Below are 72,089 nucleotides of genomic sequence, written 5' to 3'. Positions count from 1 at the left end.
TATACCGGTTGTGTGCGATTATCCGGAAGTCTTTCCCGAGGATCTTCCCGGATTACCACCTGATAGGCAAGTAGAATTTCGTATAGACTTATTACCAGGAACAACACCGATAGCAAAGGCACCTTACCGATTAGCACCGACGGAGATGAAGGAGCTCATGATGCAACTTCAGGAGCTGTTGGACAGCGGTTTCATTCGACCTAGTTCATCACCCTGGGGAGCTCCGGTGTTATTCGTGAAGAAGAAGGACGGAAGCATGAGGATGTGCATAGACTACCGAGAGCTGAATAAGGCAACGGTGAAGAACAAGTATCCATTGCCGAGGATTGATGACCTATTCGATCAGCTGCAAGGTTCAAGCTACTTCTCAAAGATCGATCTTAGGTCAGGATATCATCAGCTGAAGGTGAGATAGCAGGATATTGAGAAGACTGCATTCAGAACAAGATATGGACACTACGAGTTCTTGGTTATGTCATTCGGACTAACCAATGCTCCCGCAGCATTCATGGATTTGATGAACAGGGTTTGTAAACCATTCCTCGATAAATCCGTGATAGTGTTCATCGACGACATTCTCATCTACTCGAAAAGCCAGGAGGAGCACGGCAAGCATCTACGAGAAGTATTGGAGGTGTTAAAGAAGGAGAAGCTTTTTGCAAAGTTCTCCAAATGCGACTTTTGGATATGGGAAGTCCAATTCTTGGGTCATGTTGTTAACCAGGAAGGAATAATGGTTGACCCTGCTAAGATCGAGGCTGTAATGAAGTGGGAACGTCCGAAGAGTCCCACGGAGATTCGAAGCTTTCTAGGATTAGCCGGATATTACCGACGATTTATCCAAGGCTTTTCTTCGATAGCTGCTCCATTAACAGCTTTGACCCATAAAGGAGCTACGTATACATGGAGTGAGAAACACGATGAGGCGTTCGAGAAGCTAAAGAAGAAGTTATGTGAAGCGCCGATACTTTCTCTACCCGATGGAGTCGAAGATTTCGCAGTTTATAGTGATGCATCTGGAGTCGGGTTAGGTTGTGTTCTGACCCAAAGAGAAAAGGTGATAGCATACGCATCTCGACAATTGAAAGAGCACGAAAAGAACTACCCCACTCATGATCTGGAGTTGGCAGCGGTAGTATTCGCCTTAAAGATATGGAGGCATTACCTCTACGGCACGAAGTGCAAGCTCTTCACTGATCATAAGAGTCTCCAGTATCTCTTTAATCAGAAGGAGTTGAACATGAGGCAACGACGCTGGCTAGAACTTCTCAAGGACTACGACTGTGAGATACTTTACCACCCAGGTAAAGCAAATATTGTTGCTGATGCTCTCAGTCGGAAAGTCAATCTTGAAAGAAGAAGGCCAAGAGCGTTAAGAATTGAAGTCGTCTCGACGATTGTGGAAAGTATCAGGAAAGCTCAAGAAGAAGCCTTAGAAAAGAATGACCGAAAGGAAGAACGTTTGGGAAAAACGTTAGTGTTCGGTACGAACAGTCGAGGACTGAAGGTATTCCAAGATCGAATTTGGGTACCTAAGACGGGAGGAATAAGAGATCTTCTAATGGAAGAAGCACACAAGACCATGTACTCGATTCATCCCGGTAGCACTAAAATGTATAGGGACCTAAAACCCTACTACTGGTGGCCGACGATGAAGCTCGATGTTGCGAAGTATGTGGCTGAGTGCGTAACATGTGCGAGGGTTAAGGCACAACATCAAAAACCGTATGGGAGTTTAGAACCCTTACCTGTACCCATGGGTAAATGGGAAGACATCACCATGGATTTTGTGACTAAACTGCCCAGAACGAAGAATGGTCACGACATGATTTGGGTAGTCGTGGATCGTTTCACCAAGAGTGCACACTTCATAGCAGCCAACGAGAAGTGGTCTATGGATAAGCTCGCAAATGCTTACGTGAAGGAAATTGTAAGACTTCACGGTATCCCTCTTACGATTGTGTCAGATCGTGATAGTCGTTTCACGTCGAGGTTTTGGAAGAGTCTACAAGAGGAGTTGGGTACAAAGTTGTGTTTGAGTACTGCTTACCATCCGCAAACTGATGGTCAGAGCGAAAGAACGATTCAGACGTTGGAAGATATGCTGAGAGCATGTACCCTCGAATTCCAAGGGAATTGGGACGACCACTTACCCCTAGTAGAATTTTCCTACAACAATAGTTTTCACTCGAGCATCAAGATGGCACCTTATCAGGCCTTGTATGGACAGAAGTGTCGTACGCCGTCTTGTTGGCTTGAAGCCGGAGAGAAGCAGTTTATGGGCCCCGAGATAGTCCATGAGACTGCTGAGAAATTGAAGGTGATTAGGGAAAGAATGTTAGCAGCTCAGGATCGTCAGAAGAGCTATGCCGACAAGAAAAGACGACCGATAACCTTCGAAGTTGGGGATTCCGTTTTACTTAAAGTCTCACCGTGGAAGGGACTTATACGATTTGGGAAACGAGGAAAGTTGAGTCCAAGGTTTATTGGACCATTCAAAGTTCTTCAGAGGATTGGGAACCAAGCTTACAAGCTGGAATTGCCCGAAGAACTCAATGGTATTCATAACACCTTCCATGTGTGTTATTTGAGGAAATTCATGGGAGATGTTCCCGACATAATTCCAATCTCGGAATTAAGGATGGATGAGAATAAAAGGCTGATCGAAGAGCCTGAGGCAATTATTGACCGTAAAACTAAGAAGTTACGACGCAAGATGGTCGACTTGGTGCTAGTCCGATGGAAACATTCGAATGGGCCGAATCTCACTTGGGAAACAGAGGATGACATGATGAGTCGCTATCCACATCTGTTTGCTGATGCATGATTCCGGGACGGAATCATCCTAAGGGGGTGAGAATTGTAACGCCCGGGTTTTCAGGGCTAAGCATTTTTGTCAATGTAATAGTCTAGGTCAACTATTGTAACTCTTTTTGAAGTAATAAATATGAAATATTTGAGTATTATGTGAATTATGTGTGTTTATGTGTTTATTATTTAATTATAAATGTATAATTAATAAAGAATAAAAATGAGCGTCAAAATTAAAGTGTGAGATAATCCCGATATCTCTACATAAAGTTGTAGAATATGTCTCAAGGTTTTCGTGCATATAAATAATGCCGAAATCCGAGCTATAACGAAGAAGTTATGGCCCGCCGAAGTTTTACGACAAAACCGGCACGATACCGGGAGACGTAAATAGTGAATTTACGATAGAAGACTTTTTAGCCTTAGCAATCTAAACAAAAGTCGTAGAATATGTTAAACTAAGAACATCGATAAAAAGAACGCCCAAATCTGACTTCGTATGAAGAAGTTATGATTTTTCTAAGATTCGGCTTAGCAGTGCACGACCTGAAACTCGAATTTTAGTTCGAGCGGTTTTTGGCTTACGCAACGTAAATGAGAGTTGAAGATCTCATTAATAGGAAATCAACGGTAAAAAGACAGACAAAAACAGAGTCCGTATGTAGAAGTTATTAATTTTACGCAGACGTTTAACAGTATAATCTCCTTGTACTGTTAAATTTAAGATCGGTCGAGAATTAGCTGACGGTGTCAAAATGAAAGTTGTAGATCTTATTATTACCTACGCGTGGATATAAAGAACGTCAAAAACGGAGGTCGTATGTGAAAGTTACGGATTTTAGAAGTCGGAAGTGTGCTGTGCGAAAATGGGTGATGTGGCACAATCTTGGCCATTGCTTTCTCCCCAAGGCTTGCCACCAGATGGTGACATGTGGCACCAAGTTCAGCCACATTTCACCCTATAAATACCACCTCTCCCACCCTCATTTTCTTCACACCTTTCCCATTCTTTCTTCTCTTTACTTTCTCTCTCTCTCTAGAACCTCTCTCTAGCCCCGAAATCCCCCGAAAAGCCTAGGGAACCTCCCTAGCACGAGGCAGAAGCCCCGGAGTGCTCGAAGGCTCCGAGAAGAAGAGATTTTCGGCTCGGGAACGCTGCTCCAAGCAAAGCCCGGTTTTCTATAAAACCCGCTGTAAGTGAGCTACGCCTACGCTATTTTTAATATAACTTTTATTTAATTATAGTAACGTTATTAGAAACTTATAATAAATACTTGGGCTATTATTATGGGTTATATAAGTATTTTTTTGACGCTTATATAATAATAATAATAATAGCTAGACTATTAATTAGTCTCGACGAATAATAAACTAAACTCTAGTGGTAATAATACTAGGTTTCGTCGAAGAAAATTCTTTTTAAGAAGCGAAGCGCTGTCTGAGTTCGGAATCACCACCTTTTCAGGTGAGTGCATAGTTACCTTCAACTTACACATAGATATGAAGTATTTTATATAAATTACGTGCTATGTGTGCATATTATCTGAATACTTGTTATCTATGCTAGATGAACGTTGTTATACATGTTTTCAATGATTTAAACTGTATACGTATTTTATATCTACGAAAATGTTGGGGTAAAACATGGGTAGATGTAATAGGTGATGTGTGATAAAATGATGAGAGGCCTCGATGTTGTTGTTGTTGATCCAGTCATCTAGCGGAGTATAGATGACGACCACGGACTCTTCTAGACAGTCCAGTGGAACACTAGCAGGCTCGCAACCTGTAGGTGTTGTGAACGATGTGTTCACCGGTGTACTCCATCCCCCACATGGTTGCCTATTAGGACATTTATTGCTAAGGAATCCCCTTAGCAGTAGTGTCCGTCCCGATGATGATCCTTAGGCTAGGTCCCTTATGATAGGTGTTTAGGGACGTAAAGTGAGGATAACGGGAACGGGTAATCGGGTTATTGTTGATTGATGAAATTAATAAACTTATTTATTGTGGGTTGAAAACCCTATGTGCTCACCAGGCTCCCAAGCCTGACCCACTCAGTTTTATGCATTACAGGTAGTGGCGCATGAGCATAGGTGTGATGTTTTGGACGAGGGATTACGGATATAGGCCTGTAGATATGAAATAATGTAGTAAGGCTTATATTGTACTGTTTATACTTTTGATCTGTACGAACATGACATCCCGAGTCTTTTAATGAAATACATTTCTATGGAAATGCTTTTGATAAATCTTTATCATATTATTGTTTTGGGACAAATTCCGCAACCCTTTTTATTAAAAAAAAAAATAACTTTGATTTTGAAATAAAGTATAAACAAAACCGGTCTTTTCTGGCCGTGATTTTGGGGATGTCACAGAAGGTGTGGTGGATGGCTTGGCTATCGCAAAACGAGAGGAGCAGTCTCTCTTTTCCGACGACCCTTTGTGGGTCTTGTTCTAGTTGTTGGCAGCGATAAAGCGAAGGGAAGAAGAGTAGCAGTGGGTCGCAACAGGGAAATGGGGCTTAGGTTGCTGATTGTCAGAGGTATAAGGTGGGAAAATGGGTGTTGGCAGTGGTGTTTCTTGGTGGTTTACCGTGGTTGAGAGTGATTCTTCACCAGTGGCAGTTTGGACAATTTTTTTCTTGTCGGACATGAGCTAAGAAAGAGAGAAAGGAGGTGGCTTGGAGAGAGAGAGAGAGAGAGAGAGAGAGAGAGAGAGAAAGAAAGAAAGAGAGAGAGAAAGAGAGAGAGATTATATATTAAGTAATTATATTTAGTTTTTCTTTTTTTTTCTTTTTAAAAAAAAAACTAAAAAGATTATAAATGGTCCCTGTGGTATGAAATGACTAAAATGCCCTTCAGTTAACGGATAAAACTTAATGGAATTAGCAATAAGGACCATCTGTCAAAAGTTTTGAAAGCACAGGGACCATTTATGAGATTTTTAAACCACACGGACTAACCTTAAGAATCTGGGAAAACACAGGGACCATTTATGATGTTTTTTCAAATAATAATGATAAGTGAAACAACAGGCTAACAGAAACTATATACCCCTGTACATCACTCATAATTAAAAATAATAATCATAAGTGAAACAAAGAAGGGGTAAAACCAGTAATTTACATTTGCAGAATACTACAATATGGTTATATTCAAACATTCTTACACTTGAATATGAATTAAGAGTACTAATGAGCTTATTGTTTTATTTCTACAAAAATGAGATATGTCATGCATCAAAAAATGTGTCTTCTTGACATGAATGTACTTAGGTCTATTTTATAGGTAGCAAACATATAAAGGCTTGATCACTCTCTTAACATATCGCCCAAAATAGACAATATCCTGGTATGTGGGTCTGAGATATAACAATTTGATTGTGAAATTCTTTACTTAGAAAGGTATTTGAGTAATTTTAACTATGAAAGAAATGCATGAAAATGTAAATCAAATATATAGATATGGTGACATACAGAAACATAAGAAAATATGCCCAAGGTTAAATACGCATATTTTACCAATATAGAACCACAATTGTAGTATACAAACATAGTTAAAATATGCAGAACATCGAAATTCAAAACAATTGGAGTATATTTAATAGTTAATAAATACAGAAAATCGAAATTCAAAATGAAACGCTTCTATTGATTGTACAGAAATGCTATTATAGAACCACAAAGTCAGATTTGAGCTTTTCTAATGAAATTTTAGCAAAGTATAAAAGGCTACTAATTACCTCCGGTTCACTGGTAATTTAATCATTCTCTTATTCAGTTTTTTGAATCTTTGAAAGTGTGAAATGAGATTGAAGAAAAATATGATTTCATGATTTCAAATCTCCAATTGTTTCATAAGGATCATTAATGGCTTTTTATCATCAGATGCACCATTATGCTTAAGAGAGAAGTTTGTATTTTGTTATAAGTCTAGCAGTTCGAGATATTAGAGCAATAACAAATGTTATAATATGATGAACCGCCAGGACAAATTTGTCCTTTACAATTAACAAAGAGAGAAAAAGAAAGTATGCTGCTATTGATTGTAACGTTTGTTAAAGAATGCAGGCAGGGGTAGGGGTATATTAGTCCAATTTGATCTACTTCATAGTTAAAGAATGCAGAAAATCGATATTGGAGTATATTTCATATGATCAAATATAAATAAAGGCTAAAAATGGTATTTTACCAATATAAAAATAAGTAGCAACAACATGATAGATTTGGCCTTTAAACTTAGCAAACACAGAAAATGAAAGTATGTTGATATTGATTGTACATAAATGCTAATATAGAACCACAAAAACATATTTGGAATTTAGAATTAAAAAACTGTATAGTATAATTGTACATGACATGGGTTAACACAAAATAAACAATTTTCGATTATGTTTAAATCACAATTCTTAATTACATACTTAAAAAAACATACGTATACGCGTTAAGAAGCGGAAACAATTTTCGATTATGATTATCACACGCATAAACATTGAGAAGCAGAAACTGATGTGTAAAAAACAACACAGACATTAAAAAAAACACATGAAGATTCAAATAATAAACAATCTGAAAGTAGGCTTTTAATAAAGTTACCGAACAGCTCTTTTCTGTGATTGAGTGGACGATTTTCGTCTGTGATTGAGTGGATGATTTTTGAGCGTAATGATTGAAACGTTGGAATGACGATGTACTAAAGAAACGATCGATATAATATGTTTGAAATATATATTGACCAGAATACGATGAAATCAAACGCAATTGATAGCATTGATATCATACCTTATATATAAGATCAGATGCCATAATAAGATGTTATGAAACGAGAATGTAATGAATTTTGGAGTTAATACGCACAGTTGTTATGACCGAGTAATTTGAAAGGAAACAGGGCGTTGTATATTTTGAATTTTGATATGTAGCTGAAACAATGAAGGGGTATAATAGGTATTTAACTTTGGTAAAATTCAGCTCTTTTCACTGGACACGTGGACTTTAGGTTTTGTTTATTAGATAGGAAGATGTAATTCATTAATTATATGAATATTTAAAAAAACATTTATAAGGATAAATTGCAAGAAAATCATTACATTACCACAAAATTTCGATTGGCGTTGAGTTTTTTTTTTTTTTTTCAATTATATCATTATATTTACAATTTTGTTGCAATATCAACCAAATGACAAGTTCCTCCTGTTCTCCTGATAACCATTTTTCCTGAATTACAATAAAATCACTAAGTTTACCATTTTTTATTTATTTTGTCACTATGTTTTGTTTTTCTCAATTATATAATTGCATCTACAATTTTGTTGCAATATCAATCAGTTGTCTGATTACCATCAATTTAGTAAGTTATCAAATAAATGACATCGCAATATTATGATGTTGAAGCCACATTAGATCTTATGTAGTAGTATTGAGTTTGAAATATAGTGTTTGCAACAAACCCAATTTCACATATTTTTTAGGTCGATTAAACGGTTCAAACTCACTTAAAAATCATCGAAAATGACATACTCACCTTTTTAGGTGACAATTTTTATTATAATGCTTAATTTTAGTATGTATTCACAAAGGAAAATATCATATTACCACAACAACGAACTTGTCGTATTTGTTTTAAAAGTTCACTCAAGTTTCTTTTTCTTTTTTAATTTTAAACCTTTACTAGGGAATGAACTCTTTAACGTTTAGTACGATCATTTTACCGGGTTTGAAGGTTATTTGGTGATTGCCAACTAAGCCCAAAAACTCATTTGACCCATAGCATCAAGAAGGAAATTCCAATTAAGGATGTAAAAGCTTTTTCCAAGTTTATCTAATTATAAACATGAAACATCTTATATTTTCTTCGATTCTTTTAGCCCAAGAAATAACTCTATTCACCATTAAAGCCCATCAAGGATAGTCCTGTTTTGATGAAGGCCGATTGCTCCTTATGAAATATGAATCACCCATCTCAATTACTCAACACCGTTTTAAGCCTTCCCGCAGAGATCTTAGAGATGATTTTGGATACACAACTAATTTTACTTTAATCTTTGATATTAATAGTCGTGTTGATATTAGTTAATTACTTTTATTCCTTCATCATTTCATTATTGTGTAAATCTTTATTATTCACAACATCTAAAGATGAAACAACATTATTGATTATTAAAACTAGCTAGGCTCCATTGCGTGGCATTGCCAGAAGGCAAGTAAATTATACTTAAGAAACATTTATTTCGTAATATGACATCTTTTCATTTTGTAGTTTTAGAGATTATCCTATTATTAACCTTTTCACCTCTAATTCTATATCAATCTATTAAACTTATTAAAAAAGCAAGTCTTGTATTATTATTATTTTCTTTCTAAATCCACACAAAGTTATTCAATCCGTCTCGTAAAATGCAATCATTCTTCTCTCCGCCTTCCAGAAAAATGTAGAACTTCATGATGAAAGAAGATGAGGAGAAAAATGAATCTGAGAAAATGTTTTCAATTGAATTTTAAAATGAAACTTTTTATTTAAAGAATGACGAAACTGCCTTTGTGATCATTTAGAAGCATTGTGCTCTAATTTTTCGTGAAACTTTTTATTTGCATATCATTAGTGGTTTATTACTTTATTATACATCGTTTGACAAGAGAGTGGTTAAGCTGAGAAGCGTGGGGAAGTTTTACTGATTATTATATAATAACTTTTTGATTTGATTAATATTTGTTATTAGCCATGTTTATTTTTCATGACAAAATTTAAGAAAGTTTCACTATAAATAATAGTAGATTTAGATTCCACAAATGTAATTATAAAATTAAAATGTTAAACACGTGACTAGTCGAGCTAGAAACAAGAAAATAATAGTTCTCTACATACAAAGACTATACGAAGGTGCCTTTAGTAGTTTAGTTATTGATTTTGCCTTTCACTTTACACATGTTCTTACATAACTATATTTCTTTTTATAATTATACTCTTAAATTTATATATTTTGTAAGACTTGAACACCCATTTATTTAACACGCTTAGGAATTTCGGAAGCCCTATACAATTAAACAAAAAAAAAAAAAAAAAAAAACCCTAAATTTTGAAAAACATAAAAATTTAAGCAACACAATTATAAATTTTCATATTCTATTGCAAATTACATAAACTAAAATTTCATTCAAAATAATACACAAAAAAATATAATAACTTGAAAAAATTATTCTTATAATATTTGTTAACATAAAGTTTTCAATTACATATTTATAAATATCTTTATCCAAAAAGTTCATCGATTCCGAATTCAAGTAGTAAAGTTTTAACACCTTTGTTCTCTAAAAACCTATTTAAAAAACAGATTCAAAGTGTTACATATGAGTTTTCTTAAAAAACTACTTAGACTAGTTTTTCATGAGTTATCTTAAAATACTTCAAATATAACATTGATTAGTTATAGAAAACTTATTATCTTAAATGTTCTTTTATTTCATTTATAAATTTCATGTAGCTTATTAGGTAGTTTTTACCGAACATCATTTTTTATTATCTAACTTATAATCTAATAACAAAATTATCAGCCATCAACTAGTTTTTTTAACTATAAGCTAACTTTCCACCTAATCCACTACACATAACATGTATAGTCATCTCATAGTGTCGATTATCATGGAAAAAATGATAAATAATATGCAATGCATTTTTACAAACAACTTATAAAGATATTGATTTATATCAACATTTTGCCCAACTTCAATCATAACATCAAGAAACATAAAATAATAGAGGTGCTGAAAAAAACTGAACCGAATAACCTATATGAACAAAATAATATTCGGTTTAGTCAGTTGGATTTATTCGGTTTTTGGTTCGTTTTTTCTTAAATCAAAATTCCAAAATCTTATTTAGTTCGGTTTTTTTGTTACGATAACCGAATAAATAAATAAATAGTGTCAAAATCCCATATAAATTATTTATATGCCACCATAAATAATATCTTTTTCCAATATGCTTTAAGTTAATCATTATTGATCAATATTGATGGTGGTTTTTTAGTTCTATTTATACTTTTGGTTATTTTCATAAAACAATGTGTTTTGATTTTTATATCATTTATTTTAGTTAAAGAGTGAAAATCATTATAAGAATACAAAACTTACAAGCATAAAATTAAATAAATATTAAAAAAGCATAATTAAAAATATCATATTCCGTTTTGAAAACATTTACCGAATATTAAGAATCAAGCAAAGCTCTTTGATGAGTGAGCGAGCGACTGATTTTTTAGTGCATGGCTAGTTTATTTAGACAAATATTCGTGATTTAAAATTTAAAGCATTACTCTTTTTTTTTTTTTTTTTAATAGCTGTTGGGCTATAACGGACTGATGGAGCGTTTGAAATTTTGAATGATTACTACTAATTCTGGGCCTTTGGCAGGTCTCATAAGTCACCCCCTTACTTAGTACCTTACATATACAAATATATGTGTATTTATTAATTATTTTTCTCTTTATTTTGTACAGTGTATGAGTGCACAAAGCAAATCTTACAAAATTTTCAGCATATTAAATTTACATTTACGTCTAATACTTCGACTAGTTTTTATTATAATCCGTTAAGTTAAAATTTACAGAAAATCATTTTAATTTAAACGAAGTGCATTTGTTTGTTATTTGGAGTTAACCGTAAACCGAACCAATTAAACCGAACGGTATTAATCGATGTTGTTTCCGTTAGTAATTAAGAAATAAAAAACTGGTATTTATATATTTTCCAAACCTCCTCATTACGTGTCCCCTAGAAAGCAACTGACGATTTTGCAGTTGCAAAATCATCAGAGAGAGCAAAGCAAAAGATGATTTTGAAGTGTTGAATATGACTCCATGATTGCAAAATCATCAGAGAGAGCAAAGCAAAAGACGATTTTGAAGTGTTGAATATGACTCCATGATGTATAGACTTTACTTGCATTATGAATTTATGGAGGATGATGCATTTCTTTCCTCACAATGGAAGAAAAGTAGGTTTGTGGATGCATCATCAACGGGACCTTCGTTATCATTATCAGATAATCAGGTACATCACGATCTATACCATCGGATCCACCTCAAGTGCCACCCTCGGGGACACTACGAGCACAATCCACATGGCGTAAAGGACGACAATGTACCAGTATAGAGTTTTATAGTGACATTCTTTATCGATTTGATAGCTTGAAGTGCCTTTATCCGCTCGGAAAGAAGAGGTGAACATTATAAACTTGAATACGAATATTACTAGAATATTATATATATATATATATATATATATATATATATATATATATATATATATATATAGGGTAAAGTGAATATATCTAACAACCTTATATAAGTTTAGGTACCTAACCACATCATACTACGTAATTTTATATCATATTTGCATTGTAATCACCCAAAGTTCTTAAAATTCAACCTCATAACTTGATTGCTTCCAAAATCTTTGGACTTTCACCATTATCTTCCTTCAAATGACATCTTTTTATCGGAGACCCCCTGGTGAACTTCATATACTACCGTTACAAATCAAATGGTGTAGGAAGAATATAATGGTGAATATCTGAAAATCTTGGAAGTAAATCAAGTTAAAGGTTGAAGTTTAAGAACTTTAGACGATTGCAATGGAAATATAAAACAAAACAATGTAGTATAATGTGGTTAGGTACCTAAGCTTATATAAGGTTATTGGGTATATTCACTTTATATATATATATATATATATATATATATATATATATATATATATATATATATATATAGGGCCGACCTTATAGTGTAATGAGTTAAGATATGGCTTAGGGCCCCAATTGTAAGGGGGCCCGTTTAATTTCAATAAGCTTCTCGTTTCCAAAAAAATTAAGCTGCAAGATCGAATCAATACACATCCCACTCACCTGACGATTCAACTTCTGTTCTTTTCCTCCCTTCTCTAATCGATTCTGCGATTCAAGCCTTCAAGGGTTCAACCGTTCAAGGCAGCAATCAAGCAAGCGATCGCTGATTTGTTGTTGTCTTCACTCTTCACTCCTTGGTTCTTCTTGCTTCTTCAATCTTCAATCTCGGTTTCTGTTGATGTTGATGATCTGGAGAGTGGCGATCTGGATTCTGGACTGCCACTATTCTTGTTAATTCTAATTTGCCCCCACTGAAACAAAGAAACGATATTATCTCTGAATCTCAATTAGGGTTAATCTTTTGAGTTTTAACAATGGACATTACAGTTTAGTGGTTTAAACAACCACAGATTTTTTATTGTAAGTTATTAATCAATGGATCATTTGATTGCATCATGGAATTTTGACATTGGCTGACTACATATGTCGATATCTAAAACTCCCACTCAAAACCACGATAAGTTATTAATCCACGGTATTATCTTTGAATCTCAATTAGGGTTAATCAAAGGGGCCTCAAATTTTTGATTCGGTTAGAGCTCCCAAACTCGTTGAACCGACCCTATATATATATATATATATATATATATATATATATATATATATATATATATATATATATATATATATATATATATATAGAGAGAGAGAGAGAGAGAGAGTCTATTTTGGGTAATTTTATGGAGAGATAAAGAGACCTTGAGATACTTTATTTAGATACCCTGAATTATAAGATAGGATTATGATAATTATCATCTTATGGAATTTGACACTTTCGGGTATTGTAAAGTGTAATAAACGTGTGTACTAATTAGTAATTAGTTATTACCTTTTAATAGTTAATTTATACAGATGGGAATGAATGTTTCAAAACTTTTGAGTATCTTATACACATTTAATAATATGCCATATGCCTCGAGTTTGCTCAGTCGTATTTGCCCTCGTTTGACCAATACCTAGATCACTCCCCTGGCCTCTCTTCCTCTCTCTTTCCTGAAAACCCCATATTATGCATCATATATATACACGCGCATAGACCCACACAGCTATTACAAAATCATTGTTCATATTAGATATACAACATAGATATCGTGTAAAGAAGAATTACAAGTTTTTAGAGAGAGAGAGAGAGAGTGAAAGAAAGATTTGGTGTGTGAAAAATGGAACAACAAAAGATTGCATCAAAGCCAAAGAGCAAAATCTTGAAGTTTCTTCCAAGAGCGTCATCATCTGTTTCGTTTCAAAACCCTCCACTTTATAGCCCCAATAAAGATAAGAGATCATCGGAAAAAACCCATAAATCAAATCTTGGAATTGGCTTCTCCGGTCCCATGGTTTCCATAATTCCGTCGGACAATCGCCGGAAAATCAAGAACGACTCAACTTTCACACGTGTATATGAACCCACTTCTCCAAGAGTCTCGTGTATGGGTCAAGTCAAGTGTAAACATTACAGGAACAAATACGCCGGCGCCGATGGTGTCACCAACAAAGTCAAACCACCCGCAAACCCCACCAAAAAAGTTTCAAAAACGATGTCTTTCAACGTCTTAAGAACCCACCACAAAGAACATGATCAAGAAAAGATGGAAAAAGTCGATCCAGTTGTTAAGAGCAAGAAAAAGATAGGGATCCGGAGTTTATTCCGCGGCGGAGCTAGCAACAACGGGAGAAAGTCCGACGCAACCAACAACAACTCCTCCTCCAAGACGGCGTGTAATCTTCCAAGGGCTCCAAGTATGAGCACGATGAAGAGATTCTCGAGTGGAAGAGACGCTTTCAAGAATTTCGATTGGACAACACAGGTTGCACCGTTGAATACCGGTCACCGGAATTATTTCACCGATGACGATAAAGATGGTGGAAGCGATGGTGAAGAAGATGAAAAGATCTTGATTCCTTCATCTGCACCAGTAATTGTTAGAAACAAAGGGATTTCTGATGATTTCGTTAGGAGTGGAGTCATAAACTTAGAGCCAAGAAAAGAGATCAATTTGTGGAAGAGACGAACTATGCCTCAACCTCCGCCTCTACAGCTGCATGTTGCTTAGTTTAATTTTCTTTTTAGTTCTACCATTTTTAGGGTTACGTTTTTCTCCTCAATTTCTCTTGTATTTTTGATGACTAAAATATGTGAAAATGTTAAGAAATGTTTAGTCATTTTGTATCAAATTTAGATGAAGAAGATGAATATTTTGTCTAATTAACGGTTGGTATTTTAGATATGATTTTTAAAATTTTGAAAATAAAAAAATCTATATGATCAATATTAATATCGTCTTAATACTAGTTGTTTAGTTGATTGAAATTATTCAATATTGAAAGAAACAAAAGTACGATTTTTTATTTTTATTTTTATTTTATGTGAGTTGTCCTTTTGCGATAAGGATGCCAAATAATCGTTTGGTCATTAATAAATAAATAAATAAAATATGCGAATCGGACCACCATGTTTTGACAATCATTTTGGACTTATATATAAAAAAATAATCTCATATTTCCAAAATTCTGATAAATCTAACAAACTTCATGATCAAGATTGCATTGCACTATAGATTTGTGATGTACGTATTAATACTAATTCAAAATTTATTGTGGTTATCATAATTTAGATTTTGTAGATTTAACAAGATTTTAAAACCGACTTCTTTAACGTGGATTTTTAAACTGACTTTTTTAAACCGACAAAGTAATGTAGAAGAAAAATCCACAAGCACAAATGGTCAACCTATAATATCATTTTCTAGCGGTTTAATGCTCATTGTATGTTAGAAAAGAACCAAATTATCATGAACAGTTTGACAACTATGTTTTACATAAATATTTATATCTTCAAAAGAAATGAAACGTATAATTTAAATTTCAAAAATCTTTTAGTACCATTCTTTTAGAAGAATATCGATACCAATAATATACTAAAAATACTAACCGAAAGCCATTTGGCAGAGGTACATATATCCATCACTCTATTATCTCAACTCATTTCTATAATTATGTCTCTATCTTGCACTAAAATAATTGAAGGTTTCCTTAATTTTGATTAGAAAAGGATTTTTTGTTGTATAAATTTGATTTAACCAATGTCAAAATTTATAAAGTCGAAGGAGTCCCGATGAAAATATGCATCAGGGTTGGCGGGTTGGGGACTTATCTACTAAAGCCGGCCGGCCGCCTTTGACAATTTAACATTGCATTCTCACAAGAATAGACCACGCATATATTTTTTTTTTGTCCCTTAACGTTTTAATAAAATACAAGAAAACCACTTAGAACTCGCACAATCCAAATATACACAAATAAGTGTAGATATCTATATGCATCCATAGATATTTACAGTGGCGTAGCCACAGTGTAATAAGGGTCCATATATCCACTTAAAAATTGATATTAATCACATTTTACTAAAATAACCTTTAGAAAATTAATAGTTTCTTGAAATTTTTTTTTTTTTAAACCCACTTTTGCTGAAAAACAACACTTAAAAGATTATTTTTTGCTGAAATTATCCCTTTGACACCCACTTTTGCTGAAAAAACATATTTTTATAATATTTTTAACAAAAAAACTTCCAAAGAAACCTTAAAATTTCAAAAAAAAATTCTAGGTTCAAATTTGTATTTATTTTTTCATATAAAATGGATCTCAATAATATTTTTTTTACGGATCAACCACAGGATATTTATAGGCATTACCAAAGGGTTTTGGTCTACTAAACAGAGGTTATGAGTTTAAATCTTATTTGAGATGTAGATGATATTTAGGAGTCAATTAATTTGTTGTTTAAAAAAATCTATAGGCATCTATATATACCTATGGACAGTCATTTGTGCATTTTGAATTATCCAATTAATAGAGATGCACAACAAAAATGGATCCTCAATTAGGATCTGATCCGATATCCGAATTAGGATCCAATTAAAACCATATTTTGACCAAATCAGATCAATTAGATTATGACCCAATCCAAATCTTATGGGTCAACTAAGATTTGATACATGATCGGAAAGTGGATTTGCCAAAATTTGGATCCAAATCTAGCCAAAAATTTATTAAAACTCATTCCAAATCGAATTGAAATCAAATTAGGATCAAAACCAAAATCCACTTCATACAGTAGAATGGATTTGATCGGATCTGGATCATATTAACAATGACATCATCCAAATCGGATCAAATCGTATCATATTTTCATTTTGTGCATCTCACCCTAAGAATGTCATATATAGATATTCAATACATTAAAAAAAATAACTATCGACTATACATTTTTTTAATAGAAAAACTTCCATTAAAAACAAAAGCTCCAACAAAATACTAGAGCAAAAAGAGAACAAAATTACAAGGGATAGATTAACCAAGAATTCCAAATAACTCCGGATTTGGAATCTTGATTTTTAAGCCAAAAAAAAAAGAATTAAACACAATGGAATCAAACAAAAAACGTTTCCTAATCTTTTCCCCATAAAAAACTACCGAATTTCTAACCTCCAAAGCATCTAGTAGTCGAGACAATGATAATTGCCCGTCTATATTGGTGGCTGGCCGAGATAATACTTTTATTAATCAAAGACATCCACTCTTTGATGGAAGTGGTAGAGGGAAAAGTCACATCACACCATCTACCCACAAGAGACCAAACTTCCAAAGCTAACTCACATCTGAACAAAATATGATCCATGGTTTCTCCACCTAAACCACAAATAGGACAGGAAATTATCGAAATCTCCATTCCACGTTTAGATAAGTTCAACCTAGAAGGTAACGATCTAAAATCAATCTCCACAAGATGTTGACTCTTCTTGGAAGAGCCTTACACTATTGAGTCGGGACTTGAGTTCCCATGAGCGAAACCACATCAACATGAGATCTAATACTCTTGACATAAAATTATGCATGATTATTAAGGCCCCACCAAAATTTGTTTTGTTGGTCTGAGATCTCCACCCCTTGTAGTAAATTCAACAGGCCTTCGAATTGAGCTCCTACACGACCACCTCCAACCTGCCTAGATCGTTTCTAAAACCATTGCACCTCTATTCTCCTATAAAAACACGACAATTTGGGGTAATCTTCGATTTGAACTACCTATTGAATTTGATTTTTAACAGCATATTACCCACCAAAAAATCACTCCAAAAATGGATAGAGTCACCTTATCCTAGTCTTATTTCAAGATTCGACAAAGGAACCACATTGTTTTCATGAAGAGCTAAGATATCATCCACCAATTTTGACCAAACACCCACTATCGTACTCTTCTTAGCACCCTATCAAACCATCTCTGAGGCCCATGTATATTTTAAATATGTATATATTAAATGAGTTGAGCCCAATTACTTTCCCCATTAGTAATAAAACATTATCTCCACTTTTATCACAAGGCATGATTAAACGCTGAAAGGCTTCAACACCTAAGCCACCTTGATTAAAATTGGCCAAAACATTTTCCCATTTAATCCAAGCCATCTTGCATTCCCCCATTAACTCCTCCTTAGAAAAAATTACTTCTCAATGTATCAAGATTTAAGAAACTTTGAGGAAAGACATATAATAAGTGGGTGAACATCCTAACACAACTTTTATATAAGAGTGTTCACCATTATGTGTTACCTCAGCAACACATCGCTCCCTCTTCTATCCTTCAAACCATCTTTCAAAAACAATGTACAAGTCAATCACAATGTATAAAAGAGACGATAAGAAGAATTGTAGAACAGGAGAGAGACATAGGTCACAAAAGAAATAATGAAGATGTGAGAGGGCAATGGTGTGGCAACCTAGGGGCGAGTTTACATCTACATAAAGTGAGTCACTTGATCCACCTAAAATGAAAATTTTAGTAGAAGTTATATATAAATATTATTGGGACTACCTAAGATGTTTGAAATATCCTATTAATGATTTTGGCGAAAATCGACTTTATAAATCAAGATCTCTAAACTAACATTTTATATTTTAATAGCTCAAATGTCTAATTTACTTAAGATATCGAATAAAAAATAGCTCAATATAATTTAAAATAAAATAAAAGAAAAATAACTAAAAAGAAACATATCATTTTCCCAGCTTCATGCACACACGTAGATGACACAAGTTAATGATCAATTGATCGTTAATCACCAGCGTGACACCGTTGACCAACGACAACCTCCCCTCGGTCACCACCAACAGTAGTTCTGGCCTTTGGCAGGCGGCGGTCCTCCCTCCTTAATCCTCTAATTCCATCGACTCGTCTTGCAACTAGTACATTTTTTTAAACTGTTTCATTTTTTTAACAGTTTTCACTTAAATAGTGAAGTACATAGTATGTGCTAGAGTTGCCTATGTGGTAACCACAACGGGGAGGAGAATCTGAAGGGTTGTCATAACCGGCATGGTGTGCCCATCGATGCATGTTGGCCCCCTTTAGCACCTTGTACCCTTCGGGGGAAGTATAATGTTCAACCTAAGTGCATAATATATCACTATACTAGATTATGTTAATTACATTAAATTATATATTGACGAATTAGTTAATAATGATATATAAATTTATGGATATTTGATTTAAATAAATTTTGAGCAGATAAACCTTATTAGAAACATAGATAATTTAGTATGAACAATTATTATACTTTGTTATTATGTGTTAACATCGTTTCAACAAAGACTAAGTATTTGGTTTAGAAGCTATCGGCTCAATTTGCATCTTTTAACTCTAAGGGGGGTCAAAACATTAATATTTGATCATTTTGTAAGTGTTCAACTTGCGTTGTGCATGTAAGATACTCATTCCAACCAAAACCATATTGACGGGAACAAATCATGATCTGGACCAATCCAGTTATTGAACAGATCAATTAAGAATTCGTTTATTATTCTTTTAAACCTACTTTAGGTTTTAACAAGTCATTGAAAATAAGTGGTTACCGTTATTTCAAATACTAAAAGATATTAAACTAATTGATATCGATAAAAGTTTTGAAATTTGTGATTATATCATAATTTTAAAGAAACGGATGTTTTTACTTTTTTTTTTTTAAGAAATAACAAAGATACCAAATTTATATGTTTTAATGTTACAATTTCAATTTGAAAACAAATATAAACAATGTTTGAGAAATATGTTAATTTTCAAAAGTTAAATAAAGGATATTAGCAAAAAAAAAAAAAAAATACTTATTGTATTTAAAACATCAACCCCATTCATAATGAAATTTAATTGTTTTTTTATTTCTTAATAACAGATAAAGCTACAAAATTAAGCAACGCTTGGGATGATTTTAGACACGGCGTATTACCTTGGGCTAGATGTTGTCAACCTTGTCCTTAACATCATATATACACAATTGTCAACACTACTCTTAACACAACAAATACTCGAAATGAAAGATAAATAAATTTGGGTTGAGTTTTTTCTAACATCAACTCGCCAAACCGTTTATTATAAAAGTCGTGTTCAGGTTTGAAAATAATTTTAGGGGTTGACCAATGAACACATTTATTTATATATATATATATATATATATATATATATATATATATATATATATATATATATATATATAGGGATGACAATGGGTACGTGTATACCGGGTTTCGTGTTCCTCATACCCGACCCCATCCCCATCGGGGATTAGAAAACTATCCTCATCCCCATCCCCAATGGGTAATTGGAGATTTTCCCCATTACAAAGTTTTGAACTTTTATGAAAAATAACTCATAATTATATATTAACCAACAAAACAAAAACTAATAGAACTAATATAAAACATTATAATCACTGAATATCTTCAAACACGAACAATAACATTCAAGGTTACAAATTAAATCATTCTTTGCAAACAAAGACATAAAAAGTTTTCCCAAAACTATATGTTTGATTGTTAGAAAACCTTATTTTATCTACTGAACATTTGCTTATGCATTATTAAAAATAAAAACATAATTAATACTATATATATATATATATATATATATATATATATATATATATATATATATATATATATATATATATATATATATATATATATATATATATATTGGATACCCATCAAGGCCTGTTTCGAGTACAGGTATGGGTACCCGACAGGTAGAACCACCCCCATCCCCATCTCCGCTTTTTATATTCGGGTAATACTCATCCTCGTCCTCATCCCATGTCAACTCGGGTTAGGGTTTCGGGTACCCGTTGGGTACGGGTTTTTTTGCCATATCTCTCTCTCTCTCTATGTGTGTGTGTATATATATATATATATATATATATATATATATATATATGTGTGTGTGTGTGTGTGTGTGTTTGTGTGTGTGTGGGTGGTGTGTGAGTGTGAAAAAATATTTTTAATTTAATAGAAATAGTTGTGTTAGGTATTTTCTTATGCGAGGATAATAAAATATTGTGAAACTACATAGAAGAGAACATATTTTAAAACTAGAATTTTTGTTGTATTAGTGATTGATCGACGAGATATAATTAAAAATGTTAAGAAGAAGTCATGTAATGTGGTTGTTATTTATATTAAATGGGGATTTCACCATACATATTAAACGACAAATAACATTTGTTGGTAGTCGTTGATGTCCATGCGTATATAATTAAATAATTCGTAAGCTACTCTTCTCATGTATTTTCTATTCGGCCGTATCAGAAGTCGTTTTTTATAATACATGTTATGTAATGCAAATCATTAGATGATCGAACGATGATGTCGGGATCATTCTAAACACCAAGTCTGCATAGAGGAATTGCGGACGAAAACTAACTAAACACATTGATTTAATTTAGATAACAAACAAGTAGTTTCTCAGGAAAGACATATATCATTATATTATGTTGATAATGTAAAAATAAGTAATAGTTAGGTTCCAAGAGTATTTACAGCAGCAACCTTCAATCTTATCGTTAGTGGTTTTTTTTTTTTTTTTTTTTGTCAAAGTAGATTTTCATGAACTTTACTAAACATAACTAATAAATTAAACATTTTCTATTCATTGACAACTATAAATTGCCCCCTCCCCGCCTTGGGAAAAACATATAAGGTTTTACTTATAATCACAAAGAAAATACTACTATTTATCACTGTTTGGAGGGACCAAACATGGAAATATAAGAAAGTATAGGGATCAAACCTATAAATATGACAATATATGAAAGTTGAAGAGTTGGAATTTATCGTTGTTCAAATTTGAGGGTGTAAAAATGATATTCCACAAAGTGGAGGGGTGGAAAGTGCCATTCTACAAAGTAAGAAGATAAAAATTGTCATTCTACCAAGTAAGAGGTGAAATCTACCAACATATGAAAGTGTAGGGACCAAAGTCACACAAAAGGAAAGTATTAAATTTGTAACAAGAAAAAGCGGGGGAAATTTATCAAAATTTGTAAGACAATTCGAAATATGGGCCAAAGTCATAAATAATGAAAGTTTATGGGGAAGTTAAATGGAGATGTTAAATTATAAGGCTAAAGTTGTAAATAAGGAACACTTTCATTATCTAAAATTATGAAAAGTCAAAACTGCAAAAACATTGATATGCAATTTTTTTTTAATTTTTAATTAAAATTATGATTTTTTTTGGATTGTTAGTTTTTTTAGCTAGCTTCATTATAGTTTTGGTCCATGTTCAAATTAAAAAAACTAAGTTGCACATCTTGATATTTTTTAGAAATTATTCTATTTAAATTAAAGTTTTATTTAAATATAAATGTTAATTTAAATATAAATGTGGGCCCACTCTCTTTGTCTTTCTCACTCATGGTGTTCTTCATCTTATCTTTTTCAAATCAAAAACACCTCACACATACTCAAGAACAAATAGTGTCTAAAACCACCATCCATCATCCACCGTTCGTCACCACCATCACCGCCACCATCACTGCTTAACTATCCTCATCATCGCCCAAATCTACTTTGTAATCTCGTTACAGATCTCTTGTCATCGACCCTAAAAACCCAGATCCACTACAACCACACTTCAAACAATCGAACACAAAAATTTGTATTCTAACAAAGCCCCTTCATCTCCGGCATTTTTGGACATTCCATCCATAGGTCCCGCTTTGAAACTTGATAGTTTATTTTAGTTCATTTTTTAAAGTGTACTTTAATTTTTTAGCCCTTTTTACTAGCCTTGCATTATATATTCTTTATTTTCTTTATCATGGATCATGTCAGATACTTTCTATTTTGCATGAGGTATTTTGCAGGGTTTTGGAGTCTTGATGTGGTTGCGGTTTAGCTTAGATATGGGCTTGGTGGGCTTTTGAGGCATTATTGGGCCTTTCGGATCCATCAAAGAAGAATTGGGCTTAAAATGTTGAAGACTTAGATGAAGTGGGCTTATGAAAATGAGTCATGGACTCTTGTTGTTTGGCGTAGACTATTCATTTGAATCTTGAAGATGGTTGACCAAATTTGAATCATGTGAGGTGTAGAGGGGACCAAAGGAATCTTGAGTAGTGGGGTGGAGTAGTAGAGAAAAATAGCCAATAGCATTTTAACACCATGTGCGAGGGTGGAGGTCTCAATCGTGCAAACTTGAGAGGATACCCGTGCAACTGTACACTTTGGGGAATTTTGGTCATTTTGCTCACCATTTTACCTTGAGGGTTAGGTTTGGCAGCCACACTTCAATTTTCCACCATTAGAGCACCTTGGAGGCGATTTTTGAGAGCTCAATCTACATTATTCTCATCCTTCTAGTAATTGTTAGTTTCTTGATGCAAAAACACTTTTGTGATTGTTATCTTGTTGCCATGAGTGGTTATTTTTTATTTATTTATTTATTTATTTATTTTTATTTTGGTTGACTTGGGCTAAAACCTTTGGATATTTGTGGGTTTTGAAGGATTCATGTTTGATTGTCATTTATCTTATGTTTATGATTCTAGTTCATAATTCTTATGCTTGTTTAATACTTGATCATGAGCTTGGTCTTTGAATGAGCAATTGGTGGTTTATTTCTTTGATTTATCATTGAATCATTAAATTTGCTTAGAACAAATGCTTTATTATGCTAGAAATCATCTGTAGCTTATGGATCATGACTCCTTTATGGATGTGTAGGCATTGACATCCTCAAGGAATTAGGGATTCCTTCATTCTTAAGGCTAATCAACTTCCTTGGGTTCAATTACTTCAACTGAATCCTTTATTTTGATTAAGAATGTGTGTTGTGGGATTCCTGAACATACATACTACCTTTGAGGAATCTTGGCATATCATGCTTCATGATTGCTATAACCAATTTGGGATGAATGATAAGCTTCATATTGAATCCAAACGATACACACACAAATGTTCATTGTGTTGAATTGCCATGTTTGAACAATTCTCTCCAATATTTGAGCATCTCACCATCTTTCTTAATTGCAGGTATTTTAGTTATTCTAAGTCTTTTAGTTTTCAAACAATCATACCTCCCCCCTTTCGTTTAATTGTAGTTAGTTAGTTTTATTACACTGGTTCTATTGGAGTGCATTGGTGACTGAATACAACTATTTCCTCGAGGATCTATACCACTTTTTACCATTATATTATGTTTTATTTTCAAGCAAAGGGTGTAATTTTCTTGGTGGACTTGACAGTCCTTCCTTACTCTCATCCTAAGCATTGAGGACAATGCTTCCTTTTAAGCTTGGGGTGAGGTTTTTTTATCATTTATTTTTTTTCCATTTAGGTTGTAAATAATTGCATTTAAAGTAATTCATTTAGGGCATTTATAAAAATTTAGTAAAAAATTCAAAAATATTTCATATTTGTTTCTTTCTTTTCTAATTTTCATACTTTTTAGTTTCATTCTAGCTTAGGTCTTCATGCATTTTTGTTCTCTCTTATCTTCTCATCCCTACATGTACCATTGCGTTGATTCATAAGTATTGAATCATAGATTGGTATCGGGTCTTGTCATGGAATTCCTTGTATTGGACAAATGAGACACACTATGAGCCTCATCACAGATCACTTTGAGGTTGTTTGTGTGCGGGGTCAGACACATGTAGCTTGATTGGGTGTAGATACGGATGGAAGTGGTTAGTTATGAGAACGTGTGCAAGCAAAGATTAACCTAGTAAGGTATTTGAAGACATTAAAGATTCACATCTTGGTTTTGGGGGAATACCCTTAGTACTCCTGAGTCTTGCTTAGTTAGATTCTCACCACCTTTTTAAGATAAGTTATCATTTTTCTAGGGGTCTTGAGTAGATAGTTAGATAGGTTATGTTTATCACACCTTACATTGAGGTGCTTGATGAACTTTGAGACGGGTCCCCCAATTTACATTTTTGGGACCAAGTTTTTTTTTCCGTAACACCAATGTTTTGAGTCATATCCTACCCTTTTTAGTAGATCTTGACACATTGTAAATGATCATTAAGTGTTCATGTTAGCATCTATCTATTGTTCCATTTTCATATTATTGGAGTCCTATGTTATATGGTAAAATTCCTTAGACCTTCTAAGAAGAAAGACAAGAAGAAAACATAAAAAATGAAGAAAATTGGAAAACGAAAACAAAAAGAGACAATAAAAGAAGATTCAAAAAAAGAAACAAAAACAAAGAAAAAAGCAAAACAAAAGAAAATCCAAGCTCAAGCATTCTCTCCTAAAAAAACAAAAAGAAAAAAGAAAAAAAGAAAAAAAAACAAAAAGAAAAGAAAAGAAAAGAGGAGAGAAATAAGAAGACAAAAGATCAAGCACTAAGGAGACTGAAGACCAAATTAAAGGATTTTGAGCATTCTGACACTTCTAAGGTGTGCATGCAACCCTAGAAACATTGGATCTATGTTTTCTTTATTATACATGCAAACTTTGATATCCAAGGTTTCATCCTAACTAGCATACCATGAAGTATATGTAATACAAAAATCTAGTAGAATAACATACCTTTTCTTGTAGCTTGATTCCTTGGACCTTTAAGAGCCTAGCACCCCAAGTGTGATGCCTTAAATGCTTCACACAACACCACCAACAATTAGAAGGACTTGAGAGAAGATCACGTGTACTCAAAATCGACTATAGCTCTCTAGAACACTAAGGTCACCATTTTGGTAGCTTAGGGGCTACTTATATAGTGTGGTGGAATTAAGGTTACACCATGTAAGCCTTAATAGCCATGACTTTCCACATTCCTCATGCTTCATGGGTTTTAACCTCTATGGAGCATCCATGGGTCACCATATGGGTTTAACCCAACATAAGATCTTGTATCATTGGCCCACGCCATAAGAATGAATGATTTACCAAATCAACCCCCTATATTTAATTAGTCTCTTTTGATTACAAAATTAATTCCAAATTAATTCTTGATCAATACTAATTAAATAATATGATTTCATATTAATATATTAGAACTTATAATATATTAATAAATCATAAATATCCTCTCCTCATAAGTCAATCCTTACAAATTGTTCTGGTGCCATACAACCCAAATGGACCATGCTACTCCTGGGTCAAGTACATACCAATTATAGTTATGGGATTAGACACTAAATCCAACACAAATAATAGAGTTCGAGAATGAAGATTTAGGTTGAGTAGATTATTTATTTTATTTTTGATTTTGGTGAAAAAAGAAAATGAAGGTGAGACAATAGAGCGTAAATGGTAGTAGAAGGGTGAAACTCCCGAAGCCGGATGTTTGCCCAGAGGCCGTGTTGCAAACCCTATTTTGTTATGATACCATTAGTCTGACCAATGTAGGAACCATTGTGTATGAAGATGCGTCTTTCCATCATGCATTATGGTCTGCATTGTTGTATAGTTCCCCTACTGGACGCATCCTCTATTTCCTTTGTCTTATACACTCTATTGGTTCCCGCCTTCAAACATGGTCTATTCGCCCATCAAAACTTTGCGACCAAATAATATCTTCACCATATCACCAACTTCAATCGCACAAGCCTCAACAGTTGGGATTACAATCCATTTCTATATCTTCAAGCGCTACTACTAAAACGACCCCTTCTCTCCATATCTATCTTAATCCTCTCTTCATCATAAAACTAGGAAAAGTTTTACCACAATCGTCATCATCACCTACGAAACCAGTGGCTGCCATGGAAATCGATCCCTATACAATCACATATTTACTCCTCTTTGGGGGCATAAACCGATGAAGCATTTAATCATCCAAAAGTTTATTTTTTCCTCAATTTATGCCATAGATTGGGTTAATCTACTGCATTTATCTCTACTCAGATGATGAACAATAACATCAAGATCTACAGGATGATATTTACCAAAGATGCTTACGCAACATTAACATCAAGATCTACACATCAATAAACCATAGACAATTTTCCTGGGTTCTTTTGGTCCCCTTCCATTGATTCATCAATCTAAACCTATTGAAAATTCCTACGATAAAAGACCTTGGCAGTGGTTGGACTGAGATTGGTGATATTGAAAAAAAGGACCATGAAATTAAATTGAAATAAAATCCACTTCTGCTAAGTAGTTCAAGAATTAAGATTTTTTTGGAAAGAAAGTGGTAATGGTGGACATTTTTCAAGAACAAAGAAAATGAAGGTAGGGACGATAGAGAGAGAAGGAAGGAGGTATATATGGGGTGGGCGTGGGGTGGGTATGTGGGCCCATATAATAATAATAACAACAACAACTTTAAAAAATGAAAGAAAATGGAAAATAAATATATTAAGGGTATGATAGTCTTTTAGTTTTTCGAGGGACTAAAATCACAAATAAACTTACTCAAAAGGACCACCAATCTAAAAGTTTAGTAATTTAGACCTTTTTCTTGAAAAATTGCATACTACATGGACCATTTTTGCAGTTTTTTCTAGGGATGAACATCGGAACTGGGTACTGCTTTTGGAACCGGAACCGCTTCGGAACTGCCAATTCTTCTTGATTTAAATTCGCCTTAAGAGGTTCCATTTCCTAAAGTTATGGAACCGCCTTAAGTGGTTCCGGTTCCGTTTCTCATTTTTTCGGAACCATTACCTGCTCGGTAACCGTCGGAACCGGTTTATATATATATATATATATATATGTGTGTGTGTGTGTGTGTGTGTGTGTGTTAGTATTTCATATGAATATGTGTGTGTTATTTAGACCTGTTTAGAAGATACTAGGTTAAAACCTGTGGAACCAACGAGTGTTAATTTTAAATAGAATTAAAATTTAATTATTTAATAAAATAATATATCATTAATTTAGAAAGTTTGAGGTTTGACATTGTCGCCAAGTCACGCCTTACGTTATTTAGAACCTAGATAAAAGTAATGAGATTGAGTAAAGAGAAATAAACACAAAATATCATTGAAATTGAATTGTTATAAAATAAACAAAACATTTTAGTGATGTAATTAACATAAAAAAAATCCAATACATATTTATAGATAAATTAATTAATAAGATGGATGAAGTGTGGTTTACTAAAAGTGACTAAAAGTATGTTTATCCTAAATTGATATACTATTGATAAAATAAAATATGAACAAATAAAATTTATATTAAACACAATTAATATTTCTAAGATGTAAACCCAAGACGTAAAAACATTATTATTATTATTATTATTATTATTATTATTAAAGTATAAATTAGTTAATTATTTGATATGATTTTTAACATGAAATAAATATGAATTTTAAAAAACATTGATACAAAATAAAAAGTTCATAAATTTTTGGTAAAAATTCAATTTAAATGTAATAGTTATTTGTAAATTTGTAGTATTATGTTGCTTAGTATGTTTCAAGAAATGGGTCACCTAAACTACATACCTACATTCCACTAAATGGGTCAACCCTAAACCACATACCATAATTTTACGGATGAATCCTCCATTTACTCTATCCAACAATCCGATGTCCTAATCGATCCCTATTTGATCGAGTTTCATAACCGGATGATTATGAACGAATCATACCAATGGTCAAGAATCTCCAACAACGATCTTCCTATTATGTCAAACACCGATGAGTTTCAGAGTTCAGACACTATTAGTCTTCTGCGTTGTGTGTCGACCTCTCATCGGTGTTGCATCTGGAAATGAGAAATTACGTTTAGTCATTTGGGTTTCCGGTGGATTGCAATAGGTGGCGGGCCACCACTAATATTATAGATTAGCCGGTGGAGTCATTACCACCACTGCCGCTAAACTGATCTGATACTTTCAGACGTCGGACGACAGTTGATGTTAAGTTTCCAGCACCTGATTGAATTCGTTAAAAAGATGACGGGGTATGGGCACGCAGATCTAGGGAACAAAAAAGAGTATTTTGATTACTCAAGGATTCCACGTACGATTGATATTTACTACATTGATTCTCAAAAAAATTATCATGAAAAATACCATAAAAACCTGTAGAAATTTTATTGTATCCATGTTTTGATCCATCAAAAACTAAAAAAAGGATAACAATACCCTTTTAAAATTTACTAAAGTTATTCTTAAAATATTTACAACAATCACTTATTTCCTTAAAGCAATCATATTAATTATTTATAAAATTACAACAATCATTTCTCATTTGATGCTATCTCATCTATATATCAACTACATGTATGGATGCTATCTCATCATGATAGAAAATCGTGCTTTTGTTTTTCTGTAAGTAATTAAACATATAAATACGAAATATAGTTCAAATAAGCAGATTCAAATTACATGAATATGTTTATAGTTCAAAAAAAAAAATGAAAAATAGCATGACATTATCAGAATTTCCATATTTGCCTGTGTTTATGTACAAAAGCTTAACAAAATGGTTGAATTGTAAAAAATAGAATTATACCTTTGTTTATTGGATTTGCTACAATAGAAAACGAATGACGAGGAGGAAAAGCAAAGACAGAAAAACTAGAAAGAATGCTTATATATGAGAAGGTTATGAGCCGATTGCATTTTTAATCTCAAATAATATGTGAATGATGATTACAACCGGAGAATTAAATTGTCTCTTATCTTTTATTCCTATAATTATTCCTACACACTAAAATTATGACAAATCACCATTCAATTTAATTGTATTTGATATATTCCTAATATAGTTTTAATGGTTTAGTTTAAAAAATATGGAAAGATGACACTTGTTATAATTTTATTGGATAAGAACATTTGTAGGCATAAAAAGTAAGAATCAATTTAATTCCTCTTACAACAACTGAAGGGATCATGTTTTTACAATATTTAAAAGGCTAACCAGATTTGCAATGTGTTAGCTATAACTTGCAGTAAATACAAAACACAATGAAATAAAGAACAATGACAAATTCAAAAGGCTAACCAGATTTGCAATGTGTTGTAGAAAGCTATATATATGAACGTTAGAAACGTGAAACAATGGATGACAAAGGGGAATAAAATCGGGTGAGAATGATGAACATTTTAAATAGTAATCTGAATTTATATGAAATCATAGAATGGTATTATCCTGTTATTCCGTTAAATATGCCATCTTTAATGCATTTCCTTTTATAAATTTGAATGCAAGTAAAAGCTTTGTCAGAATTTGAGTTGATTTACATATATTTTCGATCAGTACAATGCTATTTCAATAAGAATAGCAAATCAAACAGAATGATATTTATTAAATAATAGATAAATTTTATACAAAATGATGTGAAAGTACAAAGCTATTAACAGAAATTAAGTTTTGTACTTTCACATGGCTAGTGAAATCGGACCTTAGAACAAAAAATGGGAACTTGGTAGGCAAAATTTGATTATACAGGTAACAAAATTATTGTATGTTGTTTAAACGGAAACTGTTCTTTATACATTCATTGTACAATTTTTTAATGAAAATTTGAGTAAAACTATAAATCATAAACATTAAAAATGAATTATGAAAGTATCTGCTGTTGTTTAATATTTGTCTTTGGTGGAAGAGGTGAAAACGAAAACAAGAGTAGAAAAACCACTGTATGAAGAATACGTGGATTGAAATCTATTTCTCTACTTTTTGCGATTTACCTTATTCGGAATATAATGATGAAAAAACGTTGATGATCTTAACAATAAAATAAACTAATTAAAGGGGAGAAGATATGGTAATGCCAACTTCAATATGGAAAATATGTATATTGTGGATAAATAGTTTTTTTTTTTTTTTTTTTTTTTTTTTAATTATTGAAGTATATAAATTCTAAAATCACGGTTGCTTTACAGGGATTACAAAAGGAAATTAAGGGCATTTTGGGCAATTTAGTTTAGTAAAAGAAGCGGGAAAATTCGATTTTGGGGGGCTTGGAGATTGCCACATGGCAAAATTGTACTTATCTATTAAATTAATGGATTGTTCTAATTTGGTCCGTCTTTCGTCCGAATGGATTTGACCGAACTAAATTGTGGTTTTATCGATAAAAGTTAACAAAGTTGTTGTAACGGGCTAACCACTCTCGGAACCAAAACTGCCGGTTCCGAGACTAGTTCCAAAAATTTAAGAACTGCTTACACCGGTTTCGGTTCCGGTTCTAACTTTCTAGAAACCGTCGATTCCAGTTTCAATTCCGGTTCTCGCATAGTAGGACAGGTACCGCCTAAGCTCATCCTAGTTTTTTCTTACGAAAACTATTGTTGTGAAATGAGAAAGACAAATAATTATAAGAAGTTTTGGTTTAATATATATAATAGTTTTAAAAAAAAATCAACATCAGTTAACTGATAAATTAAATATTTTTTATTGATGTGTTTTATATTTAATTATGATAATATTCTTCATATTTAATACTTTTATGTGTCCTAGGGTATATATTAAAATCTCATACATAAATCAACATAATAAAAACACATCGAATTAAAATAAAAAGCAACAAATCTGAAGGCGATATTCTAATTTTATGCACGTAACATTTTACGATACTTTTTGAAGTAACAAAGTTAATATTTTGAAATTGAATATTAAATGGAAACAAATTAATTATTCAAATAAATAAGGGTAAATTACACTATTCGTCCCTCGTGCACATACCAGAAAGCGTGTTTAGTCCCTATTTTCAGAAATTAACTCGGATAGTCCCTCGTTCGTTTAAAACGTGCACGTTTCGTCCCTCTAGACATAAAAAGATAATTTTGCCCTTATTTATTTCTTTTTTAATTTTCTTCTTATTTGTTTATTATTTTTAGATTAAAAAAAAACAATAAATAAACATACATGAACCCACCCCTCCCCGCTTCCCCCTCCTACGTATTCCTCTACGTTTTTCCCCCATTCTTCGGCCACTCCCAACGCCGACAAAGCCCCATCAGCCCCACCTTCACCTTCACCTAAACGCGATAAACCAAAATCGGACCAGTCGATCTTCATCCTCCTCCAATCGCCTCTATCAAACCCTAGAACTCAAGAAGGAACTGTACATGGAATCATCAATAGCACCACCATCGCCGGTGGAATCATCAACAACACCACAATCACCACCACCATCTCATATCTCCACTTAACCCTAAGTCGCCTCTCATTTTAATTGTTCTCAATTTGCAGCAAATTAGAATATCGAAAAGAGAGAAGTAAGTTGCGATTGATCCTTTCCCCAATTTCCTTTCTACTTCTTTGAATTTAATCGGTCATCTCTCTCACTTTGTCTCATAGACTGCTAGCACCTCCTGCAATCACCACCGGTCATTACTCAAACCTCAAAAAATGAAACCTGAACCTGCAAATGAAACCAAACTAAACCCTAAACTTATAAATCGAAGATGATGGAGATTTAGATCGGAGAAGCGGGTTCTGATCGAGCCAAAAAAATCTAAACACAATTGGTGCAAATCAGAATTTTCATTCTTATCATACCTTGTTCGAATGGTGCAGGTTGTACGAAGGTGGTTCCGACTGTGGTGGGTTTTCCAATTTTGAAGGTATGGTTTAAATTGGGTGTTGGTACGGTTTGTGATGATGAACAGGGGTGCAGCAAGGGTGTCCGATGGTGATGTAACTCGAAAATGGAGGAGGTAGGAAGCTAGTGGTGGGTTTTAAGGTGTTATAAGGTATATGTTTGACGAAGAAGGTTTGAATTGGGAAGTTGGCGATGGATGTATGGTGTTTGAGAGATACAGGTGGTGTTCATCCGATGATTTGTTGGGGGTGGGGGCATGAAATGGGGCCATATTGTTTTTTCTTTTATTTTTAAATTAAAAAAATAATAATTATAACATTAAGTAAAATTGAAAAGAAATATAAAAGGGCATAATTGTCATTTTAGGTCTCGCAAGGGACGTAACTCGCAAATTAAAACTAATGAGGGATGTAGCATGCAACTATTAACCAAATGAGGGACGGTCCGAGTTAATTTTTGAAAATAGGGACTAAACACGCTTTCTGGCATGTGCACGAGGGACGAATGGTGTAATTTACCCAATAAATAATAAAACACTGAGTGGTAAATACAATTAAGACGGTAAAAATGAATATTACTAAATAATCGGGGTTAATTGTAGAAAACTCATAAAAATATTTAGGTGTTGTTTGTTTTTTTTGACACAAAATATCTGCAGTTTACAGACCATATCTGCAGACATCTGTAATAAAAGAAATATATCAAACGTCTGCAATCTGAAATAAGAAAACCGTTTGTTTTTTAACATCTGCAGACTGTTAGAATACACTAAAATCTAATTAAACTGGTTTTTTAAGAAACTTAAAATAATTTTTCAATAATTTATGATTTTATTATAGATAATTAACAAATGTGGATCAACTTTTATGTATTATTATATAAAAAGTGAAAATAAAATAGTAAGAATTAATGTATATATTTGATAAAAATCAACTAACTTTGGTAGCAAAGTTATACCTAAACATTGTAATTAGGGATAAAAGAAAATTTAACATATAAAATGGAAGAAAATAAGCTTTGATTATAAATGAAAGTTTTTAGAATTTTTATTTTAGCTTTTCAATTAAATTAGTTAAAAAAAATGGCCATAAATATTTTTCTCAAAAAATAAATCATAATGCTTTAAATAATGTTTTATAAAATTTGGCATAAAAAATATAGGACAATATTAGGATATTTTTTTTCATATCTATATAAATAGCTCCAACAACCATTATTGTAATTAAATATTTATTTATAAATTTTTCACAAAAGGTTCTTATTGTGTCGTCAAAACTTTTTTCTTTAAGGCTGTAACTTTTTTTTTTCAAACTATTTATCATATATAAAGGTTAGAAAAAAACAAATATATATATATACATAAGCTAGAAGATGTTTGAAGAGGTCTGAACACTCTGATCCGCGTTTGTGTCAAGATGATGCGCATACCTTTTTAGGTTTGCAGTTAGACCTGGAAATGGGGTGGGTTTGGAGCGAATCGACCTTGATTTAAACCCTTTTAAAAAATTTCAAAATCCGATCCAAACCCGCTCCGTAACCCGCAGAGTTTTTAATAATCAAACCCATACCCTTATCCATCGAATCAGCAGATATCCAAACCCGCCCCGTAACCCGTAGTTTTTTGAATAATCAAACACATTGTACTTAAATTAGAAAATCACGTTTATTAAATAAAACTAAAGGTTGATTTAGAAAACACATTATGTACTCGAAGACTTTTTATTGGAATTAAAATCATTATTTTAGTTATCTCCGATTGATAAATGACCTTATTGATTTATAAATGAAATTGGTAATTACATGATGAAATATAAATGAAATGAAATCATGACTCTTAGGAGAAGACTGGAAGTATCGAAGTTGAGTCGTCGAGTCCTATGTAAAAACAGTTTAGTCTTTGGCCTTTTCTCTTTCGACTTCTGATTGATATTTAATGTAAACTTTAGGCAATATAAAATATAAATGTATAATTTTAAAATTTATATGGGGCGGGTTATAAATTGAGTGGATCGGTGATGACCCATACCCAACCCTTTTAATAAAAGGTTTGGTGGGTACCGGTCGTTAACGGGTAAACGAATCCAAAACGATGCTCCAAACCCGTATAATTGTTAAGGGTTTGGATCGGATCAGGGTCAAAACCCGCTCCATTGCCAGGCCTATCTGCAGTCTTCAAAAAAACAAACAGTATATGAAGTCTAATGTTTGTACGTGGTCTGCAAGTCGCAAACAGAAAATGCCAAAAAAATCTGCAAACAAAAAACAAACAACACATTAGTAAAATAAAAATATTTAATGATATCGACCCAAAAAAATTGCCCTATTAAACACTTTAAATAATTGATTTCTAAAAAATCTCTCTAATTGGAGATGCTTTAACATATTACCTTCTATCTATATCCATTTGAACTCTATTTATTGTATTTCGGGAACCATAAAAGTTTTTTTTACACAAAGTTTGACATATCATTATACTATTACATGGCTTCATTAAAAAAAATTAAATATAAATGTTAAAATTTTTGAAAACTTTGAATTTTGAAAAAAATGAAAAAAACAATGAATTATTATAATTAAAATGTTTTTATATTTTAAATTTAAATAAATAATTTAAATAATAAACATAAGAAACTATTGAGCTTTAATTTAGAAATTTTGAAATTAAAAGGTAAGTTTATTAATGAATTTGATATTTATTACTACATTTATTGCAATTATTATATTAAAGTATCATGTAAAATTTAATAAAATAGAAAAAACTCATAAAATGACATTTGAAAAAAAAAATTGAACTCAAAATAACATCTGACAAATTGAATAAGAGTGTGACATGTGACAAAAAGAACATTAATACATTAGAGTAACCATATCGCCTACAAAGCACTAACATATACATGGAGAACATATTCTTTGGACCTTATTCGGATAAATACAAGATGGTTTCATTTAATTTACACAACTTAGACCGAAGACCTATATGAGGTAACTCTTTTTCAATTTTTGATACTTAATCATCTTAGACTCGTTTAAAGTCATTCTTTTTCCAACTTTTAATTCTCATTTTAAAATCTTTATATGAGTTCTGCTTGCTATGTAGATTAAACAAAAGTCTATGACAATGGTTACTTGTTAGCTCATGGTTAATCCTTTGAAAATAAGTGCATTTCATTTTATGTTCTTGAAAAAAAAATAGAAATCAAGGCAAAAACAAAAAAACAAAAATCAAAATTATCAACTATCAAATGATTAGATATATGATCATGCGTTGCACGAGAATAAGTTATATACCGAAGTATTAACATATGAAAACTTGTTTTTCAATAGTTTAGTGTAGGCCTGTAAACGAACCAAACGAACACGAATTAGGTCTTGTTCATGTTCGTTCGTTTAAGTTAGCCGAACAAAAAACGAACACGAACGGATAAACGAACGAGATTTTCTTGTTCATGTTCGTTTGTTTAACAAATTACTTTGTTCATGTTCGTTCATTTATGTTCGTGAACATGCTAAACGAACATAAATGAACAAACATAAACGAACACAGATAAAAAAACACAATTGAACATATATGAACATAAACGAACATATAATATAGCTATATAATAAAAAAATAATTGAATATAGATGAATATAAATAAACTTAAACGAATGAACATAAACGAACGTAAACAAACATCCTAAACGAACGTTCACGAACATAAATGAACGAACGAGACCATTGTTCATGTTCGTTCATTTAACTAAACGAACGGTAATTTTTGTTCATGTTCGTTCATTTATTAAATAAACGAACATAAACGAACTTCCCGCCGAACAGTTCATGAACGGTTCGCCGAACGTTCAGTTCGTTTACAGCCCTAGTTTAGTGCCTTAGGAAATTTTATATTTACTTTTAGACTAGAAATAAACATATACAACTACCAAGATTATAGATATCTCAATCAAGAGAATTATATTATATAAGGGAAATGTAACTATTATATACTAGTATAAGACAACGTGGGACAAAGAATGAATAAGAGTGCAAACTAAATATAATTAATATCTTGCCCGCTGTGCTTTGCGGCAATGCTAATACATTTTATAAATTGAATTTTAACCGTTATATTGATGAAAGTTAAGTACACTTATATTTGTAGGTAAATAAATATAAAAGATCGATATCACTAACAAAATTGTTTGTGGATGGGGGTAACGATGATAGTTTACAAAGCAGAGTGTGTGAATGTGATATTTTTTAAAGTTCAAAGCCAATGGGTCAAAGTGACATTTTACAAAATTGACGGGTGATAACCGTAGAAAAATCATATTATATATATATATATATATATATATATATATATATATATATATATATATATATATATATATATATATATATATATATATATATATATATATATATATAGGGTTAGGTTCATGTGAGACGGTCTAATTTTGTGAAACCGTGAGATGCATTTTTTTTAATTTTTTTAAATTTTTTTTTAGTTAATTCAAGTTCCAAAAATAATATTTAAAAAAAGAATTTTTTGATTTTTCCATTTATTTTGCATTTTAGAATATGTACAATTTCACGTATTTTTCAAAAAAAAATAGGATTTTTTTTTTATTTTTTTTAGTTAATTCAAGTTCCGAAAATAATATTTAAAAAAAGAATTTTTAGATTTTTCCATTTATTTTGCATTTTAAAGTTATTTTTTAGAATATGTCAGTGTAATATTCTATTTAGAATATTTCACGTATTTTTCAAAAAACAAAACGAGATTTTTTTTTTATTTTTTTTAGTTAATTCAAGTTCCGAAAATAATATTTAAAAAAAGAATTTTTGAATTTTTCCATTTATTTTGCATTTTAAAATTATTTTTAGATTTGGTTTCACGGTCTCACAAAATTAGAATGGTCTCAAATGAACCTGGACCTATATATATATATATATATATATATATATATATATATATATATATATATATATATTATGGGGTTAAACACAAACCTTTAAACAATAAAAGGGGTGAAAGTGACATTTTAGAAAGTTTAAAGTCAATGGATTTAAAGTGACATTTTACAAAATAGATGGCTGAAAAGTATAAGAAAGTCATTATATATATATATATATATATATATATATATATATATATATATATATATATATATATATATACACACACACACACACACACACACACTAATTTTGAAATGTCAGGTGAACAGGACTTGGTTGTGATTGGACCCCTTCCAATTTTTTTTAATCAATGTCTGATTTATTGTAACACCTGTTGTGTTACATGGTATTTGCTTGCTTCCCCCACCACCCGTTCTATCGTTCTATCCAATCTGGTGTTACTTCTCGAACCTTTCCTACCGCTTCATCTATTAATTCTTACGACCTTCCACATTCTTCCTCCATCTCTTTCTTCCTTCCACACATACCCTTCCATCTCTATCGGTGTAATGTTAGAATCGGCGATGTGATCGGCAACGAAGTGAATGCCAGGAATCAATTTTTGTCACCATTAATCACCACCTGCTCAATCGCCTATGCACCATCCCTCCGTTTATTGGAATCCGAATAAGGGTTTCTGTCGGAGTAGGTAACCTATTACAAAAGAATTTGGTTCCATTTTTTTCTTGGTTTTGTCCTTCCAATGGATGCTACAACTTTTCCTTTATGAAACTAACCTGCTATTTAGGTTAACTTTACTCATTTAAGCTTAATAGAGAAAGAATTTATAACTTGCTGTTTGTAATTTGTTGTTGTTTTGAAGTTTTTCTCTTCACTCCACTCCAATTCCATGCACCACATTATATATAGATATATACTGAAATTTATTTTTATATCTTTCGTGGACCACAATGATCTTCTACCTGCAATGGCTGGTATCAGCCATGTTGCAATCCAGTTTCCAGCATATGAGAAGAATAAAGGCTATCTAGGTAGAAATGGTCTAAAAAAAATCCCAAAAGGTTATTTGTTATTTATGTATATAATCTTAAGATTGGTATAATGATGATGATGACAATGGGCATGTCACATATAATATAGAGGTGGATCAACTTGGTGCACATGATGTTGTTGTGGCCTTTTCAGTTTCTAAAGTATTAAGTATTTGCATCTGCTCTCACATATCCATATGAGGTAGGATAGGTCTGAATGATATTATTTTATTTATTTATGGTTGGTTTGTAAAGTATGAGGTTATTATTGGAGAAACATTGTCATTGAACTGGTTGTTAGGATGAGGCTTTAAGAACAGGGACACCACTCTGAAAAGAGGTACTCAGGAATGACAAATTACATAAAGTAAGTGTTTGAGCGTGAGGGTGTCACAGATTGTAGTTGTCTCACAGGTTCCTAACTTTTTCTCCCTTTGAAATTGTTTTATTCTTTATTCAACTCTGTGTAATAAAGTAGTGAAACGGTTTTGTTTTGTGTGAAGGTACTTTTGGCAGATATCAACATATGATATGAGGAGATTGTGAACACCCATGTTAGATTTATAAAATATGAGAAAAAGCATGAATGGAATTAGTTTTACAGAGTTATTGATCCTTTGTGGCAATGTATGTATGTATGTTTAAATGGGTCTAGGTTCTTGCATTAAATGGTAAAGAAGTCAAGAATTTGAAAAGCTTGGCGAATATGGTGGAGAGTTGTAGGGATTATTATTTGAAATTTGAATTGGAATATCAGCAGGTAGGCTTCACCTACATCTATCTCCCTGTTTGTAAAATGTAAAATGTAATTTTGTTTCTGATGTGAATGGAATGTGTGGTTGTAGACTGTGGTACTGGAGACATCCTGCCAACTCATTGTATGTATACCAAGTGCCATATTAGATGATCTCAAGACATAAACATAAACATTAAATGGTCAATGGTCAATGGTCAATGGTATTTTTCTGGCCTGGAGCGACCCGTATGCCCAAATGGGCTCATGAGAGGAGCCAAGAAGTGCAACAGTTTAAGTAGTTGTTGACCCAATATCAAAAGCCAATCAGGACACTTGAGGTTACAATCTTACACTTTTCCATTGCTTAAATATCAATATAGTTCTATGGAAAGCAAATATCTTTAATTATTTTCTAGAGAATAACAAAATAATAGTTTAATTGATGGATCTTGTTTCAGGTGAATAAGTACACTTTGACAATGCATTTGAGGCAAGCTCAGGAAAGCAATTCGATTACTGGACGATTCCATCCTGGTATCTTCTAATAAATAAAAAATTAAGTTGTTTTAAAAGAGATTTTGATTATAAATACTTTTTTTGCTTGTCTGTCTAAAAGATTGACATTACCTGATAATATCAGGCAAATGCTTACAAAAAGTTATGAATGATGTTTGGTAGTTGGTGGTTGGTTAATTTAAATTAAAGGATAAGACCACAATATAATATTCAGAATGTCACTCACTATGCCTCTTTTCAATTCTAAAGTAGAGCAAACTATTAGAGAAGAGCTTTTTAACCTTTCATAAACTAAAAAAATAATGAGTTTTGTTAATTTTAAATTGAATTGCTAATTTGTTTAAAATTTTGTTGGTTTTTACAGCTTAACTGTAATTTCATGTTTGGTTTTACGATTTGAGATATGTGCTAGGAAGAGAAGAGCATCATAGCTAGGTATGGAAGATAATAACTTTGTTGTTGACATACACTTCAACATGGTTCCAAACAAAGAGTCCAATGACAATTTTGGAAACACCAATGTTGTTCCTGTTTTGTCTATTCCTATGGCATATCCAACCCCGCAAAGCGAAGAATCTTCCCTAGTTATATATACTACAGAACTAAACACGAAACATTAAAAAAAATGAAGGGGATGAAAGTGACACTTTAGAAACTTATAAATCGAGAGATTGAAAATAAGATTTTACGAAGTAAAAGTAAAATGTGAAAAATGTTATTTTCAAAAAACTGAGGATCAAAGGGTAGAAACAATCGTTTTTGATAAGTTTCTTTTTAATATCCTTTCTAATAAATAAATGTTTTTTTTTGCCACATGTCAATCTCTAATGAGTTTTGATACCTATTATTTTGTGATATTTTTTAAACAAATAATATCTACATGTCAATTTATGTTTTTTTTTTCAATTTTTAAAATTAAAAAGCCACATAATTTTATATTTATATATGTAAAGTATCAAATGTAATAAATATTATAATAAATTTCAATTACTATGTTTCTTTATTCTTTATTTCAAAATTTTATTTTAAAAAATACTTATTATTTGAGTTTTAATATTTTATTTTCTTTAATCAACCCGTGTAATACACGGTTTTATACCTAGTATAGTATAATTACAAAAACAAAAATAGCTCTCTCTTGAAACCATACGAGTCACAATAACCTCTATCCATACGAGCAAGCCTGCTCCAGAGGGTAGATACCATGAATTATTATATCATAGAAGTAAATTCAGAAATAAGCTTAAATTAATAGGTCAAAATAATAGTATTTCTTGACAATTTATTGAAAAAGAAGAAGAAGATATACATGGAAATGAAACTAACCTTTGTATTTATATTTATATACTAGGTTACAACCCTTGGAAACCATGGGTAAAAAATTTATAAAAAAAATGATATTATTAATAAGAGTTAAGATTATCAATTCTTTTGTATCGATTATTTAAAATTAAAATTAATATAAATTTGTAAAAAAGTATATAAATTTGAATATATGTTAAATAGAAACGCAATCAAATCATCGAAAGTTAAATATGAAGATAACTAAAATGCATCTTTAAATATGTGAATGATTTATGAAGTGTGAGGGCAAATCATTATTTTTTGTAATGAGGGAGCAATCAAGAAACACCATGTGACGTCTATTAAAGTCTGAAAATCAACTATCAAAACAAACTGAATATTATGGATTACAATGCTATATAAAGAATAAATTATTTTAAAAAAATGTTACAAAAAAATAGAAAAAAACACAATTGTTAGAAGTTAATGGGTACGAAGCATTTATAAATTCCTAAAATAACAGGAAATGTATTAATTGTTAATGTGGTTGAGTGCAAATTACCATTATGTCCATGGAGTACTAATAATAAGAACAAAAATTATAAAATCCTTAAAATAGTTCTACAGATGGTATAATGGTAATTAAAACAATCAGTTTTGCCACATGCCTCTTAAAAAATCATTTACAACCATAAATAAGTTTACCAATATACCCGTAACACATTAATTTTGTATATGTAATACGTAAGATATGAGATATATGTGGCGAGGGCATTTTCGTCCTTTGAACATACTTATAACTATTAACAAACCTCATGATACATTATAACAGCGGATAATGGATCGACATACATATATGCTTTTCTTTTTAATGAAGAGGCGTGAAATATGCAAGTGACAGAAATACCCCTTCTACAAGACACACCTACTTAAATTGCATAAAACCACACCGCTTAACCTATTTATTCATATTGGGAAAATGGCTTATTAAGGTAACTAACTATTTCAGTTGTCCATATATAGGTAATGTTCTTTTTTTGTACACATTAAGGTAACTAAGTTGTTTTGTTTGTTCACATTTAGGTAATATGACCGACTATCACCTGTTTTTGCTTATGTGACATCCACCTGGCATATGACTAGAATACGTTGCACCTACGTGGCATGGTGGATATATAGGAAAATGATTTATTAAGGTAACTAACTATTTCAGTTGTCCATATATAGGTAATGTTCTTTTTTTGTACACATTAAGGTAACTAACTTGTTCTGTTTGTTCACATTTAGGTAATATGACCGGCTATCACCTGTTTTTGCTTATGTGGCATCCACTTGGCATATAACTTGAATACGTTGCACCTACGTGGCATCCACCTAGCATATGACTTGTTTTGTTTCTTCTTCCTCATCTTATTCTTCAAGACGACAAGATGAATTTCAAGTTGATCATCCATGTGATTGCGACTTACCATCTCGTGTGAAGATTTCAAGAGCTCCTGACAACCGTAGAAGAAAATTTAGAGTTTGTTAAAACTCGATGGTAAATCAATATGGTTGAATATGTTGCAGGAGTTCTTGAAATCTTCACATGAGATGGTAAACCACAATCACATGGATGATCAGCTTGAAATTCATCTTGTCATTTTGAAGAATAAGATGAGGAAGAAGAAGCCATCGTCGATCGATCTAGGGTTTAGAATTAGGGGGGAATCGTATGACACAGTTATAATGTAATCGAATGAAGACAATATATGCATCATGCCACGTAGGTGCAACGTATTCAAGTCATATGCCAGGTGGATGCCACATAAGTAAAAACATGTGATAGCCGGTCATATCACCTAAATGTGAACAAACAAAACAAGTTAGTTACCTTAATGTGTACAAAAAAGAACATTACCTATGTATGGACAATTGAAATAGTTAGTTACTTTAATAAGTCATTTTTCCATATATGCACCATGCCACGTAGGTATACCGTATTCAATTCATATGCCAGGTGGATGCCACATAAGCAAAAACAGGTAATAGCCGATCATATTACCTAAATGTGAACAAACAAAACAAGTTAGTTACCTTAATGTGTACAAAAAAAAAAAAGAACATTACCTATATATAGACAACTGAAATAGTTAGTTACCTTAATAAGTCATTTTCCCTATTCATATTTGATGTTAGAGTTCTACAATTACCAAGGTGTTTTTATCTTTTACTTAATAGAAATATGTCTCGATCAAGTAAGTTCAGGTATAAGTTTTTTTTTATCTAATGCAAATATAATGACATAATAAGTAAAATAAGAGAAAAACTACAAAATATCGGGTAAAATTAAAAACCGAGCCACACCCTTTAAACAAACCATCATTGAGTTATCAAAATCAGTAACATGAATGTAGTCACTATAAATTATATGCAAATAGGTATACATTAGAAAAAGCTAAAATGAAAAATGATAACTACCTCCACCTTATAGTTTATAAAAAATAAGGCAAACATAGATACTCTACTCCCAATACTAAAGAAATTAGTCTACAAATGGATTTAGTTAATATGTTTTTGGTTTAAACCGGTTCACATCAATTACAAAAAATATAATTATAGTAAAACATGACATAAATGCCTCTTAATTCAAAATGGGTCCAATCAATCAAGTAATACAAAATACAATCACGTAATACCAAAGCAGGGAAAATATAACAAAAAACAGAAAAAAAAAAATATTTCTATAAAACGTGACAGAAATACCCTCAAACTAAAAAAATAAAAATAATCAGAATTACATTTCTATTTGTATGAGTTTGACGGTACTTTTAGGTTTCTTTGTGTAATCCGTCAATGAATCTGGCCTATAAACATGACGTGAACCAATTTTTTTACTTGGTGAACCAATTTTTTTACTTGGTGAACCAATTTAATAGAAAAAAATTGTTCTAATTACCATTGTCAATTTGTAACTGGAAAATGATTAATTAACATACAAAGGTGAATTTTCTCTACTTGTTGTTGCCTTACGTTCAAAAGATTCTGAATAATACAATAAAGTATTATAAAACATTCAAACATATTCAAACAAACTATATACCGTTGCTGTGAAAATTACCAATATGTCCCTAGCGTAGTAGGCGGATAAAAAGATGAAAAACAAACAGGGCATTTTCGTCCATTGAACTTACTTATAACATGAAAAACAAAAGTACAATGCCTTTATATGTAATATTTTCGAATTTTGTTGCACATATAATTTTTTTTTTGTACTGTATTGTTGGAATACATTTTTCTTTCCTTCTGTTATTTTACTTTGTAACTATTGGAACTAATGTTTATTATGTTATATAAAGATAAGCATGGCTGGAAAGGATACTATTAGGGAGGATGATTTTGATGAATTGACTTCCAATTCCATAGCTACATATTATGATATATCAAGCATATCAGGTTCATAACTAAAATCGAACAAAATTACACAGAAAGACCTAACATATTAAGAAAAAATAATGGAACAAAATTACACAGAACATATAAAGACAAACATAATTACAATTATGTCCAGACAAACATAATTACAATTATGTCCCTATAGTAGTAGGCGGATAAAAAGATTCTGAATAATACAATAAAGTATTATAAAACATTCAAACATATTCAAACAAACTATATACCCCTGATGTGAAAATTACCAATATGTCCCTGAAGTAGTAGGCAGATAAAAAGATGAAAATTAAACAGGGACAGCCTCAATGATTCAAGCATATCAGGTTCAGAAAAAACAAAAAATAGAGAATTATATAAAAAGATGAGAATACATTCTCCATATTTACAGATTTACAGATTATGATATATCGAGCATATCAGGTTCAGAAAAAACAAAAAACATAGAATTTGACAGCCTCAGTGATAAAATCGGTAATTATAAGTAAAACAATAACATACAACGTTAATGTGGCCTAAGTCCTAATTCATATAAATCTATTTATTTACCAATCGCAGGCGTACCTTCAATAGTTCAATGAGATAAACTCGAAGAAGCAACGTAAGCAGTAAAGCAGAATGCGATAAGAGAGAGAGAGAGAGAGAGAGAGAGAGAGAGAGAGAGAAATAGAGAGGGGGGCCTGCCGCCTACGATTGGTAATTTGCGATGGTATCTCTCGATTGAGAAAGGGGAGCGATAGATGAACAAAACCATATTCAGACGAATTATGATTGTCAAATAAGTTTTTGATCGTTCTTTTGAGAAGAAGAAACTTACCGAATGATTGAAGTCGCTGATTGAATATCTAATAACTGAAGTGTGGATGATGCTTGATTGTTGGAAGACGATGCTGTAAAGAATGATTCATATTCGTATGTTTCAATTATATATTGAACATAATAAGATCAGATCGACCTAATAATCAAATTTAAATGTAATTGATATGATTGATATTGATACCATAAAAAGATGCGGGCATATAACGAAATTGATTCAATATTCCATTCGATTTCCATCCATATTCCAAATTCCACATTCAAATTGCTATATTGCCATATTCCATATATAATTTCCGTATGTAATGCTACGTGAAACCAAGCAGGGGTAAAAATGGGATTTAACATTGGGAGGAAAGTGAATTTTTGTTAGGACACGTGTCAAACAGGTTCCGTTTATTAGATAGGAATATATGCCTTATTTCTACCCTTTTATTCTCTAGCACTAGGTGAAAACCCGTGGAACCCACGGGTGATAATTTTAAATAGAATTTAAAAATTGATTACATATTAAAATAATCTATCATTAATTTAGAAAAATTTATGAATTGTAATATTGTATTTATTTTAATAATTTTGTAATTTGTATGTATTTAATTAAACACATAAATCCATCTATTTTATAAAAATAATGATTTTGTATAATGAAACATATTATTTGTGTGAAACGACTTGTAATAAATTTAAACCCATGGAAAGCACAGTTGAAAAGGGAAAACAATATTCATAACTTGTGTACTCTACGTTATTAGAGTAAAGCAAATTTAAAACATCCATTATGTTTGACAAATATTTTTTACCCTTTTGAATAATTCTCATTAATACTGTGCTTTGTCTAATGTGTCAAAAGATTATAAACCTAAAGAATTTATTCTCCCTTTTTCAAGCTGAAGAAGGAAAATATTTTTTTAACTGAATGAAAATATTTTTAGCTTATTTTTGATCAATGAAAATATTTTTAACTGATATAGCATGCAACTATCATCAAATAAGTCAAACTATTGTCCTTAGATGAATATATAAAAATAAAACATACTTCATTTACAAAAATGAAACATACTTCATATAACTAATTGTTTAATACAAAAAATAAATTTGGAAAACTAATTATTTTTTTGGCAATGAATATAAAAATAATAAATTATGCACAAAACAGTTTTACTATTTTCCAAATCAAACTTGTTAAAAGGGTATCTAACCAATAGAAAATTTTAAAACATGTATATTAAGATTTTATAAAAAAAATATTCCATATAATGTCTTTTCAATCATTATATAATATATATTATAAATTTATATTTAAATGATTACCTATTTATTTTTTTATTTTTTATAAAAGTAATCAGTTGTTCGCTTGTTTAAAAGAGTCGGATAGATTATTATAACTTAGAGATTTCATTTCCTCTATCGTGTTTTGATATTTTTCTTCATCAACCTGACAAATCTAAATAGTCATATTTAATAATTTGTGTTTCACCAAATAAAATTATGTAATGTATTAAATTTGGTTATTTTAACATGAAAATAAAGATAAATTTTAATAAAGATCCCTTTAAAAGACTGAATGGAAATTAGTATTTTTGTCACCAAAAGGAAATATAAACTAATTTAAAAATATAATAAAGCAAGAGATAAATATTACATTATTAGTAACTTATTAATTCTAAAAGTAAATTACAAAATCTATCATCATTAAGAAAAGTTATGTTTAAAAAAGATAATCTTATTAGTTAGAAGGTACCAAAATGAAATTTTTATGCGTTTGAAAAATTTGCTATAAATATAAATATAAAATGACAAAGATACATTATATATATCATTAATCTCTTTTGTATCTAACTGTTTATCAAAGTAAAATAAGTTACATTAACTGACTATTAATTTGACTATTAATTTTATGAAAAAAAAATAACAAAAAAAATATTTGTTTGTTATTAAACAACTAAAGAAAATAAAGTTCATGGTTTTGAACATATACTGGAATCCAAGTACTATATGGGCTAAAGAATTAGCAAATAAATGACAGTTCTCATCATGGCTTCAATTCTTAAATTGGTGACCTACAAATAGGAATTTAGAGATAGAAATCAAAAAGTTTAATAAAATGTTAAAAATTGAAAAGTAAAAAGTTACCAATGTTGTCACTATAAACTTTATCTCCATCTCTCTACAAGACCTCATTAGATTAATAATGAGATTTCTATAACAATATACAAAAAGTAAATAAATTCTAAAATAATGGGCCAAATTTATAAACATATTTCATACCTTATCTCATGAAGCACTGAATAAACACGTCTGATTAAGAGTGAAGTTGGAGGTGCAAATAGTTTTTGTGTCTGGCAACATAGTTGAGCCGCATCACCTTATTTAAAGAGATTATTTAGTATGAAAAATATGTTAATTAGAGAAAATATAAATTATAAATTATAACACTTACCAAGATCACCTAAAGTGTTGTACATCTCGCGAATCTTCAATTTGTTTGTTCCACATGCCTCTTCAATTGCTGCTGTCACAATGCTTCCACCATTGTAATTACAAGAAAATAAATAGTGAATCACATATTGTAGAAATGGTTTGAATACAATCGAGTGATACAGTGTTTGAAAATTCTAAACAATCAAAGATTCAAACAATGTAAATATTATCAACTAAAAATTTACCATTCCAATGCACAAGAACCGTGATTCTGTGAATACAAAATGAAGAAAACATTTCAAATCTGCCCTTATTTTTGAATACACAGCTTTAGATCTAGAATTTACACACAGAAAATCTCAAAGTCTTGTTCATAATCACCTAGTAGAGAGTGAGAATCCATTTGACAAAGATACAAGATCTTTTCTATGTTTACAGGAATTACCCAAAGAGATATGATATCATTCAGGTATATTTATAGTGTACATAAAAGGTTGTAACTAACTGTGTTCTCCTGGTCAGGAGCAATCTTATTTGTGCACAAGTAGACAGTTGGCAGCACATCCTCTGGTGACAAAATTAGTAGCTGTTTAAAAAAATGTTGATAAGTACAAATAGACCATAGAAAACACCAGATTGATGCATTGTTGCCATAATTTAAAACAAATAAATTCATAATTTGCTTTTTTAGAAGAAACATATTATAGGTCCAATTTAAGCAACCTTCTCAAGACTTGAAGTTGTCCATGATGAAAAAGTCGGAAATTTTATAAAAAAATTAATATGTAATGAGAAATGAAAGTGGGATGCTATTTCTTACCTCAGCTACCCAAAACCCAGGCAATATTTCTTCCCAAATGGAAGTAGAAACTATTCCTTCACGGTTCTCCAATCAAAAGAAATGTGCCCTTTGTTACTATAGAAATGTTATTTTCTTATAGCTAGCTAGTAAAATCGAGTTTTAGCATTACATTGATTTAGATGTAAAAATGGGACAAAAAAAAGTTGTTTGTTAATATCTAGCTTTGTTTCAAAAATTAAGATTGCAGAAGAGTCACAGTTCAAAGTAGAAATGAGGTTGTGTATTGAACTGGTAGGTCTAGAAAATGAGAAAAAAAAAAAAAGTAAAATTGTTGAATAGTTCTCTACATATCATATTCACATATAGTGAACAGAAAATTGTTCAAAATCAACAAAAAATACAGTGGCCATTAAAATCGTTGATAATAGGCAAACAAAAGCATTGGAACTGAGTAAAATTCACAATACTTGTTCTAATAAGTCAACGATCAGCACAGAAATTCTACCTGATGAACTGAGGATCCGTATTCTTGCCTTATATCACAAGCCAATGTTTTTCCCTGAAAGGAATGCTTCTAAATTACTGAACAACAATGGCAGACTGTGGATAGTCTCCAACTCCAAATATTATGATGTGTGCCACATCATTCATTACCCTTTCCCCAAACACTAAACTTTACATTAAAGGACTATCATGTTGATGGAATACCGTGAGGTTTAAATAAGATCTATATCAACTCACAAACAGGGTATAAATCTAATTGCCATTATAGAAAATCTTAATAATCTTCATTCACATCCAAAGTGAAAACATTACCTGTTTTAAAAAATATATACGGAAAATTATTGGGTGTAATGAAAAAAATGTCAATATGGACAGAATCAACAAAAATAAACAAAATTCAACTACAAATTGGAGTGAAGAACTTACTTTTTGGGGGAAAAAGGATTTTGGGTTCGATAAAAAATGAAGAACGGATGCCGACATATCACTTTGTTGTCTTCCAAAATAATTTAAGTGATACCTGATAGTAAAAAAACCTAATGTTTCATTCAAATCACCTTATGGCAATTGGGGTCGATGGTCATCCGTTGCAGCAACAACAATCTATCGCGATAAAAGCGTGCAAGACTGATGGTATGAAATCGTCAACCGTAGAAAAAAATTAGATTTTGATTTGCAAGGAAGTAGCAACCGAGACGACAAACTTTGAGCCACCAACGAAGTTGAAGCAGGTGTGGAAGAGATTGTATATGGCATCGATTGATGTTTTTGTGGGTGTGTCACCAGTCGTTCCGTCGTCACCTATGTTGAGAAGAGCGAGATTTGCTTGAGGCGGCAGCGGGAGAGGTGGTGGAAGACCCTGGTAGATTGGTGTTTGTCTCTCTCCCAACTGATCTGTCATCCACTTCAAATTTGCCATCGCTTCCTCCTCTTGTTCCTTCATCCGAGCTCACCAAAAAGATTAAAGAAAAGGAGTCAATGGAAATTAGAGGTTACAAAGCAAGAATGCAGTTGAATCGTCTAAGTAAACTTTCAAGCTTTCAAAATATTAAAGGGGCGACTGATTGATTTACAACTGAAGGAGTGAATTAGGGATTTTGAAATCCAGATCACAACTAAGGGACCGAGATTTGAGGATGATTGAAGATTTAGAAGGGCATTTACGTAAATTGAGCTGAAGAAAAGAAGTGGGAAAACTCTATTTTAGCGGCCTGGGAGACCGACACATGGCACGATTCCACTTATTTATTAGGATAGGATTGGTGGAATATCAAATAGTAATAAGAATATGATGTCCTTAAATAAATAAATGGTTATCATAGTAGATTCTTAACTTCCCTTTGTTTTCTCATATCCATGAAAAGCCTTAAAAGTGAAAATTAGGGTAAAGACTATATGAGTGCATTTCACGGTAAATAATTGTGCACTTCAAGAAAAATATAATGGATTCTTAGAACTCTTCAAGTCAAGCATACAACAATATGCATATTTCGTAAAATTGTTCATTAAAAAAAATTCCTTGCAAATTCTCAACAAATACGGAAATACCCTAGCTAGTTATAGTCTTTTCTAATCCAAGAGTTAGGACATCATCACGTGAATCTAAGTCCAAACCATTTGTAAAAATGGACATCAAACAATAATACCATCCGACGCAGTTGTATGGGGCCACAATTCACCCAATAGGATCACACCGAATTCATATAAGTGCCCTTAATATAATGACTAGAAATGAATAAGTGAAAACATCTATTAAACTCTATTATAAAGATTGAAGCAATTGTCTACTATTGTAAATGGATTCATGAAGTGTTTTTTGTTCATCGAATGTGTTGAAAAACATAAAAATTGAGACATCTGTCGACTAATACAATGATAGCAACAACGAAATCAACACACATTGACCTTCGATCCATGTGTGATGTGTGTTTCATCCGATTGTGTTGGTTCATCCATGTCCCACTTCGATTGTGGGGACAAGGGCGGAGCTAGAAATTTTGAACGGAGGGGGCTTATATATATATATATATATATATATATATATATATATATATATATATATATATATATATATATATATATATACTAGTTTATAACCCGTGAGAAACACGGTTATAAAATTAATTAAACTTTTATATTGAAAAATCAGAATTACAATCAATTGTTTTAAACAAATTATTACTTAAGAAAATTTTTTAATTATATAAAATTATAATCGTTGATTTAAATAAATACTCGAAGTTATATCATCTTATAATCTGTATTAATTTTATTTTATTTTTTAATATAATGTTATTAATTTAATATAATTAAAGTGGGAAAATTTAAAATGATGAATGTTAGGTGCTATTTGTGCACCTTTTTGCACACCTTTTAGTCCCATTTTATGCATATATTTAGCACAATTGTTCTTCCTTTTCCTTGCATTTTATCATATTCATTTTAGTCTCTAGAACAACCTTATTTGCACACTTTTATATCTTTTTCAGGTAAACCGGAGGTTGGAACGCGCTTTGGGAAGTGTCGGGAAGCATTGGTGAAGATTTCGGGACGATCGGGCGAAGAACGAAAAAGTTGGAAAAATCAAGTTTGGAATTGGAGTCAGAGAGGTACACGGGGCGTGTTGAATTTACACTGAAAAGTGAGCACGGGGCGTGTTTGACCAAAATAGGAGCTGTTGACCATGTTAAACACGACCCGTGTCAGTTTAATGCAAATCAACACGAGGCGTATTGCTGAACACGACCCGTGTCATTCTAGCCTATTCGAACACGGGCCGTGTTCGACCCAGAAACCAACTTTTGGCAGTTTTTCCTATCTTTCATATTACGGGTTAAGGGTCATTTTTAGAGGGAGAAGAAGATATCAGAGCACCATTGGAGAGAAGAATTCGAAGCTTTTTGCAAGGGTTTGTCCGTTAATCATTTGGAAACATTAATTCTTGTTTTTGTAAGTTGTAATTACACTTAATTTCATCTTTTAGACTTGTGATCTTGTTCTAGCCATGTGTGGCTAGAACCCTAATTTCTCCAATTTCATGTTTTGACTTCTTGGTAGTGACTTCATTCATATGACATGATATTTGTTCTTAATTTATATCTAATGAATTTGATTTTGCTTCAATCGAATGTTTGATTCTAATTATGATTCCTATTGGCCATTTGAATTAGGGTTAGGTCATTCAAGTTATCTCTTTTACAAAATCCGTAATTGTTTTGTGAAATTAAACAAGTAACAAGCATTAAATTGATCTCTATTGAATGAATTTAGTGTAAATCTTATTCATACACTTTTACACTCCCGAGCTTATGAGGAGTATTGGGTGTTGTTGGGAACATTCACATAAAGCTTCATGCAATCTTATAATCTAATCCTAAGAGCTTGTTTAGATTAGGTTAATAAGGTTAGGATTAATCAAAGAGCTTGTTTTGGTTAATTAATACGGTGAATGGGAAGTGTTAGAGCTTATTAGCACTTTCAAGTACCAACTTAGATAGAATTGAACGAATATTGTGTCATCTTTGAGTCACATTGCTAAATTGTCATACATGGGGTTGGAGTCCTTACAAATTCTGAATTTAATTCACGCATTTAGTTGATTGCTTATGTTTTTAATTGTTTGTTTAATCATTACATTCTAAACCCCCCTCTCTTTATTATTGGTGACCATAGTACCTTGTGCAAATAGGTATAGACCAATTGTCCTGTGTCTCTGTGGATCGACCCTGCTTGCCTTGTACTACCTTTTAGTGCAATATAGTGGGATTATTTTGGAGTATATCGTACCCCTTTATTTGTTGGGTTTGACACTCCTAACAAATTGGCGCCGTTGCCGGGGACACGGTGTTACTAATTGTGTATGCCTAGATCTTTTCGTACAGGTATGCCATTGCCAATTGATTCGGAGATAGAGAAGACTGCAAAGAAGTTAAGGAAGCAAGCCAAGCTTCATAAGAGGCAACCAGTTTCCGGTACTTCTTCATCAACCAATCCCTCGGTCATCAACATTTGGGAGGACATACCCCTCTCAAGTGTATCCGCATAAGAAACAGAAAGCCCATCACTCTCACCACAAACAACCTCACCCATAAATACAACTCCACCCTCTTCACCTATTAATAATATCCTAAACAGTTCACCTTCAAAAACCACAACCAATTCTCAAGCCATGGCACATAACCCTGGAGGGAATCAAGGTCCTCCAAACCCACCACCCGAACAAACTCTTCGTCAATGGTCAAGACAAGAGGTGACTCAACAACCTCTTTGCATCACATACCCAGCCGCCACTAACTTGGAACTAAAATCCGGGCTTATCCACTTACTCCCAACTTTTAGAGGATTGGAGAACGAAGATCCTCACAAGTTCCTCACCGAGTTCCATGTAGTATGTGTGGGTATGAAACCACACAATGCCACGGAGGACCAAATCAAGCTTAGGGCATTCCCCTTTGCGGTGCAAGACGCGGCCAAAGATTGGCTTTATGACCTTCCACCGGGGACGGTAACTACTTGGGTAGATCTTGCGAGATTGTTTTTGGACAAATATTTTCCCGAAATGAAAGCTTCAGCCCTATGACGGGAAATTATCGGAATCAAGCAACACAAAAGAGAAGCTTTCCACACATATTGGGAAAGATTCAAGAAACTTTGTGCTCGTTGTCCAAAGCACGGGATCACTGAGTACCAGCTCCTCCAATATTTCATTGAAGGAATGACTCTAATGGAAAGAAGGCTTCTTAACGCCTCTAGTGGTGGATCTTTGCCCGATAAAACCCCAACTGAGATCCGAAATCTAATCAAGAACATGGCTGAAGATTCCAAACATTCAAGCCATGATGAAGAATGGTACACAGATGCACCCCGGGGTGTAAAAGAGTACAAACTCCTCAGATTGAAGCTAAATTGTCCGAGCTCACGAAAGTAGTCATGATGTTGGCCAAAGACAAAGGTGTGCAGCCCACACCCCGCCCGTGCGGTATTTGCACCCAAGTGGGGCATCCAACTGATATGTGCCCACAACTCCAAGAGGAAGATTATGAAGAAGCGAAAGTCATGGGAGGCTATTCGGGGGCAAATCAAAGAGGTTATGAGCAACCAAGAGGTGATCAGCGATGGAACAATAATCAAGGGTGGGGAGGCAATCAACAAGGGAATTATCAGCACAATCAATCGCATCAATATCAACCAAGACCACCATTTCCTCAAAATCAACCACGACCACCATTCCAACCTCAAAATTTCCAACCAAGGCATCCACAACAACCCCCTCCCCAAGCAAGTTCTTCAAGTATGTCCTTAGAAGACATAGTAAAAAGCCTTGCCACAAGTACTCAAAGCTTTCAACAAGAAACCAAGGAGAGCATAAAAAGCCTGGAGCAATAAGTATCACAACTTGCTCAGTCCGTGAGTAAGATGGAGTCGCAAGGCAAGCTACCCTCTCAAACGGAGAAGAACCCAAAACACAATGCGTGTGCAATTACATTAAGAAGTGGGAAAAACTATGAAAATCCAAAGATGCCAGAAGAAGAAGAAGAAGAGAAGGAGATTGAGGTGGAAGAAACTGTCAAAGAAGAGGAAAAGAAGAGTAATCCAAAGTCCAAGAAGCTAATAGAATCTGAAGTGAAAGTCACACCATCTCCATTTCCTTCAAGGCTGGCAAGCACCAAAAGAGAAAGGGAAGATGACGAAATCATGGCCATGTTTCGAAAGGTTGAAATCAATATCCCTCTTTTAGATGCCATTACACAGATTCCTAGATATGCTAAGTTCCTTAAGGAACTTTGCACATCTAAGAAAAAGCTTAAAGGAAATCAAACCGTGAAGGTTGGTGAAAATGTCTCAGCCGTGTTACAAAAGCGGCTACCGAAAAAATGCAAGGATCCGGGTGTTTTCACGGTTCCTTGCAAAATGGGTAACCTTTTTGTACCACGTGACATGCTTGATCTTGGAGCATCAATTAATGTTTTACCTTATTCAAGTTATAAGACAATGGGAATTGGACCTTTATCAAAAACCGGAGTTATCATTCAACTTGCTGATCGGTCTTTGGTACATCCGAAATGTGTATTGGAGGATGTGTTAGTGCAAGTTAATGAGCTCGTTTTTCCCGCTGACTTTTATGTTTTAGACATGGGTGATGAAAACACCCCACAATCGAGCTCCATCCTTTTGGGGAGACCCTTTATGAGTACCGCAAAAACAAAAATAGATGTAGCCAATGGTACTTTGTCAATGGAGTTCGATGGTGAGGTAATTAACTTTAATATCTTTGAAGCCATGCGTTATCCTAGCGATATTCATTCTTTAAACTTCATAGATGTTATTGATTCATGTACTAATGATTCTTTTGAGATGTCAAGCCAAGATGTGCTAACCACCATCTTGAGCAAACACTTTGATGAGACAGGGATTAAAGAGTTGGCTGACAAGTACACATTGGAAGACGAATTGATCGAAGTAATTGATTCCTTGGATAAAGCAAAACCCATGAGAGTTGAACCACCCCGCATGAAGCTAAAAAGTTCTAATCCGAAACTTCTCCCATCCATAGTACAATCGCCGACTCTTGAGTTGAAGGCTCTTCCCGACCATCTCAAGTATGCCTATCTTGGAGAGGAAGAGACACTACCGGTGATAATTTCGACTAAGCTGGCACAAGAAGAAGAAAAAGAGTTAGTTGGCATTTTGAAGAAATACAAGGAGGCTATTGGTTGGACTATTGCGGATATAAAAGGGTTGAGCCCATCATTATGCATGCACAAAATACTGATGGAAGAGGACTTCAAGCCAACCCGTGAAGCACAGAGGAGGTTGAATCCACCTATGATGGAGGTGGTCAAAAAGGAGATCATGAAGCTCTTGGATGCAGGTGTAATTTATCCTATTTCTGATAGTAAGTGGGTGAGTCCTGTGCAAGTAGTCCCGAAATAAGCTGGAGTTACCGTTGTCAAAAACTCCGAAGGGGAATTGGTACCCACCCATGTGCAAAATGGGTGGAGAGTTTGTATCGATTATAGGAAGCTGAATGCTTCTACCCGCAAAGACCACTTCCCTTTTCCATTCATTGATCAGATGTTAGAACGATTGGCTGGGAAATCCCACTACTGCTGCCTTGATGGTTTCTCTGGTTTTCATCAAATTCTGGTTGCCCCGGAAGACCAAGAGAAAACCACATTCACATGTCCCTTCGGCACCTTTGTGTATAGACGCATGCCCTTTGGTTTGTGCAATGCACCCGCAACCTTCCAAAGATGTATGGTGAGCATATTTTCAGAATATGTCGAAAATATCATAGAGGTTTTCATGGACGATTTTACTGTTTATGGAAACTCTTTTAATGAATGTTTGCAAAATCTTACCAAAATCTTACAAAGGTGCATTGATATGAACTTAGTCCTTAATTATGAAAAATGCCATTTTATGGTCGACAAGGGCTTGATACTTGGACATGTGGTGTCCCAGAAAGGTTTAGAAGTTGACAAGGCCAAAACAGATATTATTAAGAGCTTACCATACCCGACAAATGTTCGGGAAGTACGTTCTTTTCTTGGCCATGCAGGTTTTTATCGGCGGTTTATAAAGGATTTTTCCAAGATCACAGTACCGATGTGTCAACTTCTACAAAAGGAGGCTGATTTTGAGTTTGGTGATGAATGCAAAAAAGGCATTTGACCTTTAGAAAGATTTGTTGACATCCGCCCCCATTATTCAACCGCCAAATTGGGATCTCCCATTCGAAATCATGTGCGATGCTAGCAATACAGCGGTTGGGGCAGTTTTGGGACAAAAGGTTGACCGAGCACATCATGTCATCTACTATGCATCAAAGACCCTTGATAGGGCACAAGGCAACTACACCACAACAGAGAAAGAGTTGCTTGCTATTGTCTTTGCTTTGGAGAAGTTTCGACAATACTTCCTTGGAACTAAAGTGATCATATATTCGGACCATGCAGCCATAAAGCACTTGCTTACAAAGAAAGACTCAAAGCCGAGGTTAATACAGTGGATGCTGCTTTTGCAAGAGTTCGATATTGATATCAAAGACAAGAGTGGAAAAGAAAATCTGGTTGCGGATCATCTAAGTCGCATCGTATCACTCGAAGATGGTATACCCATCTGTGACACATTTCCGGATGAGCATCTATTTGCAGCCAAAGAAGCACCATGGTATGTAGATATCGTCAACTACTTGGTCACAAGTCAATTTCCCCCAGATTCATCCCATTGGCAAAGAGACAAAATCAAAAAAGAAGCCAAACGATACATATGGGATGAACCTTACCTTTGGAAGTACTGTGCGGACCAAGTAATTCGCAGGTGTGTTGAGCAAAAAGAGGTACAATCTATCCTTAATTTTTGCCATTCTTATGCTTGTGGTGGTCACTTTGGACCCCAAAGGACAGCTAGGAAAGTTTTAGATAGCGGATTCTTTTGGCCTTCTATTTTCCATGATTTCTATGTACTTTGTGCACATTGTGAAAAATGCCAAAAATCCGGGTCCTTAAGCTCTAGAAATCAAATGCCCCTTACCCCTATTCTAGTATGTGAAATTTTTGATGTATGGGGCATTGACTTTATGGGACCATTTCCGCCCTCTTTTGGTTGTTCTTATATTTTGTTAGCAGTGGACTATGTGTCCAAATGGGTGGAGGCTAAGGCCACCCGTACTAATGATTCCAAAGTTGTGGTTGATTTCCTTAAGGTACAGATTTTCTCACAGTTTGGCACACCAAAGGCGCTCATAAGTGACGCGGGACCCATTTTTGCAATCGGATGCTAGAAGCCGTTTTGAAGAGATATGGAGTGACACACAAAGTCTCAACAGCTTATCATCCCCAAACCAATGGACAAGCAGAAGTCTCAAACAGACAAATCAAAAGTATCTTGGAGAAAACAGTCAACCCAAACCGCAAAGACTGGAGCTTGAGGCTAGATGATGCCTTATGGGCATACCGTACTGCTTTTAAAACTCCCATTGGTATGTCCCCATATCGGCTTGTGTTTGGTAAAGCATGCCATCTCCCAGTTGAGCTTGAGCATAAAGCTTTTTGGGCGGTAAAGAAATTCAACTTGACTGAAGATGAGGTGGGAAATAAAAGGAAACTAGATATCCAAGAGCTAGAGGAGATTCGGAATGATGCATACGAAAGTAACATGATCTATAAGGAGAAAACAAAAGCATATCATGACAGAGCAATCTCCCGAAAGACTTTTATACAAGGACAAAAGGTGTTGCTTTATCACTCGAGATTCAAGCTAATTTTAGGAAAGTTAAGATCAAGATGGGTCGGTCCTTTCGTGGTCACAAGGGTGTTTGACCATGGTGCAGTGGAAGTCACGAGCAAGCAAACGGGTAAAACATTCAAAGTTAATGGTCACAGGTTGAAGCCGTTTTATGAAGGATTTGAGGTGAAGAATGAAGAGGTAGACGAGTTGGAGAACCCCACATACCAAGAATGAATCACACCTGGGGGACAAAGTCGAGCCAACGACCTAAAACAAGGGCAGCTAACTGGGAGGCAACCCGGGGGTATTTTCGTCATTTTTCGTTAAAACATTTCGTTCTTTGCATTCTTATTTTTTTTAGTGTTCCAAATGTGTTTTGTCATTGTTTTCAAACCAAAAGAACGGACCTTGTGGTGGAAAAGTACTTCATTTCCAAGAGAGGGAAATTTTCAAATTCAAAAAGTGGGGATTAGCATCCAGGGACCAACATGGGACGTGTTCCATTTTAGCCTTAATGGAACACGGGCCGTGTTCATGAAAAAAAGTCCCAAATTCTTCCAGAGAGCAACACGGGTCATGTCCCATTTTGGCCTGCAAATGATACGGGTCGTGTTCATGAAAAAAAAGTCCCAAATTCTTCCAGAGAGCAACACGGGTCGTGTCCCATTTTGGCATGCAAATGACACGGGTCGTGTTAATGAAAAAAAGTCCCAAATTCTTCCAGAGAGCAACACGGGTCGTGTTGGTTTTGGCCTTGACCCAACACGGGTCGTGTTCGTCTATATTTCAGCATAAGAACCCCAACACGGGGCGTGTAGAATTGGCTTAAGGCGGACACGGGTCGTGTCCGCGCAGCAGTTACACCCCTTTTTAAAGAAAAAAAATCGGGATGTGACCTCATTTATCCCCACTTTCACTTCCTAACAGCCCCTCTCTCCCAACAAAAACCTTAGGTCCGATTTTCATCAAATACCTTTCAATTTCTTCAAGATTTTGACTTTCATCTACAAAAAGGTTTGATTTTCATCATCTACACTTCATCTTCTCCATCTTAAACACCATTTTCTTGCATTTTAATGGTGGATTTGGGGGTTTTGACAAACCCTAGATCCGAAAATTCTCACTTGATTTTGGTGTTTTAGTGTCTCAATCTTGAAAGGGGCAAGCTTGGGGAGGTTAAAGAAGATCTTTTCCATCAAGAACAACACGATCCAACACACGATTCGGTAAATTCTTTCCAACTCCTAACCTTTGAATTTTGTGTTCTTGAGTCAAATACTTGAAATTGTGGTCTATTTAGATTTGATTCTTAGTTGGAAATCTTTGAAAACCAAATTTCCCGCGAAATTTTGGTGGCCAAGTTCAAAGTTGACTGGACCCGTCAACAGTTGACTTTTTGACATTTTGACCCGTTGACTTTTAATCTGTCCCAAACTTGACTATGGAAGCTACATCTTCCAAAAGACCAAGACAAACCAAATCATCCGCCCGCTGTCGGAAGCCTAGATCTCCATCACCTCCATCCAGATCTTCATCACCTCCATCTTGGTCCCCAACACCCCCAGCCGACCCGTCTCATTGTGGTGTCGTATGTCTTGGCCCAGTTCAACAGGGCAAACTTGAGTCATTCCTTAAACGGGGTCATGCCATCCAAAAATTCGCGCATGTTCCAACCTTAAAAGAGTTGCATGTTTACAATCAAGTCAAAACCCTGTTTCGCAACATAGGGTGGCACGGCTTGTTGAGGGTCCATGAATTGAGTTATAAAGTCCCAACAGCTGAGTTTCTATCCTCAGTTTATTTAGACCATGGGATCCTCTACTTCCGTCTAATGAATCAAGACTATGAGATCTCCTTGGATCAAATCAATGCCATTGTGGGAGCCCCAACGGAAAACACATTTGGCCCCACTGACCCAATCCAAGGATACTATGACATGACTTGGTGGACCCAGCTCACCCAATTACACCCATATGTCTCTAGCGTTGCTAAGGCCTCATCACTTATCCATCCTGTGATTAAGGTAGCTCACAGAATCATTGCTTCGCTCGTCACCTCTAGAGAGGAGCGAAGCACCATTAGCGCGCTGGAACTTAAAATCCTTTATGCAATGACCCATCCCGAGAATAACCTCATTCCTCATTATGGTCGGTTTCTGTGCCACAAGCTCATCTGCCTTAGTGCATCCCAATCGGGAAAGATTGTTTGCGGGGGTATTGTCAGCATGCTCGCCAAGAGCGCCCACATCCGAGCCCCATACTCCGGTCCCCACCAGCCACTGCCGGGTGAGCCTTATCTCACCACTACTGTCCTTGAGTCTATGCGACTCTTCCGCTCGGCAGGCGATGGCACACACCATTGGACCGTGGGTCAAAATCATGATCCCAAGCTCCTCATCACACCAGAAAATAAAGGCATTCTTGATTTCCGAGATCTCATTCATATGACCGATTGGCAAATCATTCCATACATCTTACCCCACTCTTACTCCACCGAGGTAGATGAGCAAAGCGAAGAAAACGAGGAAGATGGTGATGATGATCAAGAAGAGGAGGAGCCTCACCATGCTTCTCCCACCGGTGGAGGCAGCTCATCCCATTTTGCTGCACCCCCGCCTTATCATCAACAATATATGGACGAATTCCAATCAATCCATACCCGCCTCGACACCTATCACCAGGATATTACCAGCCTGACCCATAATTTTTCCATCTTCACCACCCAGTACGCTCGGGATCAAGAGCATCAACGCAAACATGAGGAGGACTTCTGGGCTTGGACCCGAAACCCCAGCTACTATCCTCCTCCTCCACCTCCGTTTTAGGTTGTTCCACCCTCTCCAAGCATCGGGGACGATGCTTATCTTTAAGCTTGGGGAGGGGTAGACTTGTATATTAGGTTCACTCATTCTCATGCATGCATTTTCTTATTTTCAAATTTTTCCATAAAACTCTTTTTTTTTCTTTTCTTGTATATTAGGTTCACTCATTCTCATGCATGCATTTTCTTATTTTCAAATTTTTCTTTAAAAAAAAAAAGTGTACGAGATGATGACACTCTTTACATACAATTGCTCCATGAAATGAAAAATACCGAAGCAACCGGATTGTTACCGGAAGCATAGAATCAACTGTCATAACTAGGGGACACAAACACCGTAATTCGAGACCCTAACCTCAGATAATAAAAAAAATTATATTGAAACGTTTTTTGGGCGGTAATAACAGCTTTAGGATGATTTGCTTTTGAATGTTTAAAAAAAATCTTTATCGGCAACTCTGAACCCACAGAACACAGACCTATTTGTTGACACGCGTTACCCCCGTGGTAATAGAGAGCTTAAGTATCAGACCCACACAATCAAGAATGAAGGAAGGGTACAACTGCCATATCCAGTTGTAACGACCCAAAATTTAAGACCAAAAATTTCTTTTAATAAATCATTACTTAAAGTAAAGTTACCATTCCAAAACATAATATGAGTATAAGTCTTCAAAACACATGTTCATTATCAGAGTAAACATTCCCAGGTTGTCTAATCTATGGTGTGTGCCATGCGATCACCCCGAGCTCTTCCCTCCGCTACCGGAAGTACCTGAAACCAAAACTGAAAACCGTAAGCACGAAGCTTAGTGAGTTCCCCACCCTACCACATACCATGCACAACCACATAATGCACATACTAGGCCACGCCCCCTATCTTGGGCCTCGCCCCCTACCTCGGGCCTCGCCCCCTACAACGGCCCCGCCGCTCCAGGCCCCGCCTGGCTTCGAGCCCCGCTCGGATACAGATCTGTTTTACTTAGGCCTCGCCTGTCACATGGCCTCTCCCGTCAACAAATAATAACACATAAACATTTCACAACACATAACTAACACATGCAACTGGTTCTGTCCTAAGGCCTCTCCTATCCTGGGCCTCGCGCATGTTCTGCTACTGATGAGTCATGGAACCCCGTCCACGCTCCTAATGGTAGTGAGGTACGGGCCTAGCCCGCTCTCACTCCTGTTCTAGTTTGGGCCTCGCCCCTATTCTGCTACTAATGAGATATGGAACCCCATCCACACTCTGCTATTGGTGAGATACGGGACCTCGCCCACTCTCACCTCCCTACCAGGCACATACATGTATCACACAGACAACAAATATAAACTATCATGTGAATAATTCCTTGGGCACCCGCCCGCTATTACTGGACCGTGTCCTGAAAATAATACTAGCATACTGTGCCTAGGGCTAACCCCCGAGTCTTCTACTCATAACTACATGGGTCGGCATTGTGGCCTTAGACCCATTCACACAAAGGGAAACTCACCTGCACTGGCTGAATTTGCTGATGATCTCACTAGTTGCTGCCTGACAACTCACGGAACTCCTGCTCCCCTTGCTTCCCGAACTACCAATATCAATGCAACACTGAGTCTAACTGACTCCCGAAAGACAACCAAGTCCACCCTGGTCCAAAGTCAAAGTCCTGGTCAAATTCAACCTTCCAGGTCAACCCTACTCGCCGAGTCACCCTACTGACTCGTCGAGTTCATAATATTCAGATTCCTTCCATTCCTGACTCGACTCGCCGAGTCAGTCCATGACTCACCGAGTCTACTGATTTCTAAGTCCAGACCTGTCCAACTCACTGAGTCTCCACCCGACTCACTGATTCGAGTCACAACTCGAAGGGTTTAGGGTTTCGCGACCTGACTCACCGAGTCCAAGAACAGACTCGCCGAGTACAAGGCAATCTTCATACGACTCGACGAGTTGTTCATCCCACTCGTCGAGTTTCTCCACAACTTCATGCTACTCGCCGAGTCCACTCAAAGGACTCGCCGTGTCCCTTCAGTTCTCCTTACATGCAGAGGATTTTTGAGTCATGCATGGACTCCAAACTATAGATCCACCCTTCCCAAGCCTATTCCACACGTAAAGTTGCAAACTTTACGTGTAGAGAAGGAGATCTAGGCAAAATATGCCATAAACTAGGGTGTAAGGCCAAGGGCTTCAAACTCAACTTAATGGATGATACTTTATGTTTCTCCAGGCCATAACACACTTGGATCTGAAGTAGCAACTCCAGATCCGGCTTCTAACTCAAAATAATAACATTATGGCTAAAGATCCCCAAGAACCACACATAGATCTAGGTGCAAAAAGGGTCTAGGAACTAATTTATTACCTCCAAGTGCTCAGAATAAACTCACAATCCCAGATCTATAGCTCCTTCTTGCTCCTCCAAGTTCCTTCTTCCTTTTCCAAGCTTTAATGCACCTTCCAAGGCTCAACTAGGAGATGTGACGGCTAGGGTTTGATATCCAGGGCTAAAGAGGCAGTAAGGAACCCTAGGAAGAAGATTAAGACATTTATATAAGCTCCAAGTCCCGAATTTAGGGTTTTCCACGCACAGACCATACTCGCCGAGTCACCTTGACCGACTCGTCGAGTCGGTCGCTCACACCTTGACCCGGATCCCGCTTGTACCCGTCGAGTCCCTCCTTGGACTCGCCGAGTCGGCCCTTAAATTAGGGCTTTTCTTTCCTTTCATGGCCTTTAAGACTTTGGGTGTTACACCAGTACCCTAATCAGAATTTCAAATGCCAAAACGAAGAAATCTAAAGAAATTCCAAAGATGAAGATTGAAGAATCCAAATTCAAAATGAAGTACAAATCAAAGTTCAATCAAATCAAAAGTCAACTCAAGTCAAATATGGTGAATGAAGAACTGTGTGATATGATACTTGTGGCTCTCGAAAAAGTGAAAGCATAGGAGCTGAGCCCCTTCAGGTGGGCTCACTGTTTCAGCGAAAGCTGATTCGCCGTGACGGGTTCTTAAGGAGGCGTCGATTCTGATTCTTGGCCATCTAGTCTTAAGGACATGAAATCCGGACTATGTTATTTTCACCCATAAAGCTTAGTAAGGTATAAAGATTAAATAAAACTTTGGTTGGATTATTGGGTTACACCGTTTCGGGTCTTCCTCACATTGAGAGTCTGTGATATGTGGAAGGAAACAGGATGGTTGCCAAGGTATCAATGATCGAAGCCCTATCGATGTAAAGTCTGATCGTACCTTTATTTAGTTACAAAAGTACATATTTTGTGTTTGTTCTTAATCTTCTTTTCTTTTGCTTCATTTTGTTTCTCAAGTGCATTTTGTACATACCTTAATTTTCATGGCATTACATTGCATGCATTCATTCTTAACCTTTAGGACCCTTCATCCCCTTTTCGTTCTAAGTTTTTCTTTTTGCCATCTAGAAATCGTCCTGTTGTCCGGTTCTTGTTCTTTCTTGAGGACAAGAAAGGTCTAAGCTTAGGGAGATTTGTTAGGTGCTATTTGTGCACCTTTTTGCGCACCTTTTAGTCCCATTTTATGCATATATTTAGCACAATTGTTCTTCCTTTTCCTTGCATTTTATCATATTCATTTTAGTCTCTAGAACAACCTTATTTGCACACTTTTATATCTTTTTCAGGTAAACCGGAGGTTGGAACGCGCTTTGGGAAGTGTCGGGAAGAATTGGTGAAGATTTCGGGACGATTGGGCGAAGAACGAAAAAGTTGGAAAAATCAAGTTTGGAACTGGAGTCAGAGAGGTACACGGGGCGTGTTGAATTTACACTAAAAAGTGAGCACGGGGCGTGTTTGACCAAAATAGGAGTTGTTGACCATGCTAAACATGACCCATGTCAGTTTAATGCAAATCAACACGGGGCGTGTTGCTGAACACGACCCGTGTCATTCTAGCCTATTCGAACACGGGCCGTGTTCGACCCAGAAACCAACTTTTGGCAGTTTTTCCTATCACTCATATTACGGGTTAAGGGTCATTTTTAGAGGGAGAAGAAGATATCAGAGCACCATTGGAGAGAAGAATTCGAAGCTTTTTGCAAGGGTTTGTCCGTTAATCATTTGGAAACATTAATTCTTGTTTTTGTAAGTTGTAATTACACTTAATTTCATCTTTTAGACTTGTGATCTTGTTCTAGCCATGTGTGGCTAGAACCCTAATTTCTCCAATTTCATGTTTTGACTTCTTGGTAGTGACTTCATTCATATGACATGATATTTGTTCTTAATTTCTATCTAATGAATTTGATTTTGCTTCAATCGAATGTTTGATTCTAATTGTGATTCTTATTGGCCATTTGAATTAGGGTTAGGTCATTCAAGTTATCTCTTTTACAAAATCCATAATTGTTTTGTGAAATTGAACAAGTAACAAGCATTAAATTGATCTCTATTGAATGAATTTAGTGTAAATCTTATTCATACACTTTTACACTCCTGAGCTTATGAGGAGTATTGGGTGTTGTTGGGAACATTCACATAAAGCTTCATGCAATCTTATAATCTAATCCTAAGAGCTTGTTTAGATTAGGTTAATAAGGTTAGGATTAATCAAAGAGCTTGTTTTGGTTAATTAATACGGTGAATGGGAAGTGTTAGAGTTTATTAGCACTTTCAAGTACCAACTTAGATTGAATTGAACGAATATTGTGTCATCTTTGAGTCACATTGCTAAATTGTCATACATGGGGTTGGAGTCCTTACAAATTCTGAATTTAATTCACGCATTTAGTTGATTGCTTATGTTTTTAATTGTTTGTTTAATCATTACATTCTAAACCCCCCTCTCTTTATTATTGGTGACCATAGTACCTTGTACAAATAGGTATAGACCAATTGTCATGTGTCTCTGTGGATCGATCTTGCTTGCTTTGTACTACCTTTTAGTGCAATATAGTGGGATTATTTTGGAGTATATCGTACCCCTTTATTTGTTGGGTTTGACACTCCTAACAATGACTCAATTATTTTTTAATGTAATTAAAATGAGAAATTTAAAAATTAAAACTTGAAATGTATAATCATTTATTAATTTAATGTAATTAAAGTGGAAATTTGAAATTTGAAATTTGAAATGAATAATTAATGGGTTAACAAGTGACATGATAGGTGATATATAACATTAATGAAGAGTTCTAATTGTATGGTACTTATCAATAGGAGATTAAACTTATTCTTTTATTAGCATAAGAATATATATATATATATATATATATATATATATATATATATATAGAAAGAGAGAGAGAGAGAGAGAGATAAAGGTTCAAATGAGAACCAAAAAAGGTTAAGAACCGTAAGAACCTCTAATTTTAGATGTTTATAAAAGGTTTACGGTTTAGGGTTTAAGGTTTACGGGTTAGGGTTTAGGCTGATTATAAAGGGTTTAGGGTTTAGGGTTTAGGTTTTAGGGTTTAGTGTTTAGGGTTTAGGGTTTACGGTTTAGGGTTTACAGTGTTTATAAAGGGTTTAGGGTGTTTTTAAAGGGTTTAGGGTTTAGGGTTTACGGTTTAGGGGTTAGTGTTTAGGGTTTAGGGTTTAGGGTTTAGGGTTACCCTAAACCCTTTATAAATATCTAAAGTTAGAGGTTCTTACGGTTCTTAACCTTTTTTGGTTCTCATTTGAACCACTTCCTATATATATATATATATATATATATATATATATATATATATATATATATATATATATATATATATATATATATATATATATATATATATAAAGCATCAAATGTGTTTTTCCTTTACCTAAAAAATACTGTAAAAATAAGTAAGAATCATAGGAAACTAACACATGAAGTTATTAACATGAAAAAATCGATAAAATACTGTAAATTACTAAAACAAGTATGAGATAAATGTGTCCAATTAAAAAAAGCTAAGGCGGTAATGATAAGTAGTGATAGGGTCGATTGCTTTATCTTTACTCGTTACTTTATAAAGTCAAAACTCAATAACTCTATTACTCTATCTTATAGAGTCCTAGTTATGCATAGGTAAAGAAACCTTCAATAGAAAAATATGGGATAGAGACATACAATACAACGAATCCACATCATATGCACTTTAACGAAGGTCAATATGTGGAGAAGAAGGTGAGATTGGAGACGGGAGGGGCAGAGAGATTGAAGAAGCACACAATATCCCTGACTCCCTGTGAATGTGATTTAAATTATTTTTTCAAAGATTTTAAACTTCTTTTTATTTGAGGAATAAGGATTGGGTGTTTTTTTTGAAAGTATATTAAAACTTTCCAAAATTTTGGAAGTTTGTTAGAGCTTCCGATTATGCATTCTTATCTCTCTCAAATCATTTTTTTTAAATATATAGATATTTATAGTTAAAATTAGAGTTAAGGATACAGTGGTTATTGATATGTTGCATACGTGTTTATTTTGAAAGAATTATTTAACAGTTAAAGAATATGCAATGTTTGGTTTGAATAACATACATATATAGGAATATTTTACAGGTAGACAAGTTGGGGGGGGGGGGGGGGTAGCACCTGCCTGCCCCCCTGGTGGCTCCGCCACTGTGTGGGGATTATCTTCAACCGATCTTCGATGATGTGGAGAAATTAGGGTAAAACATGGTAAATAGCGATAAATGACAGACGATGACACATTTATTTGGCAAAGAGGATAAATGACAGTTGGTGTTGCAACAACTGGTTATGTGGCATACGATTATCCGGAGAATCTTGATTGGTTAATTTTGCAACAAACGTTGTAAACACTAGGTGTTTACTCGCGCAAAGCTGCGGATCCATGAATAATTCTTTTCAACATATAGTTCACTTTTTTAGAATAGTTTCTCAATGGAAAGGAGTTTCATGTTTGTTTGGATGTATGTAGAATTGCATGTTTTGTATTTGGATGTATGTTTAAATCTATTAAAATAGCAATGTACTTTGATTTACTTGTGTAATATGGTATCCTACTTTTATTTTTTCCAGTTAAGCCATTGTAATTTTTTTTTTTAAATCTAATTTATTATAAAAATGTAACGTGACATAATTTGCTAAATAATAAAATAAAATTAAAGTACAATCTTATAAGTAAAAAAATTAAAATAGCAACATTATAAAGATGAATCATCAAAAATATGTATTACACACCGTCCCAATGTATAGTAGATAAACCTTGTAGAAAAAAGTCAAACATCAAGCCATTAGTGTACATGGAATAATCGTTTAGCGTTCAATTTAGTGCCTCTAGTGATTGCTCATACACCACATACATAATTAAAGATATCAAGTTCTGGAAATGGATAACAAAAAAATGACTATTAATAGTTTTTGTTTAAATTGACGTCCAATAATATTAGCCGGTATGAAGCATGTTAAACATTCTTAGTTACATAGGAATCTTTGCACATCATACTTGAGTGTGCTCAATCTAAAAGCAATAAAAATACAAGTCATTGGTCATTTAGCTCAAATCCACATAGACTAAAATGGAGTGTGGAATCAACAAGAGTTATTAAGTTCATTCATTAGGATAATTGAAAGGAGACATTTCATTACATTCCATAACCGTAAACACAATCAATATTTTTTTATAAATTCCTTGGGTTTTGACTTTTGATTAGGGTAATGATATTTCCACTTGGTGTTTTTATCCATCCACTTAATAAAAATTTATTTTTCCTTTTATGCCCTTACTCACCGCCCATATTATGATTTTGTTTGCTATTTTTTAATTTGACTTTTATGCAATATATTTGGAAACTCACGATCTTGATTTTGGTTTCCTAACATAACCTTGAATTGGTTTTATTTTATAATTTCGCTTTTATTGTTTTTTCTATTATTATTTCAATAAATAAACAAAAATCTTTTCTATTATTATTTGAATTGTTAAAAATATTGTTGTTGCATGAGTGTTTTATTTTATAATTTCGCTTTTCCGTTTAGTAGCGTATGACACTTAATAAATAAACAAAAATCTTTAATTGATTCCGATAATATTATAACCGTACAATTTAGGTATCATACACATATGATTTTTATTTAATTTTTGTTTTAAAAAACAAATAAATATTGATGTTATTGATATATGCTTTATTTTAATAATATATAAAAAATCAAAACTAAAGTAAAACAAAAAATAAATATAAAAGTAAAATATAAAAGCAAATAAGGGTCCTTGTTAAACCAAAATGCACGAGTTTGGTTTCCAAATTAAACGCGTAAAATCAAAATTAAAAACGAAGAAAAAATAATAAGGATGACATCAGGTTTGGAGATTGGGTTTTAATGACTGTGATATTTAAAGGGCAAAAGAGGAAAAAATAAATTTTATCAAGTGGATAAATAAAAATACCAAGTGAAAGTATCACCTCCCTTTTGATTATGGTAGTCATTATTTATGGAAGAAAACATTTAACGATTTCAAAAATAAAATAACCTTATTAGATTAGGATAAACCAAGGAATTTATATTCTAAAAGAGTAAGGATTCCGAATTTTAAAATGGTAAATAACAAATTACCTCCATAATTTACATATACTTCCTAAATTTATGGTAGTCATGTTATGTTATTAATGGTAAAGTTTTTTTTAATGGAAATTAATATTACTTGCATTAAAAGTTTGTATATTGAGCTATGTTAGTTGTACATCTTAAACTTTCATGAAATGGGCAATATGGTTTATATAATAGTAATAGATAATTACTTATTTGAGAAAAAAAATATATCAAAAATTAAATTTTAGTAAATTTAACGTCTTTTATACAATTTGTCATATAACAAAAATAATATAAAATAATAAAACATTTATGTAATAAATAATATAAATAATAATGTGAACAGTAAAATATTTATATAAATCAAAAGTTGTATTCTCTTTGAATGGTTTCGAATGAAATTGGTAATTCTCTCGAGATTGCTAAAAAACAATCCTTCACAAAATGGAATTATTCATTTCTCAAAATTTCGCCTTTATCCTTCTAACCAAACATTACACGATGAATTTTCGTATAATTCTGCTAGATCTGTACATAAAAATTTGTATTTCATATATATTTTTTGCAAAAAGTTAGCAATATTTGATTTGATTTTAAAAAGAAATAGAAAGCCTAAAATCATTTTAATTGTTAATTCATCAATTTATTACGCTAAAGGTCCACATGTTTCACTTTTGCACTTACCTAAATGAGAATTGATAGACTTATAAACATGGGCCTGGCCTTGTACGAAACCCTTCACCTTTGCAAATTTGCATTTACGTAAACAAGAATTGGGCTTGAGTTTACAATCAAAAAGTAAACATGGACCATTTGATTCATTAATTAAATTTCCAAAAATGCTTTGAAATCATTGAAAGCCGGAATTGTTATAAAAGTATAAAACAAAAAACTCATGCAACAACAATATTTTTAACAATTTAGTTAACTATTCAGTTGCCTTAAGTTTTTTTTTTTTTTTTTTTTTTTTTTTTTTTTTTTTTTTTTAAATGTCGTGTACACACAAAAATAACCATATAATTATTGAGCTTTTAAGTCAACAACTAAACTTTTGGCAAGTTACCAAAGTAACTATCATGTCTAAAATACTGCTTTTTTAGAGTATTCTAATTCGTTTTAAATGTCATCTATGTGAGATGTGACATAAAGACTTGACATGTCATACTTAATAATCTAAAATTATGGACTACAAACATTTGTTAGAAAGTACATTGAAACATTATGAATACACGTTTCCACCTATGTAAAACACCTAATATCTATATTAACAGTTCTTGGCGTTTTCACAAGCAAAATAAAACAATCGGAAATAATCAACCTCGGCCTAAGAGGAGGCAACCTAGGCGACAGCCCAGGGCCTCATGATGTTTCAAGGCCCAAAGCCTCATGATGTTTCGAGGCCCAACTTTCAGCCTGTTAGTATTGGTATATGTATTATTTTATCGAAAAATATAAATAAACATGATTATGAGTACACATCATTATCTTTGGAAGCCCACAACATATTTGATATTTTGGTAAATTTAGTTTTAGCAATATTTACATGAATTTTCAAATTGGACTAAATAGTGAACTTTGCTTTCTTTATTCCTATTAAGAGTAAAATTAAAATAATCTAGCTCCTCAAAATTACCATTAGCTTTTGAATAGTATATATCTCAAATTAAAGGTTTACTAATTTAGCAAATAAAAGATAAACTGAAAGTGCATGGAGCGAAACAAAGGCAGCGGTGAAAGTTTAAAATAAAATTCATCTATAGTACGACAAAAATATGTTGCATAGAAGTATTGTTTTTGTTTAAATTGAAAGAAACTGCTACCAACATTTTAATCTTTTCTTGAAAAAATTGATGCACCTTACTAGGAATAGGGAGGTTGAGTGGGATTCTCATGCGAACCTGAAGAAGGTTGACAGTGTCATCGATTTGTTTATTTGAGTGATTTTGATTTGGATTATTTTAAATTTAAATTGGATTTTCATTGGTTATGTTTTTGATTTTAAGGTTTGCAAATGGTAATATAAAAGGAATGTGATAATAGATGAATAAGATGAGGGCAAATCCATATTTTTATAACAAATATGGTGGTAAGAACTTGATTATTGCTGGATAGAGGATGCCCATAAAATGATGGGTTTGGTTTATCATTTGGTGGGCATTTTAGTTCACTATCTCGATATAGGCATGAAAAACCAATGAATCGGTCCTAAATATGTTTAAAATGATGTTTTACAACTTCTATTGAATTTTAAATATTATCGGTACACAAATTGATATTGTTGGCATAAGTGGTTCAATTGTTTTACAATTATTTTAAATACTCTTCATCCATAATACACACATCTCTTTTTTATGATTAGTTTGTTTATTGATTCTTTTGTCGACATGAAAATTATTTAATAATGATACCTCTTTTATATATATATATATATATATATATATATATATATATATATATATATATATATATATATATATATATATATATATATATATATATATATATATATATATTCAGGTTCATTTGAGACCATTTTAATTTTGCGAGACCGTGACACTAAATTTAAAAAAAAAATTAAAATGCAAAATA

At 33.4% G+C, this 72,089-nt stretch overlaps 3 protein-coding genes across 14 annotated transcripts; 2 read left to right on the top strand and 1 right to left on the bottom strand.

Moving 5' to 3' along the window:
- Positions 1–13,648: 13,648 nt before the first annotated feature.
- LOC145012102 (uncharacterized protein At1g76070-like) lies at positions 13,649–14,922 on the top strand. Its single transcript, XM_078970886.1, has one exon. The coding sequence runs from the start codon at positions 13,880–13,882 to the stop codon at positions 14,768–14,770; it is 891 nt and encodes a 296-aa protein (XP_078827012.1). The 5' UTR covers positions 13,649–13,879; the 3' UTR covers positions 14,771–14,922.
- A 26,832-nt stretch (positions 14,923–41,754) lies between these two features.
- On the bottom strand, positions 41,755–50,100 carry LOC145008694 (DNA ligase 6-like). Of its 12 annotated transcripts, XR_013663593.1 has the most exons (10): positions 49,379–50,100; positions 48,954–49,264; positions 47,892–48,232; positions 47,666–47,734; positions 47,494–47,590; positions 47,359–47,392; positions 45,410–47,285; positions 45,227–45,299; positions 42,912–43,024; positions 41,755–42,821 (listed from the first exon to the last, which is right to left on the bottom strand). XR_013663593.1 is itself a non-coding variant. In XM_078967292.1 (7 exons), the coding sequence occupies exons 3-7, from the start codon at positions 47,941–47,943 to the stop codon at positions 43,016–43,018; spliced, it is 300 nt and encodes a 99-aa protein (XP_078823418.1). In that variant the 5' UTR covers positions 47,944–48,232; positions 48,954–49,264; positions 49,379–50,098; the 3' UTR covers positions 41,755–43,015. The 12 variants fall into 12 exon arrangements, 2 of the variants coding, with proteins under 2 accessions (XP_078823418.1, XP_078823417.1); XR_013663592.1 differs by having other exon boundaries at positions 41,755–43,024; XR_013663591.1 differs by lacking the exons at positions 41,755–42,821; positions 42,912–43,024 and adding an exon at positions 44,401–44,667.
- Positions 50,101–54,367: 4,267 nt separating this feature from the next.
- On the top strand, positions 54,368–55,885 carry LOC145009520 (uncharacterized). The gene has a single exon (XM_078968204.1). The coding sequence runs from the start codon at positions 54,368–54,370 to the stop codon at positions 55,883–55,885; it is 1,518 nt and encodes a 505-aa protein (XP_078824330.1).
- Positions 55,886–72,089: the final 16,204 nt, after the last annotated feature.

Source organism: Lactuca saligna, chromosome 8, assembly GCF_052625555.1.
Source record: "Lactuca saligna cultivar CGN05327 chromosome 8, ASM5262555v1, whole genome shotgun sequence".
Taxonomy (NCBI): domain Eukaryota; kingdom Viridiplantae; phylum Streptophyta; class Magnoliopsida; order Asterales; family Asteraceae; genus Lactuca; species Lactuca saligna.
The sequence above is the reverse complement of the archived record's forward strand: the minus strand, read 5'-3'. Positions and strand labels throughout refer to the sequence as shown.

Coding starts and splice junctions, on each gene's coding strand:
- LOC145012102 (XM_078970886.1), top strand. CDS start 13,880: ATGGAACAACAAAAGATTGCATCAAAGCCAAAGAGCAAAATCTTGAAG.
- LOC145008694 (XM_078967291.1), bottom strand. CDS start 47,943: ATGTTTTCTTCATTTTGTATTCACAGAATCACGGTTCTTGTGCATTGG. Junction 47,735..47,891: donor GGTTCTTGTGCATTGGAATG/GTAAATTTTTAG, acceptor TTGTGACAGCAG/CAATTGAAGAGGCATGTGGA. Junction 45,300..47,493: donor TCAGTGCTTCATGAGATAAG/GTATGAAATATG, acceptor CATTCTTTACAG/CATCGTCTTCCAACAATCAA.
- LOC145009520 (XM_078968204.1), top strand. CDS start 54,368: ATGGAGTCGCAAGGCAAGCTACCCTCTCAAACGGAGAAGAACCCAAAA.